At 35.7% G+C, this 72089-nt stretch overlaps 5 protein-coding genes, 1 non-coding gene and 1 pseudogene across 9 annotated transcripts; 3 read left to right on the plus strand and 4 right to left on the minus strand.

Annotated features, from left to right (window-relative positions):
• The first annotated feature begins 17918 nt into the window (after positions 1-17918).
• On the plus strand, positions 17919-18573 carry LOC145009892 (secreted RxLR effector protein 161-like). Its single transcript, XM_078968517.1, has 2 exons — positions 17919-18211; positions 18339-18573. The coding sequence occupies exons 1-2, from the start codon at positions 17919-17921 to the stop codon at positions 18571-18573; spliced, it is 528 nt and encodes a 175-aa protein (XP_078824643.1).
• A 1760-nt stretch (positions 18574-20333) lies between these two features.
• LOC145012708 (PIF / Ping-Pong family of plant transposase) lies at positions 20334-23791 on the plus strand. Of its 4 annotated transcripts, none has more exons than XM_078971502.1 (4): positions 20334-20414; positions 20717-20894; positions 21786-22267; positions 23110-23791. In XM_078971502.1, the coding sequence occupies exons 2-4, from the start codon at positions 20762-20764 to the stop codon at positions 23677-23679; spliced, it is 1185 nt and encodes a 394-aa protein (XP_078827628.1). In that variant the 5' UTR covers positions 20334-20414; positions 20717-20761; the 3' UTR covers positions 23680-23791. The 4 variants fall into 4 exon arrangements, with proteins under 4 accessions (XP_078827628.1, XP_078827626.1, XP_078827625.1 ...); XM_078971500.1 differs by having other exon boundaries at positions 20342-20575; XM_078971501.1 differs by having other exon boundaries at positions 20343-20478.
• Positions 23792-29185: 5394 nt separating this feature from the next.
• On the plus strand, positions 29186-29644 carry LOC145009893 (zinc finger protein ZAT11 pseudogene; annotated as a pseudogene).
• Positions 29645-30782: 1138 nt separating this feature from the next.
• DRS1 (DROUGHT SENSITIVE 1) lies at positions 30783-32809 on the minus strand. Its single transcript, XM_078971064.1, has 5 exons — positions 32630-32809; positions 31947-32520; positions 31436-31845; positions 31249-31347; positions 30783-31169 (listed from the first exon to the last, which is right to left on the minus strand). The coding sequence occupies exons 1-5, from the start codon at positions 32758-32760 to the stop codon at positions 30959-30961; spliced, it is 1425 nt and encodes a 474-aa protein (XP_078827190.1). The 5' UTR covers positions 32761-32809; the 3' UTR covers positions 30783-30958.
• A 1678-nt stretch (positions 32810-34487) lies between these two features.
• LOC145012274 (ras-related protein RABE1c) lies at positions 34488-38269 on the minus strand. Its single transcript, XM_078971065.1, has 9 exons — positions 38039-38269; positions 37804-37937; positions 36200-36272; positions 36014-36114; positions 35872-35937; positions 35694-35791; positions 35538-35600; positions 34953-35045; positions 34488-34861 (listed from the first exon to the last, which is right to left on the minus strand). Exons 2-9 carry the CDS (start codon positions 37874-37876, stop codon positions 34778-34780), a joined length of 651 nt encoding a protein of 216 aa, XP_078827191.1. The 5' UTR covers positions 37877-37937; positions 38039-38269; the 3' UTR covers positions 34488-34777.
• A 15660-nt stretch (positions 38270-53929) lies between these two features.
• On the minus strand, positions 53930-54003 carry TRNAI-UAU (transfer RNA isoleucine (anticodon UAU)). The gene has a single exon. It is a non-coding gene; the product is annotated as a tRNA-Ile (tRNA).
• A 3205-nt stretch (positions 54004-57208) lies between these two features.
• LOC145012226 (small ribosomal subunit protein uS8) lies at positions 57209-58793 on the minus strand. Its single transcript, XM_078971022.1, has 4 exons — positions 58684-58793; positions 57721-57871; positions 57481-57641; positions 57209-57405 (listed from the first exon to the last, which is right to left on the minus strand). Exons 2-4 carry the CDS (start codon positions 57851-57853, stop codon positions 57307-57309), a joined length of 393 nt encoding a protein of 130 aa, XP_078827148.1. The 5' UTR covers positions 57854-57871; positions 58684-58793; the 3' UTR covers positions 57209-57306.
• Between the last annotated feature and the right edge of the window lie 13296 nt (positions 58794-72089).

The raw sequence follows: 72089 nt of genomic DNA on the forward strand, positions 1-72089 counted from the left end.
TAGTCTCCCTCTTTCTAACAATGAATGAAGATTGATTAGGGTTTCTCACAGAGTTCTAAGGTGACAAGGGAGGCGAATATGGAGGCTTAAGGTCCTTTAAATAGCACACAACCCCTGAAAATTAGGGTTTTCTCGCTCAGTACCTACTCGTCGAGTTTGGGTCCTCCAACTCTTCAAGTAGACTCTAAAAATCACGCGGCCATTAACTCTTCTACTCGGCAAGTTGGGGCATCCAACTAGTCGAGTTGTTTTTAAATTATGAAAGTAAATTGATTAAATATTATACCTGGTCTCTATGTTACATTATCTTATATGCTTACTACACCACAAGTTGTTCCTAAAACTATATATATACATATATATATATATATATATATATATATATATATATATACACACTTTTATTCTATAGGTTTTCCAACTTTTCAAACCAAAACTTACCTCTTCTAAAACCTCAGGATCCTGACTATTAAAAGATCCTGATCAAGTGACATTTTATCTTAGATCTTTAGGATTCTAAAAAGTTTTTATAAATCCTAAACTCATTAGGATCCTAGTCATTTGAGAACCCTTAGAAAAATCTATTTTAACCCTATTTCTACAACCAAATCAACCATGCAAGAAAAGAGATTAACAAAAGCATAAGTATTAAAAGGGGTTACCCTCCTACCTAACAAAAAAGAAAATATTGTTTTATAGAACAAAAAATTAAAATTGTTTTTAAATTTTATCAAACTTAATTCAATGTTTGATCACCCCTAATAGGCATATACTCTATCTCTTTCTTCTCTTCTTCTCTGCAGATCCTGACCAACATTTACATGCTTTCCAATCAACCTAGCCAGGGTTTCACACCAACCAGCCATGTTCCAGGATTCTGCTTTCTCGACATCCTCTACCAGCTTGATCTTTGCCTCCCAGATGGCCTCAACAACATTACTCTAGATAGTGGGTAGTTTTCTAATTGTACTTTCCTGTTTTCTAGTTAGTAGTAGTGTTGTAGAAGTTTCCTTTCACAGTTTTTCCTTATATGGCTTCCTTTGTAATCTGTTTCTTTCAAGTTAATCAATTACACAAGTGTGTGTTAACTGTGTGCTTTCCTTCTTCTTTGCTTTGTTGTATTCCTTAGTTGGGTACTAGAAACATTGTCTTTATCGGGTCAACAAAGTGGTTTCGGAGCTTGTGTATCAATGGTTGAACTTCAAGTCGTTGGTGGTGTTAAGAAGCTTAACAATCAGAACTATAACACATGGTCTACTTGCATCACTTCATACATGAAAGGGCAAGATCTGTGGGAAGTTGTGAATGGGACTGAAACTAAGCAACCTGAGGCAGAAGACAATAATGGGATCTTACGTAAGTGGAAGATCAAGGTTGGAAAAGTTATGTTTGTTTTAAAAACAACCGTTGAAGAAGATATGCTTGAGCACATCAGAGATGCGTCAAACCCAAATGAAGCATGGGATATCTTATCAGGTCTGTTCTCAAAGAAGAATGATACGAAGTTGCAACTTCATGAGAAAGAACTCATATCTGCTTCCCAAAACGATATGACAATCCCACAATATTTTCACAAGGTTAAAGCTACATGTAGAGAAATTGTGGAACTTGATCCAGGCCCTCAAATTGGTGAAGCAAGGATGAAAAGAATAATCATCCATGGGATAAAACCGGAATTCAAAAGTTTTGTAGCAGAGATTCAAGGTTGGGCAACTCAACCTTCCTTTTTTGAATTTGAAAATCTTTTGGCTGGATAGGAAGCTTTAACGAAACAAATGGAAGGGTAAGTATCAAGGATGATGGAGAAGCTTTGTATGCAGAGAAACGTAAAGGAAAGCAAAGATCTTCAGGAAATCACCAGATACAGAAAAGATACAGATAGAAATAAGAATTAAGAAAAAGAAAAGAAGACTTACAAGCATGAGAAAGAAGATTCATCTGAAGAAAGATCAAAGAACCACCATCACAATAAACTATTTCCTTACAAGTGTTACAATTGTGGTCAAAAAGGCCATATGGCGTGTAACTAAAGATTTGAGAAAGTGGAAGAAGTAAATGTTGCAACATCACAGGAGGAAGAGGTGTGGGACATAGAAGCGATGTATGCACAAGTTGAAGATGTTGATGATGCACTAACACTTACAGAAACCACTAAAAACAATTGAAACCGTTTTGATGAATGGATTGCCGATTCTGGTTGTTTTAATCATATGACAGGGGAATATGAGAAGCTTCAAGGCTCAGTGAGTTATGGTGGCAACAAGGTGGTTGTAATTGTAACATCCCAAAATCCAAGGCCAAAATTTTCATTTTTAAATAAGTTATTATAAAACCATAAGTATAAAAACATCCATAATAACATCTCATGTCAAAACCAAAGTGTCAATAATCAACATGTTATCATAAAATAATATCATAGTGCAATCCTACAAATCTCATGTGCGGAAACATAGTGTGATGCGCTGCGATCGAGCCGACTCCTTTCTTTTGAAAATGAAGTACCTGAAACCAAAACTGAAAACCGTAAGCACGAAGCTTAGATAGTTCCCTAAATACCACATACCATACATATCAACATACTGCCAAACATATATGGGTGTTGGCCTACCCCTTCGGTCTCTTTCAACCGGATATTGTCTAGCATATAAACACATACTTGCATATTGTCATACATAACCATGAGCCATACATATAACATAATCAGTAAAGATGCTATGTACCAAACATAGTCTTGCCATTATGCCACGGGCCGCCACGTGGTCTTGCTTGCCAAGCCGGGGGGGACCCCCCTCACTCTCACAGACAAGTGCCAAGAGCCACCTCCTGGTCTTCCATGCAAGCATCACAAAGACAACTATAATACATACTACTCTACTTAGCTAATCAGCAGATAGTGTGCCAGGAACCACCTCCTAGTCTTTCATACATAATAGCATATAGTGTGCCAGGAGCCACCTCCTGGTCTTTCATACACATTGCCTAGGGCTAACCCCCAGGTCTTCTTACCATACATAATAACATACTGTATGCCAAGATCCACCTCCTGGTATTTCGTGCATAATGCCTAGGGCTAACCCCCAAGTCTTCCTATCATACATAAACTAAATGGGCCGGCATTAGTGCCTTAGACCCATACAAACCCTCACACTGCTAAAGTCCCGAAGATAAAGTTGTGGCTGCTGGCTGACGGATTCCCGAATCTATCAACATCAAAATAACACCCAATCAGTAATTGGATTCCAACATATTTCCACAAGTCCATGCTTGGGGTAAAATACTGATTTACCCCTATCTTGGCTTGATTCAAGCCCAAGGCCCAATCCAAAGGCCCAAAGGTCAACTATGAATCAAAGCCCAACATATGGCCCAATTTTCCAAATTGTGACCAAAATTTTACATGGTCTTATTCAAAATCCCAACCATTTAGTCTAGTCCAACCATTTGGCATTTCTAATGGCCCAATATCTCATAATCATAAAGGACCAAACTATGGCCTATCTATGGCCCAATTTTCCAAATTGGACCCAAACCCTCATATGGGCCTTACCCTAAAGCCCATCAACAAATTCTATTCCATATGATCATTCTTGGATGGCCCATTATTGGCCCAAACACCAAAGCCCAATAGAAAGGCCCAACACAAAGCCCAAGTGAAATTAGGGTTTTCACATAAAATGACGATTAGGGTTAAGTGTTTCTCACTTAACCCATTAAGGACATAATCCATTAAGTCCATCACTCTATTAGATAAGTCATATGGTGTGATTGGGTGCAATTCACAACTCCATTCCAATGGCCCAAAAGTGGGTCCCAATAAGTCCAAGGCCCTTAAATACAATATTAAGGTTTTCTAAACCCTAATTGGGGTTTCCAACCCCATCTTAGCCCAATAGGCCCAATAGCTAGGTATTTTGATCAATTAGGGTTCATTAGGCCCATTAGGGTTTTAGTCCCTTTGTCCAAACATCCCAACGAATCAAACACAACAAGAACACCACCACCCAACACGGCGGCTGGTGGCGGCAGCCACCACCTCACGGTGATGGTTAGGGTTTATTTTCATTATTCCAATTCCTAATTACATTTTACAATACAACTCTTAATTAACACACACACACACACAACTAAGCTAAACACACACACACACATAACCACCTTGTGGTGGCCGATGGTGGTAGATGGTGGCAGCCACAACCTCACGGTGGTGGTGGTGGTGGTGGACTTCTTCGATTTTCGGTCATATAATGTGCAAACAACTTCAAAAATGCACTCATATCCGGATTCACTCCCATAGCCACGGCCTCGTGGTGGCAGAAAACGGTTTCAGGGCTACAACCACCATGCTCGGCCGCCATGGTGGGTTTTACTCTCGATCTCCGGCTAGGCTATCACGTACACACAAAAAAATAAACAACAGCAGCATAGCACGCTACTTTGAACGACCCCCCCCCCCCCACACACACATGGTGGAGTGCAGCGGTCCGAGTTCGGAAACAGAAAAGAACAGTCGCGGGGCGGAGGAGGCATGAGATAGCGGGCAGCAATAGAAGTTTGTGATGGCAGCGACTCCACTATGATGTCTATTGGACAGAAGGTAGCAATGTACGACTGGAGATAGCACCAGTGACAGATGTGATTAGCCTGTAGATGACAACTGAGGGCCGAGGAAGAAGATGACGGAGAAGTGGTGGCGGCTAATGGCAGCTACAGCTCGCTTCCCTTAATTCCCGACTGAACAATGTTTCCACCGTTGATCTTTGTCTTCAGCAACAACGAGGATGGCATTAATGGCACTCGATGGTGGTTCTGTGGTCTCCACGGTGGTGGTGGTGCGGCGCCTGAAGTCAAGAAGGAGTGAGAGTGGCGGCTGTTCCTTCATCCGCTAGGGTAAGGATTATGTTAAACTAAATACCCGACACCCTTAAGCATATTACCATAATGTCACAAATAGTCCCTCCCTTCACATTTTCTTTCAAATTCAGTCCATATTTTACCCTTTTAACCCGTACCTTCAAAACTCTTTACAAATTGAGTCTGAAATTTACCATTTATACCTTGCTTCCCAATATCTATCCATCTTAAGTCCCAATAATTTACCAAGTGGTTCTTTCCTTCATAATTATTTACGAAACCAATCTGAAACTTACACTTCTAACCCCCCCCCCCCCCCCCCAATCTCTAAAATTATGACAATTAGCTCCTCTATACCAACACCTTACTATATAATTATTGATTTTAGGGCTACTAAACATTCATTAATTTATTTATTTATTTATTTAATAAATGGGGTGTTCAGTAATTACTGATAATTCCAAACTTCCAATTGCACATGTTGGAGAAGTAGTGTTCTGTCCAGAAGATAACAACAAAGATCTAACACTAGAGAATGTGTACCATGTCCCAGGTATGAAGAAGAACCTCCTTTCAGTCTTTCAGTTAGCTTCCACTAGCCATTATGTGTTACTTGGACCAGATGATGTGAAGCTTTTTAAAGAATTTGAGACCCCCTTGAAACCCATTTTGAAAGGTAGAAGATCAAATGTTATCTATGTAATGTCAGCAGAAACGACTTATGTAGAGAAAACAAAAAGAAACCAAAATGCAGATTTGTGGCATGAGCTTGAGCCATTTGAGTTATGATAAGCTTGAACTCATGATGAAGAAACATATGGTTAAGGGCCTTCCAAATCTTGAAGTAAGAAAGATGTTGTATGTGTCGGATGTCAATTCAGTAAAGCTCATCAACAACCATTTGGCAGCGTACAAGTCTCGAGCACCATTAGAACTTGTACACTCTGATGTGTTTGGACCAGTCAAGAAACCTTCTGTCAAAGGTATAAGGTACATGGTAACCTTCATAGATGATTTTTCAAGGTATGTTTGGGTGTATTTTATGGCTGAAAAATCCGAAACATTTTCCAAGTTCAAAGAATTTAAAGCGGAAGCTGAAACAAAAAACAAAACACAAAATTAGTTGTATCTGATCTGATAATGGAGGGTAGTATCTTGCAATAGAATTTATCTAGTACTTAAAAACAGAAAAGATCAAATGACAACTGACTTGTCCAAATACCCCACAACAAAATTGGGTACCTGAGAGAAAAAATAGACACTTGGGTGAGATTTGTAAAAGTATAATGCATGATAAAAATGCTCTAGGGCAATACTGGGCATAAGCAATGAAAATAGTTGCCTATGTGATGAATAGGATTCCACAACAAAATCTTGATTATGTATCACCGTTTGAAAAGCTCTTGGAGATTAAGCCTAATGTTAGTCACCTACGTGTATTTGGTCGTATATGTTATGTGTTCATACCCAACCACTTGCGAAGTAAAATGGAAAGGAAAGTTGTTCGATGCTTAATTGTGGGGTATGATTGTTAGGGCCAGGATCCTTAAAGACTTTTGGGATCCTCAACTCTCATCAAATATTCAGGATCCTCAAATTTCTCAGGATCCCAGCTATTACCGTTATTATTACTTACTAATATTTATTATGGTTATATTTTGTTCCTAATTAACGCATGTGCAGAAACAATCAAGAGAAGACTTATTCTTGATGAAGATTAGTTTCAACTATGCTAAAGACCTATAATGTCAAGTCAAATAACGTTCAAGTAGCTGGTCATGGAGGATCCTGGAAATATCGGATATTTTTTTGGCTAGTTTAGATTAAAAATTGACACATGTATCTCGCACACAAGACATGGTTTTTTACTATGAGCTTACTGTACAACATTATTCACTTAACGTTCTCTGTAATCACCATTTTACATTAATAAAATCATCAAGTCAGGTGATCATTATCACCTCCCAAAGTTTTGTGCCATAGATCCTAGCAAGGATCAAGGGATTGCCTTGTAAACCACTGTGTCACTCTCTTTTATCATTTGCTATTGTGCAATTCGAACATCACAGCCTCTCATTCAATTTGTTTGATTAGTACTTGTGTAATTTTTTACCAAAACAGTTTGACGCCTACTGTGGGCCCGTGGTGTTCAAAATCCTCCAAGGATCATGTCTACACAACCGATTCTATCTTCATCCTCCGCTCCTTCCATTCTAAACCAAAACCTACCACCTCCTCCAAGTGGACCCCCTGGTCAGAGGAAAACGCCTGTCACTTCCATGAAAAACACCCCTCCCGCCACTAACCAAGGAAGTTTGGGATCTTCAGGACTCCAGTGACTGCATCGGTCACTACCGCAAAACTCTTCGCTATAATGAAGAAAATGACGCAACAGGTGACCCAACAGAAAGAGGAAAATAGATCACTGCTTAGAGAAGTGGAGAGGATGAAGGCGGAATTTCAGAAATCCCATGAAACAGCGCCCACAGTTGTACGACCAAGGATCTTGAACTTTGATAGTGTGGGATCCTCAGGAAATCACCATAAGGAAACAATTCCAACCACTGTGGCATCACCCTGGGGGGGCAATTATGGACAACTGAGCATCTATGATCAATAATCTCAATGAGACTTTCAATACTCATAAAAACCTTGATTCTAATAACTTCTTAAACACCAATACTATTAATACTAACTCTATTAATGTTGATACATGAATAAATTCAATCATGGTTAGGGATTTTCAGTAGTTGAGCCAAATAATCTCAAGCCTACACGGGGTGGTTCAACCTATACCAGAAGCATCTCCAAGAATTCATAGGATCTCGAGATTAGCTCTTGTAATATCTAATACCGAAGTTCCCAAGTGCATCCAAACCCCTAGAATGAAGGCTTACGATAGGACTACAGATCCTGAAGAATACGTAGCACAATACCGAGAAAGAATGGAGATTATTCTCATCCCAGTACACTTGAAGGAAGCTTGATTATGAAAATGCTTCGGTTCAACCCTTACAGTATCGACTCTCAAATGGCTACTAAACGTTCCTCCATATTCTATTACTTTATTTGCACACTTAGTCACTATTTTCAATAACTAGTTTTCTTGTAGTAGAATCTTCGAATGGATCACTAGTGATCTCTACCGGGTGGTTCAGGATCCTAAGGAACGACTTAGAGATTTTGTTAATAGGTTTGGCAGAGAAGATTTAAGCATCCCTAACATCGACATGGTGACTATTGTAGAGGCCTTCAATATGGGTCTAAGGAAGGATTCACCCTGCTACGAAGATCTTGTGATGACCCCATGCAAGAGATTGAACGAAGTTAGGTGCCGAGCATTAAGATTCATAAGGCTTGAAGAGGATAAAGAAATCCAGTAGAGGAGCAACCCTTCGAGTCAACACGAGAATCCCAACAGGAAGTCTGAATCCTCATCCCCAAGATCCTACAAATCGAAGCCCTAGTCCAAACTGGATCATCACATGGTAATGCCCTCGAAGATGAAGGAGAAGAAGAGTAACTTCCTAAGATCACTGACTATTGTTTTTCTATGAATGTTTCGGGTATAATCCATGATATGTAGGATCTCAGAGACAAAGCAAGATGGCCAAAGAAGGATAACAAGTCCATCACCTGGAAAGACAAATCCAAATGGTGTGCTTACCACGAAGACTTGGGTCACACGACGGAGGATTGTATAGCATTAAGAAAAGAGATCAACTGGATCCTTAGCAAGGGGCATCTAAAAGACCTCCTAGGGAGAAAAAGAGAAAAATCCAAGGAAACAACCAGGATGGTCACAAGATCCTAGAGAAACCAGGATCTCCACCCTCAAATGCCAAGATAATTAATGTTAACTCGGGCGGATCTAAAATTTGTGGTACTTCTTACTCTCAGGCTAAAAGACACACCAAGGTCTCTAAAAACAGAAAAGGAAGAGAGACCACAGAAGAATATCATGATTAGCAATGATAAGTAAAACACATTTGACGAGACAGACAGGGAATAGATCCGAGATCCTCACCATGACGGACTCGTGATAACAATGTACATGGCCAACCACTTCGTCAGAAGGATCCTTGTTGACGGAGGATCCTCGGTCAACATCATACTCCTAGACACACTAAAAAGGATGAACATCCCAGAGTCGGAAGTAATCAAGAGATCCTCGATCTTGATAGGATTTAGCAGGGAAACGAAAGAAACAATTAGGGAGATAAAGCTACCGATATACATAGAAGGGGTAAACTCTAAACAAAAATTATGTGATATTGACACCTTATCTTCTTATAATGTAATACTAGGTTGACTGTTGATCCACGAGATGAAAGTGGTTTGGTCAAGGTATCATCAATGTATAAAAATGCCTACTCAATGGGGAAAGGTGAAGATCATGGGAGATCAACAATAATCAAAGGAATTTTATAAAACCTCTATGAAACCTGCGACCAAACCCCAACAAGCATAACAATTAAGGTATGGAGCACGACATGTTCTAGAAACGAAGGAGCAAGACGTGAAGGAAGTGTCCATGGGAATTGAGGATCCTAAAGCTAAATCCTCATAGGATCCTCAATACCTTAGTAAATCGAGCAAGATCTGTTAAACTTCCTTCGAACCACAAGCAAAACATTTGCATGGAAACACGAAGATATGATAGGTATAGAAAAAGATATTATCACTCACAAACTTAATATTGATCCGTCTTTCAGATCGATACACCAAAAGAGAAGTAAGTTTGCATCTGAAAGGAATCGGATCATCCAAGAAGAAGTGGAAAAGCTTCTCAAGATAGGAATGATCAGGGAGGTCAAGTTCCCAAGATGGCTAGCTAACATGGTTGTCGTATAGAAAAAGAATGGAAAATGGCGAGTATGTATGGACTACATAGATCTTAACAAGGCCTGCCCTATGGATCCTTTCCCTATACCACACATTGACTTTATGATAGATGCAACGGCTAGCCACGAGCTCATGACCTTCGTGGATGCTTCAGCAGGATTCCAACACATCCAGATGGAACCATATGATCAAGAAGATACTACATTCATAACACCAATAGGAATATATTGTTACACTACAATGCCTTTTGGTCTTAAAAATGAAGGTGCAACATATCAAAGACTGGTGAATCGGATGTTTAAAGACAAGTTGGGGGACACCATGGAAGTCTATATTTACGACAGGGTGGTGAAGTCAATGAAATTTGAAGATCATCTCAGGGATCTCAAAGAAGCATTCGACATCCTAGACGAATACAATATGAAGTTGAATCCACTCAAATGCCACTTTGGGATGAAATCGGGCAAGTTCCTTGGGTATATGGTAACTAAAAGAGGAATAGAAGCAAGCGCGGAGCAGATTAAAGCAATCATCGAGCTAAAATCTCCATATTCAATAAAAGACATCCAAAGGCTAACTAGAAGGGTAGCGACACTCAACAGATTCATTTCAAGATCCTCGGAAAGATGTAAACCCTTCTACAATATCTTGAAGAAGAACAAGAAGTTTGAATGGACTGAAGAGCACGAAAAGAAAAATTTAGGAACTCAAAAAATACTTGAGTTTCGAACCATTACTGGTAAAGCCTATAAATAGAGAACCACTTCTCCTCTACCTCTCGGTATCCTCAAACATTGTAAGCGTTGTCCTGGCCAAGGATATTAATGGATACCAATATCCTATGTATTATGTAAGTAAAAGTCTTCTGGATCCTGAAACCAGGTACTCTTACCTCGAAGAATTAATTATTGCCTTAGTAACTGCTTCTACTAAATTAAGACATTATTTCAAAACACACACTATACATGTGAAAACTAATTATCCTATTAGCAATGTCATGAGAAAACCAGAAATGTCAACAAGGATGGAAAAATGGACGGTGAAGTTAAGCACGTTCGACATCAGATATGAACTAAGATCCACCATAAAATCACAAGAATTTGCTAACTTTGTGGCCGACTTTAGTGATGATCTACAAAACGAAGTGGACATGGAAGCCAAGCAACTCCTAGAATATGAACACTTGGGAAAATGGACATTATTCATAGATGGAGCTTCAAATCAAAAAGGAACAAGCCTAGGGATCATACTAAAATCACCACAGAGGGACATCCTACCCCAGGCAGTTAGTTGCGAATTTAACACTACCAATAATGAAGCAAAATATGAAGCACTCATCATGGGACTACAATTGGCTAAGGATCTTCAAATCAGGATCTTTAGGTATTTGTTGATTCTTTATTACTGACTAATCACTTCAATGGATCTTACGCAGTGAAATGTGAAAGATTAGCACTATATCTGGATATCCTTAACAAATTAACCTCTGATTTTGAAAATTTTAGTCTAACCCAAGTTCCCAGTGAAGAAAACACAGAAGTAGACACATTAGCTAACTTAGGATCCTCCCTAAGAATCCAACCAGAAACAAAGATCCATATTAACCGTATAATAACTCCTTCCATAGAAGCCTTTCCCGACAAATCAGATGATCCCAAACAATCAATATGCATAGCAGCCGCCAAGGATCCTAACCCTCAGATCCCTCCTCAAAGGGATACCGACGAACAGGTCCCTCAAGGAAGTCCATGATCATGGACCCAACCCATTATGGAATATCTCCAAAATGGTACAATTCCAAGGGAAGAAAAAAGCAAAAGAGCATTCGGAATAAGAGTCTCAAGATTCATAATAATCCAATGTAAACTCTATAAAAAGTCTATGGCAGGTCCATACCTTAGATGCTTGGAAGATCCTGAAGCTGCAGAAGTCCTGAAGGACATACATGAAGGAGATTGAAGAAATCAAATTGGGGGAAGATCCTTATGCTCCAAGATATTAAGAACAAGATACTGTTAGCCAACCATGAAGAGAGACTCTTTCCTACATGCTCAAAGGTGTGACGCTTGCCAAAGACATAGCAACATCCTACATCAACCAGCAGAACCCCTACATCCTGTTATCTCTCCATGACCATTCATGAAATGGGGAATGAATATAGTGGGAAAATTACCAATAGCTTCAAGGGGAAAAGTCTTCATGTTGGTGATGAATTATTATTTCTCAAAGTGGATTGAAGCTGAAGCCTTCACTCAGGTAAGAGACAAAGAAGTAATCTCGTTTATTAAATGTAATATCTTGACCAGGTTCAGGATCTCCACCAAAATCATAAGCGAAAATGGATCCCAATTCATAAGCAAAAGTACAAAAGAATTTTGCACAAGTTGGGGAATCAAAATTGATAATGTCTACTCCTGTTTATTCCCAAGTTAATGGTCAAGCAGAATCCAGCAATAAAATCATAGTAAACAACTTGAAGAAAAGGTTGGATAAGAAGAAAGGAAGTTGGAAGAAGAACTTCCTTTCATCTTATGGGCAAATAGGACTACTTCCAAAATAACCACAAGTCATAGCCCCTACTCCCTAGTGTTTGGGGCAGAAGCGATGATCCCTACCAAAGTAGTGATCCCGACGGCAAGATATTTGCTCCAAAATTAAGAAAACAATGACAGGATCCTCGCCCAAGATCTTGACACTGTTGACGAACTCAAAAATCTTACCAAAATACGCATTGCTTCCCATAAAATAAGGATCACGAAGGCTTACAATAAGAACATAAAAATCAGAAGGTTTCAGATAGGGGACTTGGTATTAAGGAAAACATTCCAAAACACCAAGGATCCCAGTGCATGTAAATTAACTCCTAAATGGGAAGGACCATATCTTATAGATGCTCAAACACGAAAAAGAGCATACTAGCCAGCAACACTCGAAGGAGACGTTCTGCCAATATCATGGAATGTTATACATCTCAAAGCATACATGTAAGTAGGGTCGACTAATCATCAACAAAACCAAGTTACACATGTTCCTTACCTTGAACTTTTCATCGTTACTTACTTTCTACTCAATTACATTGCTAACTTAAGCATCGGAAGGGCATTAGCTAGACTAACGCCCACCCCTAGCTAATGTTTTCTATGCAGATCTCCATAAGCGAAGATCCTCGAAGTTAAAGATCCTGGAACACCAGGATCCTCAAGCTTGAAGATCCTGGAACACCAAGATCCTCAAGCTTGAAGATCTTGAAACATAAGGATCCTCGCGATTAAAAGGTCCTGAAATATAAGCCTCCTAACACAAAAAAATTTCGGCATCTTAACAATTCCATTATAGCAACTGTATAATTTGTATACTATTACATACACATGATAGAGACCAATTATCTTTCCTAAGTTTAAGGGTACTTAATCCCCTCTAATATTTAAAGATCTAATTACCTCTTTCACATGAAATAAGGTTTATACACCTCGCTTGAATGAACGATGTCTAACTATGGGATACGGATAAGGGGATCATTTCACGATGCAGTGGCTTGGAAACTCTCTTATCCTTGAACATATGTTAAGATCATTAAGGTTTATAACATTTTCATGTTATCCAAGATTTGGGATCCTACCCCAGTGATTGCTTAAGGTTTATAACATTTCATGTTGTCCAAGATTTGGGATCCTACCCCAATGATTACTTAAGGTTTATAGCATTTTCATGTTATCCAAAAGTTGGGATCTTACCCCCAAAATAACATAAGGTTTATAACATCTTTATGTTACCATATATTGGGGTTTTTTTTTCCCAGAAAATACTCACGAATCATAACATTTTCATAAGTAGGGAGATTTCCCATTAGATACGTAACAGGTTGGGATCTTCCCCATTACATAACATCAAACATGTTATTGATTAAACTTATGGTGTTAACCTAAACAGGCTATCTTGAGAATGGAATTCCCCTGCAGGACTCTCATCATTAAGGATCCCCATCTTTACGGATCCTCATCGTTAAGGATCCTCATCGATCCTCATTGGCGAAGAACCTTATTGTCAAAAATCAACAATGAACCTAATTTCTTTTCGAAGTTGAGGTTTACCCTCAGTAAATTTCAAGGTTGAAGAACTTACGAAGCTCAAGGAAGAACTTGGAGATAATCAGGTTCCATTTATCCTTATTTTCAAAGAACTGTAGATAAAGCTTAAGGATCCTAAACTTTCTTGGATCCTAAGCAAAAACCATTTGGTTATTAGAATTCAAGCACACTAAAAATGATCCACCAAGAGAAATTTGTCTCGGGGTTGTTTGCAGGAACCAAGTTTTCTGAGATCCGAATTATTCAAGGATCCTAATATTATAAATAATCATGCAGAAAATCAAAAGAGAGATACGAAAGGAAATTACTACCATGTCAATCAAAAAAGGGTTGTGTATCAACCAAACCAAAAGATTAATTGTTTTTACATCATTAACAAAAGCAAAAACTACTTAAGCTAGTTTTTTGCTAGCCTAGACCTTATCCTAGTCATCATCGGCCACATCTTTCTTCTCCCCTCCATCGGTCAGCAGTAATACAGGATCATGATTAACGATACCAGGCTTACCAATCAACTTGGTCAGTGCATTCGCCCACCGTCCACATCCCAGGAACCTGCATTCTCCAAATCCTCTACCAACTTGATCTTAGCCTCCAAGATAGCCACCACAACACTTGTCTTCGCATCGACAATCACCTCTTCAAGATCCGCGGAATACTCCTCCTCCTTCTCAGCTTTCTGTTTGGTCAACAGCTCCACCCTCTGGAGGAGATCCTCATTGATGGCCTTTTAGGTTTTCTCATGTTCTTTTAGAGCCAACTCGACCTTCTCAGCATGGATCCTGAGATCATTGGTGAACTGAGAGACATGAGTGGAGACCTGAAAGAAATGCAAACATCAGCAAAAGAAGTAACAGATGTAATAAACTAACAATGCTTATACCCGGGAAACTTATAGCTTGGGAAAATGAGGTTAAGTTTCTAAGAGCATCCTCGGTGTTGAGGTTCTCCAGGTTTAAGTCTATGACCTCAGAGGTCTTCCGCTTAAAAGAAACCTGAAGCTATAACTGTAAGTTTATGTGAGATACCTTGGGAAGAGGAGGGATGACACCTTTTTCTTACTTAACCTTGATCAAACCACTGGTCATATCATCTTCAAGATCTGCCAAACCAAAATGAGCCTTGGATCAAGTAGTCTTGGAACCTGTCAAAAATCATCGTCAATTCATGACCCTTATCTATATAAAAGCAATATCCAAGAGAAATGGTATTACTGGTAGCCATGCAAGTGGTAGTAGAAGAACCCTCTTGGATACTGGAATGTTCAAGCCTAAATGACCTTTCAAGTGCAGGAAGTGCAAGACATCTGGAAATCTTGTCCTCGGAATCACCTGTAGCAGGAACGAGCTCCTCAAATTTAAACGTTGCATCAAAACAAACAAAATAAGGGAAGTAAATTTCAAGATCTCTAAAGTCAAAATTTAAGTCCTACCCTTTTTAATCCATGTTTTCAGCAAGGAATCCCCATTAGGAATGGAATCGCATCTCATGAAGAAGTATTTTTCCTTCCAAGCAAGATCATTTTGTTTCAATCTCAGAATAAGGTGGTGTTTGTTTGTCTTAGCTCTTAGCAGGAAACGGGAAGAACCAAAAGTGGAAAGATCATCAATGAAAGCCAATTCGGGTGATCCAATGTCCATATTTTTGGATTGATTCAAATGATCAATCCAAAATAGGATCCTCCAAACCACATGCATACTTTGGATATAAGAGATCTGGGTGGTCAAAAAGAAATCATGAATAATACTAGTAAAAGGGTAAGTTAAACTTAAAGTAAACGGATATTCGGGGAAACAAACCCACGTCTGGGAAACAAAATCTGGTTGAACTTGGCATCAAAAGGTCGAAAAACTACCCCTGGAGGAAAAGCCCCAATGGCTTTCAACGATTCCATATCTTCATCGTTGAAGGAACAAACCTCATCGTAAGATAAGATCGCCTAATCATTAAAGTCATTCTTGGGAGGAGTAACAACGCTAGATCAAGGACGACTAGCCTTCTTAGCCATAACGAAGGAAATCTAGAACAACAGAAAACAAGTGAGAGGAAAAGAATTACCTTCACAATGAGATGATGATGACTTGAGAGAATAGAAAAAAGAATTTACCGGAAGCCCTTATTTATAGCATGGAAGAGATAAGAAATATGATTTGACTGCCTCTCAGTTACCTCGAGATGGATGAAATTTATCCGTTAAGACGTCAATTTTAAAAAACAAAAAAAAAAAATCTCCTTCATCTCTTTAATTAAAGTTTTTCATTTAATATTTTCGAAATTAACTCTTATACTTTCAGGAATAAGTTGGGGCAATTGTTAGGGTCAGGATCCTCAAAGACTTTTGGGATCCTCAACTCTCATCAAATATTCAGGATCCTCAACTATCTCAGGATCCCAACTATTACCGTTATTATTATTTACTAATATTTATAACAAATATATTTTGTTCTTAATTAACACATGTGCAAAAACAATCAAGAGAAGAGTTATTATCGATGATGATTAGTTTTAACTATGCTAAAGACCCGGGATGTCAAGTCAAATAACGTTCAAGGAGCTGGTCATGGAGGATCTTGAAAATATAGGATATTTTTTTGGCTAGTTTAGATTATAAACTGACACTTGTATATCACACACAAGACACTGTTTTTTACTCTAAGCTTACTCTACAACATTATTCACTTAACATTCTCTGTAATCACCATTTTACATTAATAAAATCAGCAAGGCAGGTGATCATTATCACCTCCCAAGGTTTTATGTCGGAGATCCTAGCAAGGATCAAGGGCTTTCCTTGTAAACCATTGTGTCACTCTCTTTTATCATTTGCTATTGTGCAATTCGAACATCACAACCTCTCATTCAATTTGGTTGATTAGTACTTATGTAATTTTTATGGGGTATGATCAAGAGAGAAAAGGTTGTAGATGTTGTGACCCTAACTCTGGAAGTTGCTATGTGTCATGGAATGTGGGTTTTTATGAGAACTCCTCATGTTGTTCAGAAAATCATGAGGTTCTTCCCGATTCTAAACTTCTTAAAGAAGAGATGGAGTCATCAAACGTGAGACTAAATGTGGAATGGGAGTGATATAGTGATTGATAATGATGAGGTTCATACTCAAGGTCAATCTCTGGAACATTTGAATGGAGTTTTTAATGATGATAACAACAACGAAACTCAAAATCTCAGAAGATCATCAAGAATTAGGAAACCAAATCGTCGTTATACCAATGTTGCAATAGTTGAAGAAGTAGAAATTGAACCAGACACGTGTGATCAAGCTGCAACCAAACAAGAGTGGGTTTTGGTAATGAAGGAAGAATTCAATGCCCTAATTAGGAACCAGATGTGGGATTTAGTTCCAAAGCCAGATGATGTGAAAGCCAGTTTCATGCAAGTGGATATTTGAGATAAAATGTAATGCGGATAGGTCAATAGGTAGGTATAAGGCACATTTGGTAGCCTGTAGTTTCTTGCAGCAATAGGGGTTGGATTATGAGGACACGTTTAGCCTATTGGCTAAGTTAACTACAATTAGAATTTTGCTAGCTTTGGCAGCAAGTAAAAGATGGAATCTATGGCAAATAGACGTGAGCAACGTTTTTCTGTATGGAGACTTAAACCATGTGATGCTTATAGATCAACCCCATGGCTTTGAAGTAAAAGCCATCCAAGTTATGTGTGTAAACTTAAGAAAGCCTTGTATGGGCTACAACAGTCTCCAAGGGCATGGTTTGGAAAATGGTTGAATTCCTTGAACACAACGGGTATATAAGAACTCCAGCAGATGCTAGCTTATTTGTGAAGAAGGTTGGAAGCAAAGTTGCATTGGTTCTTGTTTATGTAGATGACTTGATAATTACATGTGACTTGGAAGATATGATTAGTCAACTCAAAGAGAATCTGAGCACTCGTTTCCATATGAAGGACCTGGGGAGACTGAGACACTTCCTAGGACTCGAAATAAGTTATGATGATGAAGGCATAGTTTTGCATCATCAGAAGTATTGTACTGATTTGTTGAAGAGGTTTAGAATGTTGGAATGTAAAGCAGCAGTGACAACCATGGATACTTATGCTAAACTGTGTGCATAATCAGGAAGTAAGTTAGAAGATGCTATATTATATAGAAAGATGGCGGGGAGCCTTATTTATCTCACCTTGACGCGACCATATATATCATTTGCAGTAGGTGTGTTAAGCCGATTTATGCAGACTCCAAGAAAGCCTCATCTTGGAGTTGCACACAGAGTATTAAGGTACATCAACTATGGTGTTCAGTTTAAGAGGAAACTTGATTGCAAATTGATAGGTTTTTGTGATGTTGATTATGCCAATGACTTGAACACAAAAAGGTCAACAACTGGCTATGTATTCATGCTTGGGTCCAGCGTCATATCATGGAGTAGCAAGCGTCAACCCACTGTGTTTGTCCACAACAGAAGCGGAATATAGAGTTGTTTCTATGGCAACTCAAGAATGTACCTAGCTAGTTCAACTATTGAAGAATCTAAACCAAGAAATTTATTACAGTATTCCACTTTTATGTGACAGTATGTCATCCATAAAACTTGTTGAGAATCCTATCTTTCATGCTCACACTAAGCATACTGAAGTTCACTACCACTTCATTAGGGAGAAGGTCTTAATGGGCGAAATAGACTTGCAGTATGTGAAAACAAATGAGCAGGTTGCAGATATCCTAACCAAGAGTCTTGCAAGTGGGAAACTAGTTGAATTCAACAACATGATGGGTATGGTAGAAGTTAATGATGAGAGGGAATATTAAAAAGTAAAACATCCAGCTCATGCTTGCATCTATCCTTAAGTTAATTCATGTTTATTTTATTTTGTCTAGTATTTCTTTTCTGCTGAATTAGTCCAAATAGTGGACATTTGTCCAATTGTACTTTCCTATTTTCTAGGTAGTGGTAGTGTAGTAGCAGTTTCCTTTACAATTTTGCCTTATATGGCTTCCTTTGTGATCCGTTTCTTTCAAGTTAATCAAATACACAAGAGTATGTTAACTGCATGTTTTCCTTCTTCATTGCCTTGCTGTATTCCCTAGTTGTGTACTAGGAAGATTGTCTTTATCATGTCAACAAATAACAACACAACCTCTCATTCAATTTGGTTGATATCGTTCTGATCGATTTTTAACCAAAACAATCGTCGTCTCCGGTGGTGCATCAACGTCTGCCCTCCTTTTTTTCATGTGAACACACAGCAACACATGGGTTCGAACCCATGCACGTTCAATTTTTCATGTGAACACACAGCAGCAGGAGGAGAAGTACAAGTATCTGTTGGGGAAGTAAAGAAGCTGATGAGTTGGAATTTTAACCGGAGTCAAATAGATGGAGTCGACTTATGAATGTTAGTGTTCTTACGTCTGATAGCTTTTATATATATATATATATATATATATATATATATATATATATATATATATATATATATATATATATATATATATATGTTTAGGTTCATTTGAGACCATTCTAATTTTGTGAGACCGTGAGAACAAATCTAAAAATAATTTTAAAATGCAAAATAAATTGAAAAATCCAAAAATTCTTTTTTTAAATATTATTTTCGGAACTTGAATTAACTAAAAAATATATAAAAAAAATTTAAAAAAAAAAATTCCGTTTTTTTTTTTGAAAAATACGTGAAATATTCTAAATAGAATATTACACTGACATATTCTAAAAAATACTTTTAAAATGCAAAATAAATGGAAAAATCTAAAAAAAAAATTTTAATATTATTTTCGGAACTTGAATTAACTAAAAAAAATTAAAAAAAAAATAAAAAAAATTAAAAAAAATTCTTTTTTTTTTTGAAAAATACGTGAAATATTCTAAATAGAATATTATACTGTACATATTCTAAAAATAATTTTAAAATGCAAAATAAATGGAAAAATCAAAAAAAAAAATTTTAATATTATTTTCGGAACATGAATTAACTAAAAATAAATAAAAATAAATAAAAAAAATAAAAAAATACGTCTCACGGTCTCACAAAATATAGGTGGTCTCAAATGAACCTAATATATATATATATATATATATATATATATATATATATATATATATATATATATATATATATATATATATATATATATATATATTATACGTCACTTAATACATAGAAGCGTGAATAAGGGTTCTTAATGAACTATAGATACTGGGATGAAGTTCGTTTGAGAATTTTTACAAAATCTCGGATGAATTTTTTTATAAAAGTTCGGCTAAATATTTTTTGAATATACTGTAATTGTTAACTTAGTTTGGATTATTACCAACTTATCAAATTGAGAATGGATCACTATAAATTTGATTTTCATAAACAAATCTAGAATAATAACAAGGTGTTGTTATAATAAATGTATAGTCATTAATCATATACTCATAAATAGACTTTGATGTTTTTTTTTTCTTGTGTAGTTGTGTTCATTTTCCCCGTAAAATGTGTCATCCTCAAATAAAATTTGGGAGAATATTACTAAAAAGAAAAAGAGAGAGAGGGAGGCTCAAAACTCAAATCTTTATTACAAACAAATCTTTAATTCCTCTCTTGTCACATTGTCTTTAAGCAACACCAACCCAAAACCCCGATAATGTATGTAGAAGTAGTAGTATTTTGGCATTTTAGATTCTCAATCATCTCTTCGTCTATTTGCCAAGTATATATCGCGAAACCCTTTTCTTTGCATGCTTCAATCACCCCAAAACAACACACATACACCAAGAACACGCATTAAAACCACCTCTGCCCACAGGGTTATTAACTGTTCTTTGCATGTTCTTTGTTCCCATTACTTGTTTACGATCTATTTATGAATCTTTCGAGTGTTTTTAAAAAAGTGGGTGTTCGTTCTTTTCACTGATTCTAACTAAAATACTTGATTTTGTTGTTTCAAGATTGTAACATTCGTGGGTTTTTTCAATTGAATCCTCTGCTCGCTGATGGGTCCAATAAGAGGAAACAAGAAGAAAAGGAAAATAGAGTTGAAAGTCGATACTGAAAATGTTTTCGCTTCTGGGTCTTCTGAAGAGGGCTCTTTTGATTGGTGGGACGAGTTCTCCAAGCGGATTGCTGGTACGTTTCGTTCTTAAAATCATCAAACGCTAACAAGTTCTGCTTGTTTGAATTGCTAATTTTGCTTGATAAGTCGTGAATCTTCGCTTCAGATGAATTTGATTTTGTGGATTTTGTTATGTTCGATTTCTTGATTGATTTCTAGGTCGTTGAATCGTAAATGCATATAGATTCTTATATGAAAAAAAAAAATCCCTAATCTGCTGCTTTTGTAACACTTGTAGTTCATGTTCTTGACCTAAAACTATGATTGCTAGATGAAGTTGCATTTGACTTTGATAGGGGTATTTTATGCATCCACTTCTAACTTGAATGTGATGTTAAATTCCTAGATGCAATCGAATTGAGGTAATGTAAACACTTTGATTCCCCTAAGGGTTTCCAAATGCTAAGTGATTATTGACAAGATAAACAACTAACTGGAGTATCAGTTATCAGTATATCGATATTATCATCTAAATAACTCTCAATAATCGTGTTTCAAAAGAAATTTAAACTTTTGTATATGGAGATAAACTACAAAACAAAATTAGGGGCATTTAAGGAAAGGCCATTATATAGGTTCAGAGATTACCTAATCAACAAACAATAATAAAAAATTAGAAAATCCTAAACAAAGTTATACAACCTTTAGACTTCCTTCATGTAGAGAAACAGAAATCAGGGGCATTTAAGGAAAAGTACTATCTATCTAAATGAATGACTTAACACTATTAAGACAAATGACAAACATGTGAACCAAAGGGAGTAAAATCTTGAAACATAGCACGAAAGGTAGCTCATTATGATATTGTTAGGACTTTATAATCTTTCTTCTATTATATATAGCACGAAAGGAAGCTCATTATGTAACAAGAGATGATGAAATGTCCTAAATACTCTTCTGTATAGGTTCCTTATCTCCATCAAAAGGTCTGGATCAATTTGAGACAGTTTTCAAGGTTTCAAGAAAGACATTCAACTACATATGCTCACTAGTAACCGAACCAATGATGACAAAATCATCAAACTTTATCTTCTTAAATGGGAAATCAATGTCCATAAAAGATCAAGTGGGTTTAGCTCTAAGAAGGCTGAGCTCCGGCGACTCTTTGATCGGAGTAGCCAACTTCTTTGGTACAAACCACTCCACAGTCTCTCAGGTGACCTGGCGGTTTGTGGAGGCGATTGAAGAACATGGGCTCCACCACCTCCAATGGCCTTCAAAAGAAGAGGAAATGGCAAAAATTAAATCAAAATTTGAAAATATTAGAGGCCTTCCAAATTGTTGTGGTGCAATTGATTCCACTCATATTATGATGTTGCTCTCTGCTTCTGAACGATCCATTGATGTTTGGCTTGATCGTAAGGACAATCACAGTATGATCCTGCAGGTATGTGTGAATATATATATATATATATATATATATATATATATATATATATATATATATATATATATATATATATATATATATATATATATACAACCTGCTTATATTTTTTTTATAAATAATAACAACATACTTACATTTTTGACCTATGATAGCTACGTATAACCTGAAACTTGAAAATTTACTACAAGTTTTATTGATAAGGACTAAGGAATTGTAAGCATGTTGTTATTGTGTCATAATGTGTAAAGAATAGTAATTATGTTTTATGTGATTACATATTGCTGTTATAGGTAAAAGAAAATGCAAGTAGATTGTTATTTTATGAGTAAAGTAATTAGTAATGTTAGTGTATTGCTATTGTGATAAATAAAATAAAAATACATTGCCTATATCGGTAATAAGAGTAAAAATCCATTGCTATTTCTTGCAATTTATACTTTTAGGTTAGTATTTTCTATTTTGTGCATCATTGGTTGACTTTTTGACGATCGTATTTGACTTTCATCACAACTTACCATTTTTCTTCCGAATATGCAAAACAAATGTACTCTTTGAAAGATTTTGGACAAAAAAATATTAGAAGTTCAAGGTTTTTCACATTTAGAAATTACAAGACCAATAATTAATTTGCATCAAAAAAAAAAAAAAGTGTTTTGTCTAAATGAATTATATTTAAAATTTTTTGAGAAGGATTCTAAAATTTTGTAAAACAATATGGATTGTGGGGTCCTTGTGGGTACTGGGCTCCTACGTCAGCCACCTAGCGGACCACTGTGTACCTTTACAGAAACATAAAACCGACTAAGGGTAAATAAGTAATTACACATTTATTGTTGCAGGCGATCGTGGACCCGGATATGAGGTTCCGTGACATAGTAACAGGATGGCCGGGAAAAATGGACGATGCATCCGTCCTCCAAAAGTCAACATTCTTTGAATTAGCAGAAAAACACGAAAGACTAAACGGACCAAAACTAAAACTTTCAGAAAAAACCCAACTCCAAGAATACATAGTTGGAGACTCGGCTTTTCCTCTACTCCCATGGCTCATAACACCCTACCAAGGTCGAGACCTTCCGGAAACAAAATCCGAATTCAACAAACGACACTTTGCAACAAGAATAGTGGCTCAGAGAGCATTGGCCCGCCTTAAAGACATGTGGAAGATGATTCAAGGAGTGATGTGGCGACCCGATAAACATCGCTTACCTAGAGTTGTTCTTGCATGTTGTATCCTTCATAATATTGTGATTGATATGGAAGATGATGTGTTGGATGAGTTGACTTTGAATGTGACGCGTCAGCATGACTCGGGGTATCGGCCTGAGGTTTGTGAAGTGGCAGATAACAACGCGTCGCTTTCGAGAGAGAAGTTGGCGCTTTATTTGTCCGGGAGATTGCCAGCTTGAGACTGGATTGATGTATTGGGTATTTGGTTCATGAAGTTGTATATTATATAGTAGAATGCTTGAAGTTTAAGAGGGATTTTTTCATATATACATAAAGCGTTTTTGCATTTTACGGATTGTGTTCTTGCTTAGAAGTTATAAGTTTAAATCTTCTATTTCATGGAAGAAGGAGAAGTATCATCAACTTGAAGGTAATATTTAAAGTATCTGATAAAAAAATAAAAATAAAATGATATTCGGCTTCCTAGAATTTCTTTTATGTAAACAGTAGCTATAATGTTCTCCGACTCTTATTTTTGCAACATTTTTTTTCTTTGATTAATACTTAAATTATGTAAATAAGTTATTTTTTTTTTTACTCTTGTGTTTGGTGTATATATCATAGTTTGAATGATGTAATATTGGTATTTATTTTTTTTGGTAGAGATTCTCCTATTAGTATTGACATTGAATATTAGCCAACGGTTATATATTTATATGATATATTTTTGGAAAGGGGAAAAGCTAAAAACTAAATTTATAAAATTCAGCGTGTATATCAAACTATCAAAAGTCAATTTAGGACTAGAGCTCGTATGTAATCTATTCATAGACGTACGTCCCTTTCTTCTAGAAAAATGGCGGACTACAATTTTTCCCCTAAACTTATGTTCAGTTTGTAAATTTGGCCCTTGGAAAAGTCATCATTATATTATAATTTATAATAGTTAAAAGGCAAAATTACATGATTTGCACTTGTTTTTGACAAAACTAGAATAAGGGTGACAACTATTAAAATAATTATTTATGCGATTTGTCCAAAACCACCGCCAGCATCGACCTCTATCTCTCCAAAACCATCACCATCATTGACCTCCTCATTTTTTGCCCTAAGTTTTGACTACCAGATCTGTGTTTGCACCGTTGACAGCCGTATTTTCCCAATATTCATGCTTAATGTGCTAGAGATGGAGTTTTGGGTAGATAGGTTGAAGGTGGTGGTTCATGTTGAAGGAGGTGGTAGTGATGATGATGATGATGATGATGATGATGATGATGGTTGTGGACTATAGACATTTTTTGATAGTTATCCTCACCATGTACATATAATAACTTTTAATTTTATGTAATCTTAAAATGACTATACTTTTCATTGTTAGTATGGGTGGCTGCTAATTGTAAAGGTAACCGACAAGTATGATAAGTAGTTATAAAAATGGTAATGATGTAATATATTTTTAAATTTGTACATATTTGCTCATAAGATATCCATATTTACTCCTTCAATTTGTTAAACTTTACACATCCGGTCTTTATAGCAGGTTAGCCGGAAAAAATGACTTATTAGGATAATATATTTCTCATTTTGTACACATTTAGTCCTTAATATTTTTGTACACATTTAGTTATAAATATTTTATTTTGTTTCAAAATAAGTCTCTTTTTGTTTTTGTACCCATTCAGTACTTATGAATGATTTATTTAGGGTTTTTCTCACGACATCTAACGTGGGACTATCATTGATGAGGTGTTTGGGGATGTAGATGTTTATGTCCATCGCGGCCTCGACTGCTTGATTGCATAAGTCTTGTGGTTTGGATTAGGTTTTGTGTTCCGAACATTGTAACTTCTTCATACGATATCTGATTTTAATGATCTTTATATTCACGTATTCGTTTTTTAAGTCTGCTATAACTTTTGTTAAGATTACTCCCATTAAAATATAATATGTTTTTACTTACAATTTTATAAATAAATAAAAAAATAAAAAAAATAAAAAACATTCATTCGTGCATTCATAAACATATGGATATAATGATCGTAAGTAAAAAATATATATTACTTTTTAATGGAAGTAATATAAACAAAAGTTATAGTAGACTAAAATACAAACGCATAGATATAAAGATCGTTAAATTCTGAGATAGTATGAAAAAGTTATGACATTCAAAACATGTGACCTAAGCAACCAAGTAATCGAGATCGCGATGGACATAAGCATCAAAAGCCTAAAACACCTCGTTAATGATTGTTCCACGTAAGATGTTGTGAGAAAAACCTAAAGAAATCATTCATAAGTATTGAATGGGTACACAACCAAAAAAAAAAATTATTTTGCAACAAAAAAAATTAAGGATTAAATGTGTACAAAAATATTAAGGACTAAATGTGTACAAAATGAGAAATATATTACTCTATTAAAACATTTTTATCGGCTAACCTCGAATAGCCGGTCATAAGGACTGAATGTGTACAGTTTAAAATGTTGAAGGGGTAAATGTGGACAAAAAATAACCTCAGTGATCAAATGTTTACAAATTTAAGAATATATTACTCTTTTAAGTCATTATACCTTACAAAAATTGTTTAGGTTTGGCATTTGTTACGGAGGTCATTTGTGTAACACCCAGAATCAGGAAGACCAAGAAAAGAAAGGTTAAGCTCTAAATCAAGAGTCAACTCGTCGAGTCCGGGGAGGAACTCGACGAATCGGAGCGGGATCTGGGTCATTGAGTAAGTGACCGACTCGGCGAGTCAGCGAGTGGACTCGGCGAGTCTGGTCTGGGTGAAAAAAACCCTAATCCCAGAGGTTGTGCCCTATATAAAGCGCATTATAACCCACCCTCAGCCTCTTTGCTCCCCTTTTGAGTTCCAGAAACCCTAGAATTAAGTGAGCCTTCATTATTTGAGAGAATAAAGCCTTGGAGGAGAGAATCTTGGAGAGGGGCTTGAAGATCAAGGGCTTTGCTGCAAAGGAGTGGTGTAGATCCTGAATTTACTTCAGTTGTAGCTTTTATTTGAGGTAATAGTCTGTTGTTTGGGCTTATGTGCATCTAGATCTATCTTATGTTTGAGTTTTGGGCATTTTGAGTATGGATGAGATCTATTTCGAGTTTGGAGTAGATCTGAGGTCGCTACCTCAGATCTAGGTTGGTAATAACCCATAAAGTCATAAAGTTTAGGTCAATAAGTTGTTGGTGAAGCCCCTTTGTTACAAACCCTAGCCCTAGAGTGTTCTAAGCCTATAACTCCTTGGTTACACATAAAGTTTTCCACTTTACGTGGGAGTTAGGCTCTAGAGGAATGGATCAATGGATTTGAGCCCCTGCATGGCTCGAAAAGCCACTGTATGGATTAAGAACTGACTCGGCGAGTCACATGGGTGGACTCGGCGAGTTGGATGAAGTTAGGCAGCAACTCGACGAGTTGGAAGAACAACTCGGCGAGTCTGTTAAAGATTGCCTTGGACTCGGCGAGTCAGGTCGCGAAACCCCAAACCCTTCGAGTTAAGACTCGGATCAGTGAGTTGAGTGGGGACCCAGTGAGTGGACAGGTCAGGACTCGGAAATCAGTAGACTCAGCGAGTCATGGTCTGACTCGGCAAGTCGAGTCGCGAATGAAAGGGATTTCAGAGCTTATGAACTCGGCGAGTCAATAGGCTGACTCGGTGAGTAGGGTCAACCTGGAAGGTTGACTGTGACCAGGACTTTGACTTTGACCAGAGTTGACTTAGTTGACTTTTGAAGGACTGTCAGACTAAGTATCATTTTGATATTGGTAGCTCAGAGAGCTAGAGGAGCATCGGCTCAGAAGGTTGTCGGTTAGCAGCTAGAGGGTTATCAGCAAGTTCAGCAGTACCATGTGAGTTTCCTTCCAATAGGAGCGGGTCTAAGGCCACAATGTCGGCCCGTTTAGCTAATAATAGTTTCCGGACTTCGGTTCGATGCAGTAGTTAGTATGTTTGATGTCTTCGTGGCTCAGACAGGATTTATGTGTTATGTGTTCCGGGCTACGGTCCGATGCAGTATGGAGTATATGTGTTCATGCTAGTTGATATGTTTATGCTATGCTATGTTCAGTTAGATCTGGATTTCGGTCCGATGCAGTTAGTCCGGACTTCGGTCCGATGCAGGGGACAAGGTCCCAGTCAGTTTCCGGACTTCGATCCGATGCAGGGGGCAGGGCCCCAGTTAGTCCGGACCTAGGTCCGATGCAGTGGGCAAGGCCCAGTATGTGCTTTATATGTTATTGTATGGTATGTGGTAGTTTTGGGGAGCTCACTAAGCTTCATGCTTACGGTTTTTAGTTTTGGTTTCAGGTACTCAGTTTTCAAAAGAGGAGCTCGGAAAGGTTGCAGTGCACACAACATAGCCAGTTAGCATGGGAATGTTTTACTCTGATAATGAGATTATGTTTTGAATTAATACTCGAAAATTATGTTATGACTTATGATACGGTTTTATAAATATGGTTTTAGTAATGTTTTAAAAGAAATTTTTAGTCGTGATTTTTGGGTCGTTACATTTGAAAGGACTAGTATATATCATTTGTGATTTTTTTTTTTAAATTAGTTGATAAAAAAACAAAATATCTTAGTTATTTTAACAAAAAAAATGTTAAAATAAAATAAATAAAGGGAGTCATCTTACCATATACATATACCAATTGAGCTGCCTCCTTGAATCGTTTTAAATCTTAAAATTGATAAATTAGGGATGTAATCAGTTTCAGAACCGATTGAATCAAACCGAAACCGAAATAACCGAAAACCGATCAAATAATGAAAAATCTAATTAACCGAAAACATTTCATCATGTCAGTGTATCTATATATTTAAAATCCAAAAATCTCATTGAAGCACGAGTTAATAATACCTTTATCGGTTTTCAGTTATTCTGATTCGGGTCTGTTTTCGGATCATAAGGCAAAATGTTTTAGTTAATATAAGTATTTTGAAGAGTAAATTACTGAAATCGTCCTTGTGGTTTGGTCAAAATTGCACGTTTGATCCCTAACTTTTTTTTGCATTCGGATCGTCCCTGTAGTTTGATTTTGTTGCGTTTTTCGTCTCTATAGTTTGGTAAAAGTTACATGTTTGGTCCCTAACTTTATGTATGTAAGGGATAAAAAATAAAACAAAATCAAACCACAAGGACGAAAAACGCAACAAAATCAAACCACAGGAACAATCCGAGTGCAAAAAAAAAAGTTGACGACCAAACGTGCAATTTTAACCAAACCATAAGAACGATTTCAGTAATTTACTCTATTTTTAATGATTTTAAACATTTTAACTATTGTTTGCCTTTAACTAAAAGCATATAAGATATATTCACATGACCAAATGTTTTAATTAAATTGGTCTTATTTTAAAAGAGATCATATATAACTATTTAATTACTATAAAAAAAGATATAAATTGAAATACAAAATCAATAAAGATGATATAAATAGTTTTTTTCTTAATTTTAACATGGATAACCACTTCTTCATTCCTCTTTTTTTCTCATTTTGGCTAGTAATCCACTCATCGAGTAAGAGTCAATGATTTCAGAATTCTAGAAACATGGTCAATCCTACGGCATAAAATTCAAAATTACGTCACCGCTGATGAAATCAAACCATTAGTAGGATGTGAGTGTGCGTCGGATAGTATATATATGCGTCGCAACTTGCAACAACCAACAACTAATTCAAACAATTTTATCAAACACTTACAATTCATTTTTCGAAATTAACCAGTGAAATGAAGAGAAATTGGGATGATGATCGAGAAATTGAGAACTTAGCCATGGCCAACTGCATGATGCTCCTTAACCGCGTCGGCCGATCAGATTCCGGTAGGATTTTTCATTGCAAGACATGCAACAAACAGTTCTCGTCGTTTCAAGCGCTCGGCGGCCACCGTACAAGCCACAAACGGCCTAAATTAAACGATGAATCTCCGGCAAAGGCTAAGACACATGAATGTTCCATTTGCGGATTGGAGTTTGAGCTTGGGCAGGCGTTGGGTGGTCACATGCGGAAGCACCGTGACAGTCTGGCGGCGGCGGAGAAGATTTTTCCGAGGAAAATGGAGGTGCCGGTGGTGGAGGAGGTTGACGGCGGAGGAAGAGGGTTGTGTTTGGATTTGAATTTGACACCCTTTCAGAACGAAATCAAGATCTGGAGTCGTAATGGTAGAACGGCGGGAATTGCTACTTAGAACGCGGCATTTTTTTATTTTATTTTTAACTTTTTAGTTATGTTTAAGGTTATGATTTTTGGGTATGAGGATAGTGTAAATATGCAGAATCAAAGAAAAACACACGTATATTATCGTTTTTTCTATATTTTATAAATTATGTATGTATTTATTATATAATTCAAAGGATTTGAATTCAAACTACAAATGTTTGATATGTACGCCGTACGGGTCATTTGTACGTAGAATTGACGAAATCTAGAAATTGGAAATGATTTCATAACTTATTTATTTCCAAAATTGGACCAAAATGTACCAAATTTTTGGCTAAACCTATAATAGGTTTATTAAGAAAAACAATTTCACCTATCGCATTTCATTATCTATCAGCCAAATGCTTGGTTAAACAAATCAATTTGAATCCAGTTTTTATTTTGGGCATATTTGATCCGGCAATATATGTCATTGTAATTTTATCATTTTTATAGTTAACCATTATATTTTATTTTGGTCAATAAAATTTGGTCATTTTATAAACAAGTTTTTATTACAAACGCTTATTATTTATCAGGTTAGCATGTTATACACATATGATCAATCTAAGCTAATGAGAATCTAAGTAATTTATAACACCTATTAAACCGAAAATTAGAGGATCAGTGTAGAAAATGTAGAAAAGAAAGCTTTTTTTATTGAGTTTCAAATATTCAAGCTAAATAATAATAATTGTTTTTTGAAAACCAATTTCGCAAGCCATGAACACATCAAAAGCAATCCAGATTTTATATCATTTAAAAAATTTGTAAACCGTTAGTAGTTGAACTGAAATAAGATTCGTGGAAGTTAATTCTGTTAGTGCACTAGATGTGCATACTCAACCTAATTTAAATCAATCGAGTTTATTCGACTGAAGATAAAAAGAAAGCCGTCTGCGCGTTTGACCCCAGTAGTTTTGACAATTCTACATTTGCATAAACTTTACATAAATACATTTCATAGTGTTCACACTACACGAACAACTTGTATAGATAATATAAAGTCGAAGTCCACAACTACCAAATTTTCTAAAAGTTAGTTATGGAACCAGGGAACTTAACTTTTAGTATTCCTTTTTTATGTTTTCTAAAAATAAATAATATTATATTTTCTGAAAATAAAATTTATTCACAAAATCTAGCCTTTTATGTTGAATGTTGACACGTGTAAATTTTTTAGAAATTTTACTTCCCTATTACAGAATCTTCAATTCAAATTAAATCCAAACAATTTCCAACATATCATAACTCATATTAAAATACGCATTTAAAAATAAAAATAAAAAAGGTTGGGTTATCACTATAAAGTCCATACATAAACCTGGCCACCACTTGTGGCCCCAGCAAGCATTCCAGGATTCAAAGGATGAGCATCAAAACGACATGGTATTGCAGTCATGTGAGGACTCTCAAGAGTAGTAACAATTCTCTTCTTTTCAGTAGAAACAACATCAATCCCTCTCTTCATATTTCCCACAAATACATACGAATCATCCCATCCCCACACACCCCTAACAAACACAAGGACAAAATGGTCATTTACCAACACTCACAGAGATTATTCATTTAATAAAAAAAGAAGCAACTTACTTGAATGAAGAAAGCCATCTACCCGTTTGATTGTAATGATATAGCAAAAACTCATCATCATAATTTGCTCCACTTACCACTCCAATCCTATCATCAAGACTACATAAAAAAAAAACATCATTTTTCAGTTACAAATCAAAAAAATCATATAGTCTTTGAAGGATGAGGGTATTTTTGTAAATTATACCTTGTTGTAGCAAGAAGGTTGCCTGAAGGAGAGAAGTAAGCTGAATGTACAGCCCTATCACGTCTAATTTCTTTAACAGAATCTGGATTACTTTTTTTACCGAGCTTCCTTAAGTCCCAAATGCAGGCACTTCCATCTGAAGAGCTTGTAACCATTAAATTGGTGTTTACTGGATTAAAATCTATGGTGTTGATCCTAGAATCATGCAAGTTCCAAGCCATTGATGAGTTATTAGATCTTTCATCCCAAACACGAAGAACTCCTTGGCCTTCACCAAAATATAGCGAGTTTACATCATCAGATCTTTGAGACATTGAAAAAATCGCATCTTCAGTGGAATAAGTAAGATCAAATATCTCCTTCTTGACATCTAATGTGCGAATAAGACCATGGTAAGAACATGTAACGATCTGCATCAAGTAACATGAAAATGACTCGATGTTGAAGAGAATTGAGTTTTTAGATTATCTATGAAAAAGAAGAAAATTTGAGAGAAATTGATGAGAAGTACCTTGTTCATGGAAAAAGGTTGTATACAAATCGATGAAACAGGAGCTGGATGAGGACGATACATGTAAATCCCATCACCATCTTCAGTTTTTGAATCAATATTCCAAAACCCTAAATCCCCAAATTTGTTCCCCACAACAACCATCCTAATATCTGCAGATGGAAAGAATTTAACTGACAGTATCCTGTTAGGTACAACACGAGCAATATTCTCTGGCATCAACTCCATCGATTCCAAATCAATCGAAGCTGTAACCCTCATTTCAATTCCATTCTTTGCTCCGTTTGATGGAGCGTCCTTAGATACGCTCAGAATCTTCTTGACAAGTGGTTCATCCGGTTCAGAAGAAACCCTCACGTCTCTCATAAGAAGCGGCTTTAATTCTCGAGCGGATTTATCAGGCGTGACTTGTGACTTGGGTGTTGTTTGTTTCTTAGGAGATTCGTTGAAATCATCTGCTAACCCTGCAGAATCTGGCTTTTTTCCTTGGGTTCTTAGAGATCTACGGATTACAATTGGGGTTTCGGATTTTGCTTTCTTCTGTGGACTAATTTTGTAAGATTTAGTCTGTTCCCTGTTCAAAATAACATATATAGATTCACTAATTGAACAAATCCATAAAAGCAAACACTCCGAATCAATGTATTTAACTTTGTATCATGTGTATAGAGTGAAAGAGATACCTGTTACGCTTGGCGGATGCTGATAGATCTGCAAGCTTGGAATGGATCTTGAGAGAGGCGAGCAGTTCGTCATTGCGTTTGATGTTTTCAAGGCGTTTACGCTCGTACTCCGTGAGTCTCTGAGACGCCATTTTCTACAGCGAGAGAGAGATGGGGAGATGGGGGTTAGAATTATCTATATGGAGAATAGCTTTAATGGCGGCGGGAAAGGAAAAGTAGCGGGAAAGCACTCGGGTCATCACCAACGGGTCAAGTAACTTACTATGATTGGCTAATTTTCGCGGCAGATTTGCTTAGTTTCAGTTCACCCCCTAATTTATTGCATTTTGCATAACTTGTCCCCAGTTTTATTGAAATGCCACATTTTTATTTATACCATAAAAATAGGGTCGAATGTACATAAAAATATACTTTGTTTGGAGCACACTTGTTATAATATCCTTACACGTTTGGTCCCTAACTTTTGAGTAAATTACTGAAATCATCTCTGTGGTTTTGTCAAAATTGCACGTTTGGTCCTTAACTTTTTTTTTTGCACTCGGATCGTCCCTGTGGTTTGATTTTGTTCCGTTTTTCGTCCCTATGGTTTGGTAAAAATTGCACGTTTGGTCCCTAACTTTATGTATGTAAGGGACGAAAAATGCAACAAAATCAAACCACATGAACAAAAAAACGCAACAACATCAAACCATATGGACGATCCAAGTGCAAATAAAAAAAATTTAGAGACCAAACGTGCAATTTTAACCAAACCACAAGGACGATTTCAGTAATTTACTCTATACTCTTATATCTACTACTTAAAATAACTTGTTCGACTATAATAATGGTTATGTCACATAGATATAATTCTAAAAATACCATAATATGATACGATTTATAAAATGTAACATTACTTGCTACATAATACAACTACATCTTGCAGTTAGGACCAAAATTCATCATGCAAAATATTTTCTCAAAACAGTCAAATAAAAGATTTTGTTTACTTTTGCATTTTTAAAAAGGTATTTGGAGATGATAAAATCATATGTTTTTTGTTTTTATTCAAAAAAAAAATCAACACATGCAAGATTCTACAACTCTTCATTCGTCATGATAATTCCCAAAGTTGTTAACCCGGTAACCATTATTTATTTTAGACCTATCTGTCTTATTGGTGTGCAATACAAGATTATTGCAAAAGTGCTCACCAATAGATAAATAGATTGACACATATGGTTTGTCCTCTAGTCAACATGGTGCAGCATGCCTTTGTTAAAGGAAGATAAATTTTGGATGTCTCTTCTGCTTAATGAGGTCTGGTGACATAAAAAGAAGAAAAATAATCTGATGGTTTTCAAGATTGATTTTGAGAAACCCTATGACTCTCTCAGTTGTGGGGTATTTGAAGCATATTTTAATCATTGTGGGTTTATGGTTGAGGCGAAAGGATTGGATTAGGGACTTCTTACAATCGGCTAGGTCCTATTATATTCTAGTCATTATGAGCCGTTTTGACGAATTTTCTATTCACATAAGGTTGAGACATGGTGACCCTTTATTGTTTTTCTTGTCCATGCTTGCGATGGAAAGGTTACATGTTTATTGAGGATGCCATACGTTTTCGGTTAGTAACATTAGAAAGCATATTGATGGTGAGATTTTGCCTAATTTGAGTTTGGTAGTAGGTGGAATAGGTTTATGCCTAGAAAGTCAACATTTTTGCAAGGAGACTATGTTGGATAAATCTTGTAAACAGAACCACTCTGTCTGACTTGTCGTGGTTGCAAAACCAAATTATGTCAATCAGCATGTAAGCATGTAAACTGACACTTTTCTGCTAACGGTTTTTAATATATATAGTTGGAAAAAAATATATAGAAACAGGAAGGCCTCCACACAATAAGTATAGTTACAATCGTTTGATGACATCATTGTTAGTGCTATAACACATTAGGCCAGGGAAAAACAAACACAAACATTGTCTACCACATCGCCATGTCAAAACAAAATCAAATTATATAAGGAAAGAAAAATGATTTTTCAAAATAAAAAGGAGCTACTACCTTTCACACACTACCACAACACAATCTTCCAATTGAAGAATAGCAAGCAAATAAGTTGTTGCATTTTACAAGCACTCTCCTCCACCATCATATTTTTTTTTTAAGAACCACAGCAAGCTGATTTCTGTCCAAGTTGACCATTCCCAGCTGTTGCATCTGGTTGATTAATTTTAATCGTTGATGGCTGCATTTAAAATCCTCATGTTCATTAATTAACTAATTATTAACTTTAAACATTGATTGCCCCCTGTTTTAACTTTTAATCCAGAATATACCTCCGCCTTGGAATCAGTATCTGAAAGCCTTTGCTTGATATCCTTTGCTATCGAAAAGAAAACTTGCTCCACATTTAGGTTTGTTTTTGCACTCTGCCAAAAACACAAGTTTCTTTTTCAATAAAATCTTCAGTAGAATAAATACATCTTTGGTCCCCGAGTATAGCTCATATTTGCATATTTTATCCAAAATTGTTTAACCCTTCAATTTTGGTCCTCATTTGAAGTTTTTGGTCCATGTTCCAAGTAAAATGATGATTATAAAGTATAGCTAGTTTTTGCAATTTTGGTCCCTACCTTGTTTTTTTCTTGCAATTTTGGTCCTTTACTAAAAAGGTTTTTGTAATGTTTTTGGTCCTTGCTTCAAGTAAAATGTCAATTTTTAGTCCCTAAGTATAGCTGATTTTTGCAAATCTAAAATATTAGTTATTTTACTTGGATCAAAGACCAAAAACGTTACAAAACCTCAAATAGGGGCCAAAATTGCAAAAACCAGCAATGCTCAGGAACCAAAATGTAATTTACTGAATTGTCTTTTAACAGTTTCAAATAAATAATTCAAAGATATTAAAAAAGTGTACTTACAGTTTCGAAAAACTTAATGCCATATTCATCCGCAAGAGCTTGACCCTTTGCAGTTGGAACAGCCTACAAGAAAACAAGATCATGACTCCATGACACATCATTTTTTGTTTTTTTGAAGGGTAAAACTGGAAAAATAAAATAGAAAAACTAGCATACCCTTTTGCTTTCATCCATATCAGCCTTATTCCCAACAAGAATCTTGTTAACATTGTCTGAAGCATGTTGTTCAATGTTACGAATCCAGTTTCTTATGTCTGGAATATATAAAGAGATTTGTCAACAATGTGTCATTCATTATTATAAAGTTTTTAGAAAAAAAAAAAAAAGAACTTACTGTTGAAAGATGATTCGTCAGTAACATCATACACCAATAAAATTCCCATAGCACCCCTGTAGTAAGCTGGAGTATAGAGGGGTAAAAGTGTCAATTACATAACATAGCATTATAATCTGAAAAACATGAGAAAAATCTGTACCTGTTGTGATGGTTCGGAATCGTTCTTGACCAGCTGTGTCCCAAATTTGGAGTTTGATACGTTTGCCATCGAGCTCAACAGTTCTTATCTTGAAATCAATACTGTGTCAAGAATTTAGTTATTTAGATATATTTAAAAAAAAAAACGAATTAATCTTTTTAAAGTGTTGTAAATAAATTAACTCACCCAATTGTAGTGATGAAACTAGTGGTGAAAGAACCATCAGAAAAACGCAAAAGAAGGCAACTTTTACCCACACCTGTAATTAATTACAGTTAAGCTCTGATATTCTGACATCTTTTAGGATACAAATCATACAGGGAAGTATTTAAGATGCCAATTATGGTTGTAATTAGGTTTAAGTGGTGGTTTTATCATTTATCTTTATTATGTTGTAACATTATTAGGAATCTGGGATAATAAATATGGGTTGTCTTACAATTTTTCATTCCATTCCATAATGGAATTGAATTATATAAAAAAAAAAAAAAAAAAAAAAAAAAAATTAAATACCTAATAACTGAAAATTAACAAGTAGAAGGAATCAAATCAAATTCCTACAGTTATGGTCCATTCTAGATTTCTATTCCATCAAGCAAAAAAAACAGCTTCTATTCATCATGTTCAGTTATGGTGACTGAGCATGCAGCTTTACACAATATCCCATGGGAGAAGTTAAACCACAAATAGTTTAACTTTGGGGAAGAGTTTCAACTTATTTGGCTTCATCCACTGAACCCAAAATATCACAGCAAAAACCCATAAATAAAAAAATGTACATCAAGATGATAAGTGACAAAACAAATAAAGTTTCCACAGTATCAAGCACAATATTTTTTGTTCATCGTCACTTATTTGAATAGCCAACTAATCACAACTTGTAGTTGATCCCATTGTTGCTATTCAGGATATGCATTAGCTTTATTGGGTTGTATTGTCCAAAATTATAAAACTTCAGACTAGCATTTACCTATTAAGCTATGGAGAAGACAAGGGCACAAATGGAAATTCAAAGAATAGGAGAAAATTAGAATAGTTGATATATATTGTAGTTTTTAGAGCAAGTATTTTGGTTGTTATTAGCAAGATTGCCTGTATAAATTCCGTTCATGGTTTTCTTCTTCTATAAGGTCACTCTATAGTCTATAATCTCCTATGATCTATAAGATTTGATCTTAGCATTTACACATAGATTTAATCTCTTATATATTTTAGTTTCCTCCAATTCTCATTAATCCTCTCGTAACTACTATCTCACGTGTTCACGACAGCAGTGTCATGTGAAAACGACAATGTTGCAAATCCGTTTTCATTTTTCAATGCTATCTCTTTCTATGCTGTATTTTTATTGATTCAAAATCATCGCCTTCAATTGGAGAACCACTCACCAGTTAGAAAACCAAGAACAGGGTAGAGTCTCAACCACAAACATAGCAATTAAAGCATCAGCAATCAAAGGATTTCTTTCCCAGTAAGCTGAGCCTTCATGTGATGAGAACACTATTGCATACTACAGCAGCATATTACTCAGACAACTCAACAAACAACAAATCAAACATTCCAACAAAAACAAGCCCTATATGAACAATCAACCTAAATTAGTACAAAAATCTCATTCAAAATGCATAGATTTGTTTTTTTTTTCAACTTCCAAAAGATCAGCAACCAGTCTAACACTCCATCACAAGCATTGATTAACCAATTTCAATAGCATACAGCCACATAGATACAACGCTATTCAAATATAAATAGTAGATATGATAATATGATATGATGAAACAAAATCTCACCGCTATCGCCGATCAGAAGGAGTTTAATAAGGTAATCATAATCTGCTCGTGCCCTTGCTGGTGGAGCAGCCATCGAAGAATCAAAATGAAGTCGAAGAAAAAACCCTAAAAAACGCGTATATACACACTTATAGCTGTAGAAATAATCAAAACAGACAAATTCATATATTAGAAACAAAAATTCAATTAAGAAATCTAATTGAGAGTATACGCCGTCAATAGGATACACACGCACCAGATCGGAAATCGATCAAAGATTCGCCATTGAAGATCGAGATACGGATGTTATTAAGGAAAATACATCAATGACGGTGCGCTAAGATGCGCCGCTTCTCTGTAGTTCTGAGGAGAGTACGCCGGTCAGTCCCTGCGCAATCCAGCAAAAATGGGGGAGAGAACAAGGGCGACAGAGAGTTTCCGGTGTTGACGAGCACAAGATTATAACGTAGACAGCTGTCTGTTTTAATGGAAACTAAGCGACGGGTCACAGTAATAACCGTGTGCTTATCGTAGAGTGTCTAAACATTTAACAACAACACCTCATCGGAAAATGATTCTTGAGGGTAATTAATTTTGCGTTTGTACTCATTTTGTCCCTTTTCTTTTTTTTGTATTCAATATATCATCGAACTTGTTGTTAGTGTTTACCATAGCCCTTTTGACCAGCTTTTAACCTGTGATAGCCGGTCAAAGGGTTATGGTGAACACAAACAACAAGTTCGATGGTATATTGAGTACAAAAAAAGGAAAGGGACCAAATGAGAACAAACGCAAAAGTTGGTTACCCTCCTGATTCATTTTCTCTTTACTCATTTACAACAAATCTCACATCATCTCCTACTAATATTAATGACTTTATGAGATTCATTCTTGCTTCTCTTCAAAACATAACCTACGAAAGGATATTATTCAAACATGTACAACTTTGTAATGCACTTGAATATTTATTAGGGGAATCTTGACTAAGCAGGCGCATTTCATGACTACATTTACATTTCCAATCAAATGATTTATCGTATCATGGATTCTAGACAAGTCTACAAACGAGTGGAATCACAAGTGCTATGATTTTTGAGTTTACTTAGCTTTAAGATCGAACTCATGGGATAAGATAAAACATCAATATGTACAATATTATGGTGATGTGTCTACAAAAGCAGCATGATATTGTACATATTGATGTTGTATCTTATCCCATGAGTTCGATCTTAAAGCTAAGTAAACTCCAAAATCACAGCACTTGTGATTCCACTCGTTTGTAGACTTGTCTAGAATCCATGATACGATAAATCATTTGATTGCAAATGTAAATGTAGTCATGAAATACGCCTACTTATTCAAGATTCCCCTAATAAATATTCAAGTGTATTACAAAGTTGTACATGTATGAATAATGTCCTTTCGTAGGTTATGTTTTGAAGAGAAGCAAGAATGAATCTCATAAAGTCATTAATATTAGTAGGAGATGATGTGAGATTTGTTGTAAATGAGTAAAGAGAAAATGAATCAGGAGGGTAACCAACTGTTGCGTTTGTTCTCATTTGGTCCCTTTCCTTTTTTTTGTACTCAATATACCATCGAACTTGTTGTTTGTGTTCACCATAACCCTTTGACCGGCTATCACGGGTCAAAAGCCGGTCAAAAGGGCTATGGTAAACACTAACAACAAGTTCGATGGTATACTGAACACAAAAAAAAAAAAAAAAAAAAAAGGGACCAAATGAGTACAAACGCAAAAGTTAATTACCCTCAAGAATCATTTTCCCAAACCTCATCAATGGTCCATTGTTTTTTGGAATCCTATCAGAAAACTTCATAGAAAGCTTTTGAACGAAAAGTCTAATTTATTTATTTTTGAGAAATTAAATAGTCTCCTACAGTCCTACGATGATTTATCATTTTCTATGAAAAAAAAATGATAGTTTCGTTAATTTGGATAAAATATAAAATAGTCAAGATTTTTCTGTTTAAAATATATAAGTTGAATTTAAATCATCTAAATTTTTAAGATTTTATTGGAGATTTTTCTTTTCCATTTGTATTGTAGTTGTTCCTCACCCACATATAAAAGATATATAATATTTTTATCTTTTTATAATTAATTTTAACTAAAACTATTTTAAAAAAATAAGCAAATAAATAATCTCACATTTGGGCCTGCATACTCTTTCTTCATGAGAGATAGTGATAATCTCCTTACCTATCAAGCTTTCACTACTGTTTATTTTCTTGTCTGATTTGTTCTGGATTGTTCTCGTGTAACTTATACGGTATCATAAACAACAATCAAATTTGCAACCGATGAACTTGATAAGAGAATTATGGGATTAGAATTGAATTAAATATGAGTACACTTTTAATGATCAACACAAAAATATAATGAGGAAATGAGAAAAGATGAAAAATTGGTCAAATGTCTACGACTAAAACAGAGTTATCAAAATTGACTGCAAAATTTTCAAACCATAAAGGCCAAGTAACGGTTTTAACATTGTTCTAAAATTGCCTTATTTCGAAAACCAAATTGACCATGAAATTACCTATTTTAAATTTTATCTTCCAGCTAAAAAAACAACATTTTTAGTCCAACTAGTCTAGGCATTTTCTATCCAACTTTGAAGGAATAAAACAGTAAAAGAAATAATAAAAAAATAATATAATAAAATGAACAAGATGTTTAGTAGGCTTAAAAAATATAATGAGGTATTCAAACATATTTCTTGCTATATATATATATATATATATATATATATATATATATATATATATATATATATATATATATATATATATATATATATATATATATATATATATATATATATATATAACCGAGTAAAAATATATTAATCAATAAGTGTATACAACCAAAAGGCTTTTGATGTAATTGTATCAATAGTTGACAATCAGGTATCATCAACTGAAAGTTAAGAATTCAAGTCTCATTATAAACAAAAGATATCAATTTAAAAATAAAATGATCGTATGTAAGTTTTAAAAATAAAAAATCAATAAGTGTATATAAAATATAAACATAATGTCCTTTGTAATATAATATATATATATATATATATATATATATATATATATATATATATATATATATATATATATAAATATCATTTATAAAAAATTGTTTACAAAGCTGAAAATAAAATATTTTAAAATATTGGATATAGTTACAATAGCAAATTATTTTAGTTATTTATGAATAATTAAAAATATTATAAATAAAGTTTTCAAAACTATATAAAATTAGATATTGTTTTTTTATTTTTTGTAACATCCTAATGTCAAGGTAATTCGGTCCTTTAATTTAATTATATTGCAATTGGTCTCAAAGTTTAAGACTTATGACCATAAGGGCCTAAATGGCATTGTGGTAATTATGGCTTCGAAGTAAGCCATGCATATGAGGTGTACGCTAAGAGTACTAGGGCGCGTCCTAGTACGTTGGGCGTACATCTTGGTACGATGGGTGTACTTCCTAAAAGTGGAAACCCTACTTTTTAGGGTTTGGCAAGTATTTAAACATCCTTAAGTCTCATTTCTTCCTTACTTTTCAGCCTCCATTAGCAAAAGTTGATTTCCCGTACTCCCCTAGCCTCTCTAGAGCCCTTGGAAGGTTGAGTGTGAGTTGTGAGTGCTCCATAAGAAGAAGAAGGTGGTGATAAAGCTTATGAGCTTGAAGCAAGGCTTGGATCTGGAAGTTTTGCTCCTTTCTCCATCGTCTCAAGGTATAAAGTTCATACCTTGATGACTTGTTTGCTAGATCTCATTTTGGGGTGTTTTATGTTACATTCTGATCACAAAAGTCCCATCTTGATCATGGCATGTTTTGGAAGTTTTGAGTTGTCCTTTCAGACCCTGGGAGGGGTCCTTAGTCATAAAAATGAAGTCCCTTTGGTTAGAATTGTTTCGTGCATCTTGTAGAAGGTATTAATGGATTAAGACCTTGTGTTAAGCACATTGTGAGTTTGTAAAGTCATAAAGTTGGAAACTTTATGACTCAAGAGCACATTTGGACAGTAGATTTGAAGTATGGACTTAAGTGCTTAAGCCATTAAGCACTAAATGGATATTGAAGGGTGCGAGGGTACCCCCCCACGTAGGTGGGAGTACGCCTCGCATACTAGGTCGGACACCCCATAAGTTGGTCAATGCGAGGCTTCGTGTACAGTAAGCGTACCTATGGGTTACGCCCTACGTACTCACATGAGTCATGTAATATCCATAAAAATTCATGAAATTAAAAATAAAAAATAAAAAAATATATCAACCACTTAAATACACCATTTAATTACAAAATGTTTTCAAGATAGTTTCATATCAGAGTATCCCAAAAATCAAGAATATAAAATACAAGGAGGTGCACGATCAAGCCTTTGCCTTCCCGCGATCATTCGAAGTACCTGAAACAAAATCCAAAATTGTAAGTCCAAAGCTTAGTGAGTTCCTCAAAAATACCAACGCTATACAAATCAAAAACATATCATAGCAAATAAACAGCATGCATATAGAATCTACAATATGACTGGATTGCCCTCGTCGGGCCTGCAATCTATCTGGCCCACTCTCAGAACCTTCAGCATGTCTGGTCCGCCCACCCGGGCCTTTAGTCTGTCTGGACCGTCCGGGCCTTCGGCCTAACTGATATGCCCTAATGGGTCTACAGTCTATCCGGTCCGCCCTGGGTCTATTAGCCTTCAACACAAAGCGAGTCTGCCTCAACCCAACCCCACATGCACAATCAACACATAAATACCATAAGCTAGCTAGCATGTACAAACAATCAAACCGATCTAGCAGATCACTAATCATAACATCGTCCTATATACCAGGATACCGACCTAAAGCATATCATCATGCAATAACTAGCATAACAATCCAAAAAGGGTCGGCATTAGTGCGTTAGTATACTGAGAACAACTCACCTCACAAGTAGTGCTGAAATCAAGAAGATTTATCTCCCACTCTCGGCTCCAAACTCAACTGCCTGTAACCATCATATACTTATTCCATTAAAATACCAAATTACCAAAATACCCTCAAAAGTCAAACTTGGTCAACCTTTGGTTAAAGTCAAAGTCAACAGTTAAGGTCAACAGTCCATGTTGACCCAACTCGTCGAGTTCATCCATTGACTCGTCGATTTCCTCCAGAACTTGGAAACCGAAAACTAGGGCCAACTCGTCGAGTTCCCTGAGTAACTCATCGAGTTACTTCAGAACTTCAAAACTGAAAACTCTAGTCGACTCGCTAAGTTACCGGAGTAACTCGTCGAGTTCTTCAGTGTCCAAAAGATCAGGAAAACCCTCATCAACTCACCGAGTCATCTCACCCACTTGCCGAGTTCACTCGTAATCCAGAAGGCGGGTAAATCCTAATCAACTCGTCGAGTTAGCTTATGCAACTCGTTGAGTTCCTTCAACCCATTTCTCATTCAGACGCTTTTAACCGAAACTAAGGCTCCAAACTGTAGATTTATCATCATAGGGTGTAATTATCACGTAAAGTTGCTAACTTTACATGCATGCAAGGCTTCAAGAAGCTAAAACCCTCAAAACGAGCCTTAGGAAGAGGATTAGGGCATACCATATTCTCATGACAAGCTCAAACCTGAGAATGGCCCCATTTTGCACCAAATATGCCCATATACTTACAAAAGAAGAGATCTAAGAAATGGAAAGCCAAGGTAAGGACTTTTTACCTCTAAATGGATGCCAACATGATGTAGATGTTGGATCTACAAGCTTCTTCTCGTTCCAAGCCTCTAAATCTTCAAGCCTTTTCAAGAATTCACCAAACACACACTTTTAGCCTCACACATACTCAACATAGGGGGTACCTCGATTAGGGTTTCTCTATGGATGTGAAAGTGGAAAAGGTAGCTGGGGGAAAGGACTTAAGGTCCTTTAATAACCCCAGATTTACAAACTTAATTCATTCCTTGACTCCTTGATGGTCTTTCTTTTCATTCAATCACACCAACAACATATTTTTAGGCTCCAAAACCCTAAAAGTTAGGGTTTCACCCCGACACTCGTACGCCCAACGTACATATGTGTACGCCTAGCATACTAGGGCACGCCCTAGTACGCTTAGTGTACTCACATGTACGCCCAGCGTACTACTCAAGTTTCCAAAATCAACATTTTGTCACTAGGGCCTCCTTTTGACATTTCTTTCCAAACCAAGGGCCAAAAAATGACATAATTCAAAATCCAATGGATGAATTTGAAGTTACTTGAAAGATGGGGTGTTACAGGGTCAAACAGAAATAAAACCTAAAATGAAAATTTAAAAACAAATAGAAGCAAAATCCTAATAAAATAGGATATTAAAATTTTCCAAAAATGGATCATTCCCCGACAACGACGCTAAGAACTTGATGTGAGAAATAAAAATGCACTAGTTTTATCCTACGAATGTAACTAATTTATCCCTAAGGCAGTGTACCTTATTGTAAATAGTAAGCACAATAGACAGATATCGAAAACAGGGAACGGGATATTCAACTAATTATTATCTACTACCTAACTAAATTATTAATAAATTTAGAAAAAAGAGTTTTCTCTAGTTTTACAAGACTAGAAACTTAATTAACTAAGCTAAACTAACAATTAACTAAAGCAAATATCAAACTAAAGCAAGAAACAAAAAGAACCGATTTAAACCAAGGTATATGAGAGACCTTCATTTAGCTTTAATTTACTTGCTATTATGGTTGATTTATGGAAGTTCAATGGATTAATGTTCAACTGGTTACCCATTCCTAATATGACCAAGTTAATATTCACTAACTTAATCATTTAGAAAACAAGTTCATTCATATGGTGATCAGACGGATAAACTAACAAGCTCACTAGTGTTCAATTCGAGTTAATTACACTTATCATAGATTGATCAAATTTGGTTAATTGATTCAATTCAATATATGATTAGTCATCATATATTAGCTCCTACACCTATTTACCCACTTTTCTGTCTAACCCTAGGTTTTAGTCAAAACATATTAGCTCACTAGTGTTCAGTTCGAGTTAAATTATACTTATCATAGATTGATCAAATTTGGTTAATTGATTCAATTCAATATATGATTAGTCATCATATATTAGCTCCTACACCCTAGGTTTTAGTCAAAACTCTAGTCCTATAATTTTTGCAATCCACAAAGATTATAAGATTCAAGTTTAATTAAGAAAGATAATCATACAAACTTAATTAAACTCAACGATAAATAGATTAAGCAATTATCATAAGCACGGAAGGCTCTTTAACAAGCTAATCTAACAAATAACTAAATAAACTTAATCCTAACCATAAATCAAACCATAGATAGTCAAGCAAATCTACACCAAACGAAAGTCTCGGGGTTTTAACCCATGATTTCAGCAACTAAATTCAAAAAATGAATTTCATATGCATAGACATGATTAAACTAGAATAGAAAGTCGTAATTAAGAGTTTTATTGCCTTAATGCTCTCAATTTCCAAGCTATAATTGATTTCTTCACTTCAAGCTTCAATTAAGATCGTTGGCCTTCAAAAATCATCAATAGCTCCCAGCAAAAGTTATTAATTCAGAGAAGAATGGCTCATATTTATATATTTCTGAAAAACAGATCACCACGACGTGGTAAGGCCACCACATCGTGGTCTGCATAGTTATCACGTAAGCAAGTCTTCGAAGTCAATCGAGAAGGTTCCAAAACACCATGTCGTGGGGGTGTCACCATGACGTGGTAAGTGTATTTTTCTTCATTTAAAAGTCTTCATTAAAATTCCTAACTTCCAGCTTCATGCTTCTTTTTTTCTCCAAGCATGTCTTTTACCCCTTCAACACAATACATAAGAAATTAAGTACTTTTTGTTCTATAAAGGGCAAAAAAATAATTAAAAATATTAAGATATGATGTATAATTATATGTATGGATATACACATATCAACAACGTGAGGCCATAATTGGTCACGTCATGAGGGTCTGTATGTTCACTTCAGTTGACTGTTGACTTTTTGACCAAGCTTAAGACTTGAGAATACCAAGTCAAACAACATGCAAATACTTGTTTAAGGAGGATCTTGGAAATATCAGACTTCTTGCTAACTAGCTTAGACTATAAATAACACATGTAAATCGCACACCACACAAACAATCAGCTCTACCATTACACTTGTACTCATATTATCTTCATCATCTCTGTAATCTCATATTAAAATCAATAAAAAGCAACAAGGCAGCTGATCATTATCACCTGCCAAGGTTTTATGTCGGAGATCCTATGAAGGATCAAAGACTTTCCCTGTAACTCACATATCTCACTTTAATCAATATTTTACACTTGTATTACACTAACACCACAACCCCTCATACAATTTGGTTGAATTGCACTTGATCGATTTTTTGACCAAAATATGTACCAAAAATAACAACCTGAAAATTTGTTGAGGAATCAGTTTCATAATTCATTGAAAAGAATGAGATATATAAAATATGATTGATTGTAAAAACAGTGGTGGAGCCGGGGTCAAAGTAAGGGGTATCCTAAACTGATGGGTCCGGTTTCTCGATTTTCCAAACTCGGTTTCGGGATTAAAACCAAAACCATTCGAAAGTTTAACTAGTTGAGAATTGAAAAGCTTTTATTATTTATATAACAGATGTGACAACCGACAAGTTTATGGTCAAGTCAGAGCCGAGTCAAGGTTAATAAGTCAACTTGGTCAACTTAACTAGTGTTATGCGTTAGGGATTTCTTTATGTACAACTATAAATCTTAATGCAAAGTAACACTTGAAAGTCCCAAATGTTCAAAATTTAACACCCTAATTTGATTTGGGAAAGTAACAGCTTTAGAAAGCACTATTAAGTACCCTGCGGGGGTGTAAAGCACACAAAATGAGAGGTAACTAAGTCTAAAGTCCTTACTCTACAAAGAAAAACATTAATAAGGACTCCCGACAAAGTCTCTATCAATCTCTCCCACTATATCTCTCTCTCCCAAATCTCTCCAAGTAAGTGAAATCTCTCCTAAATCTCTCCAAGTATGTGAAATCTCTCCTAAATCTCTCCAAGTATGTGAAATTTATCCTAAATCTCTCTACGTACCTTCCTCAGTCGAAAATAGCCCAAAACTGGAAGAGGAACACCCAAAAGGACCTTCTTTATCCGAAACCCTCTTACTCCTGAACCTCTTGCTCCTGAAACCTCTTGGTCCTGAACCTCTCGCACCTTCTTGCTCCTAAACTTCTTGCTCATGAACCCTCTTACTCCTGAACCCTCTTGGTCCGACACTATGACATCCCCAATTTCATGGCCAGAAAAGACCGATTTGTTTATGCTTTGTTTTATAAAATCAAAGTAATCATTTGATTAAAAGAGATGCGGAATTTGTTCCCAAAACAAAATATGATAAAATTTATCAAAACATTTCTCAAAGAGAATGTATTTTCATTAAATAACAAAATCTTGGGATGTCATGTTTTGATACAGACCAAAAGCATAAATAGTACAATACAGACCTTACAACATAACAATTATTTATAACTACTGATCTATAATCCAAAGTCTCTCGTCAAGTCATCCGACTTATACTCTCGTGTCATTACCTGTAATACAAAGAAAATTGAGTGGGTCAGGCTTGGAAGCCTGGTGAGCATATAGGGTTTTCAACCCACAATAATATAATTATTATTATATTTAATCATCACACAATCAACCCCAATTACCCACCCCATTATCTCCTTTTTATTTCTTAAAGATTACCCTAAGAACAAAGTATTCCTCGTTCATTGATTCCTAAGGATTATCCTAAGGAATCGACACGAAATCCATCGTTGCCAGGGTTTTCTCAACAAACACTATATCTCCGTAGTTACCAACCGCTAACTCCATAGTCGTCGAGGTTTATCTCGTTTATTGACAATATTGGTTCCGAGACTTCTCTAGCAATACATATCAATGGGTTTTTAGAGTACATCGGTGAACACATCGTTCACAACACCTACAAGTTGCGAGCTTGCTAGTGTTCCACAGGACTATCTAGAATAGTCTGTGGTTGTCATCCCTACTCTGATGAATGGCAGGGTCCATCGTTGGGTAAAGGTTTCACTCATTTTTCACCTGTCACCCCCATCTCATGATCTATATCATCTTTCGTCTCATCCTCAAACTAATCTTTCCTCACACACCACCTATTTCATCTACCCATGTTCTACCCAACATATTTGTATATATAAATTACATATATAGCTTAAATTATTTAAAAACATGTATAAAACATTCATTCAACAACCATCTCAAGTAAACAAACAACATATAGACACATAGCACGTATTTCACAGCAAATACTTCATATCTATGTGGTAGAAGAAAGTAACTACACACTCACTCGTAACATAGATGTAATACATTCAACCAATACTTGTATTAAAATCGTGTTTATGAAAGGGACTATACACTCACTTGATTAGACGATGTTCGGATAGCACTACGACTCTTCAAGTAGGAGTTCTTCGATGAAACTGGAATATCTTCACACACCGGGCTTCTCGTGGGCAGAGCTTCGGCTTGAAACTCTTTTCTCCTCGGGATCTTTAGGGCTTTGGGACTTGATTCGGGTGTCGGGGTGATATCAGGGCTTCAGGGGGGTTAAAAGAGGCTAAGAGAGGGTATCGAGAGTGAGAGAGTGCTAAAGTAGCAACCTAAATCGGCTGCCCTTCGATTTCTATTTATATGGCTAATTTTCTGGATTCACGTCGTGAATCTCAAATATTCACGTCGTGAGTTCAGTCGTCATCAGGTGCATCATCGCAACTTGCGTCTGTGAGGCTCCAGAAGGCATCAAAAGTCAGTTCACGTCGTGAACTCTGACACAGCTTTGGGGTTCACTCCCTGAACTTCATAAATTCATAACATTCGCATACGAGCTTTGTTTTCGACGTTCTTTATATCCACGCGTAGGTGAGATTATGCTCTAGAACTCTCATTTTGACTTCGTTGGCTAATTTTGACTTTATTTTAAATATATTATTAATATATTATTTTTAGTAGATTGGGACAGGAAAAACTCCGTTATAAACTCATAATTCTTCATTTGTCGTCCGTTTTCGTCTGTCTTTTCACCGTTGGACTACTATAGATGAGATCTTCAATTCTTGTTTAGATTGTTTCGGCTAAATATCGCTCGATCTCTTATTCGAACTTCGGGTTGTACACCGCTAAGCCGAAACTTCGAAAAATCATAACTTCCTCATACGAAGTCAGATTTGGGTGTTCTTTTCATGCACGCTCTTGGATTAACGTATTATACGACTTTTGTTTAGATCAATAAATCCAAATATCGCGCTATCATAAATTCACTATTTATGTCGCGCTGTGTCGTGTCGGTTTTGTTGCGAAACTTCAACAAGTCATAACTTCTTCGTTATAACTCGGATTTCGACGTTCTTTATATGTACGGAATCCTTGTAACAGATACTACAACTTAGTTAATATTACTCCTTCTAAATAATCTTCCATCAAAAAGTTATTTTTGACTCTTATCGTCTCTAAATTGACTAGCCCGGATCTACGGGCGTTACAAGAACCCTTCTAAGGAGTCAAGAGGAATTGCTTCTCGGAGACACCCTTGCTTCAGACCTCCTTACTTCACTCCGGAATAGATTCGCTTCAGAATCTTCAGTCCTGATCTTCTAGCCTCGCACCTCGGACCGGACCTCTGGACTTTGTACCTGACTCGGGATCATAAGGAAATGCTCAAGATTTCGCATGGTGACTCCGGACCTTAGCAAATGGCTCCAGAACTTCTCCTAAACCTTTCGGAACCTCGCAGGAACCAACCCTCACTCCGGATTTTGGTTATCTTCGGACTTTTTCAACATTTTAGGACATTTTGACGTCGGGAATTCCTCCAAACTCGTATTTTTCATGTCCTAAACCCGTTAAACCCCTATTATATGCCAAAATTAATTATTTTAAAATATTTAAATAAAATAATATCCAAGGTTTTTAAAGAGTTTCTAAGAAGATAAGGGAGTTTGACTTTATGATGTGATGCTAAATCCCCTATTTTCCCATGCAAATCCTGATTAAACATACATTATCCTTCGAAAATAAACTTTACCCACCAGTTTTCCATGCAAATGTCAAGTCACTCATTATCCCTCCATCTAGAATCCGTGAACTTCTTCTTCCCCCTTATTCCATTTTCCACTTTCACCTCCAGCAAGCTCCTAAGGATTCTCTCAAACTCCTTCAAGACTCAAACTTCATCCCTTCAAGGAAAATTCCCAAAGTTTTTGTAAGTGTTCATCCTCTTTTATTTGTGATTCTTCATATTATTCCTAAGATTTCCTTATATTTACACATATAACTATTCTTAGGATTCTCTAAAGTTCAAAGAACACCTCCAAGTGCTGGAACTTGGAAATTCCTTACACCTCTTCCAACATCCAACAAACTAAACCAAGGTGAGCTTCATACCCCACTTTTTTTCTAAGTTTTTATTGATTTTGGGGGAGAGTACAAGTCACCTCTTGTTCTAAATTCTTGAATGATTCCATGTATACGTGAGTTTGATATGTGTGTTGAAATATCATTATATATATATATATACACACACACACACACACACATTACGCTCTGTGAACGTGAGATTTCACAGAAACCATGAAAATAAATAATATTTTAATCACTACATGAACAATACAATTTACAAAAAGAGCCTCCCAAGTTTTTGGGGGTGTTCAACATGCACCATTATATCTATGTTTTTCATAACTAGAGATAAAAGTTGTTGAAATAGACCTTGAAATGTTGACACTAAGTGTAAAATTTCAAAATTTGAGCTTTGTGTTCCATAAATGACTATTTGCAAACTATCAAGGGGTTATTTATAAAATTTTGATATAAGTAAGTTCACCAAGAATATATGTAAATGGGGCCTTTATGATAGAAATTTTTTACATGTCATAAAGTTGATATCATAACTTCACACAAGTCATAGTTTTACACAAATCATAACTTGGCATTTCCCCGGTAAATGAGGTCTCACTTAGTGATATATATAGAGAGAGGGGAGCCATTTTAGCCAAATTCACTTATATTGAATCGATTTGATAAATATTTAAAACAAATTATTTTCTACAAATGAAACGAAACGGAATAACTAGTCAACAAGTACAACTATTATTATTTATAGGTAAATAATGGATTTCAACGATTTGCTCAAAACAGTATGTATTCTAGTCAAACGAGTCTTCACAGTACATATATTGCATACAATAATGTACCCTTAAGTCCTGTAAGGGTTATAACCAGAGTCTCCTGGAGGGGGAGTGGGAATTTGTGTATAGATCTATACGGGGTTGACACACCGCACCTTTGTTGTTCGCTACAGCTATATCGGCTAGTCTGGGGTGAAAAATGTCTTGAATAAAACCGACGCCTGAAGAACGTCGTAACAGGCACTATGTCATATTAGTATGGTTATAATGACTCACTATAATACATCAGAAACGTATTTATACATATTTCACCCTTGGTTAAAAACCAACTATTTTGACTACCTCAATGAGATTTTTCCACACAAGTGTTATGTTTTTACCAAACCTGCTATTTTACACACCATAAAATATAAGATTTTCTGGGGAAACGATTTGTACAATTTCGAAAACGATGATTTAAGACACACATGCAACTATACTATATTTGAAACAAGAGTTACAACTATTTGATAAGAAAATATTGGATTTTATGGATTCCTAAACTATCATCAAAGTTTTTATACACAAATGCTTATGAACTCACCAAATATTTTATGTTAACGCTTTTCAAACGACTTGTATTCTCAGGAAACCAATAAGCAGGTTATGAATCGCGGGCTCGAGATTATTTTGATGTATTTTTGGAATGTGCTTACTAATGGCTCTTTTGTGTAATATTTGAGAACATAAACACGATGTAAAACAATGTAAGCTGGTTATATTAATGTATGATGTTTGGTGTTCCTATGATCCATTTATATGCAATTGTTATTATACTACACAATGACGTCACCCGCCTCCGGATGTTTCAGCCGTTCTGGTCCGGAGGGTGTGACAGATGTATAGGAGCTATGTTTCATGTTATGGTCGATAAGGACCTCAAAGTTAAAAATTCCATGCTTTACAACTGGACAACTCAATACTTGTGCTTAATTTTCACAACATCATAATATAATAGGTATAATCCGCATAAAGTTATATAAAAGGAGCTGCGAAAATAAGGAATATAAATGTTCGAAAAGAGATTTGAACTTACAACTTCCAAAAACACCCCCCTAACACCTTAACCATTTGAAAAAACTACAACTTTTGTTATTATCTCGCTAAACATATAAATATATTTACAACAAAACTTTTCTAAAAACATTACAATATTAGAATTTTTTTAGGGGCATCATGGGATACCCCGAGATCTATTGTGGATCCGTCCCTGTGTGAAGCATAGAAACTCATAAAACAAATGGTTGAGGAACCATTTTCAAGTTCACTCGACATAATACCTAAAATTATTTAAAAACATAGAAACTACATAAAACAAATAGAAATTTATGAAAATTTAACCTATAAGACTAACAATTAGTGATTCAAAACAAGGTGGGTATCGAATGAATCAATCCCAACATGTAATTGGTCATCTTCTTATTTATAATTTCACTAAATGTGAGATTCATGTGTTATACGGGTTAATTTAAAAAAAAAAAAAGATTAATTATTAAATTAAAATGTAAAAAAAAAATATTTTTTAATGTACAACTTTAAAATAAGAAAGGAAGAAATATATTTATTGCAACTTAATATATATATATATATATATATATATATATATATATATATATATATATTATATTTAATACTTTACATATATAAGTATCATTTTAATTTTAAAAATTGAAGCAAATCAAAAATTAACAATTGGATCATATATATTTCAAAAACACTATAAAATGATAAGTATCAAAACTTATGAAAGATTGATACATATAAAAAAATTATTTCTTATGGAGGATGATTAGCATCAAGCTAGCTATCAAATGACAATGCTATAACTAGTGACTATTAGTGTAAAACTGCAGACATATTCCTAAGGTACCAAAAATATTCCTAAGGTACCAAAAATACATGACAAAAAATAGTTTATGAAACATTTTCATAATTTTTGGAAAAAATGAGATATATAAAGTGCGACTAATTAAAAATATCATTATATATGGTCTCGGTATGGCTCAAACTCGCAATTGTTATTTTTACATATTTGTAAAAAAAATAAAAAATAAATAAAAAATATTAAGCATTACTATTAGCTAAATATACATGTTCAATTTCATATCGACTTCTAAAAAATAGAAATAGCCACTCTACACAATAACTAATAATAATAGTTCAAAAGTGTGCAACTATTTCAAAATAAAGTAGGTATCGGATGAATGGATTCTAACATGTAACGGGGCCATTTGCATATTTATAATATCGAGATTAGCTGTCATGTGATGGCAAAATTGGTGGTCATTAGTGCAAAAATATTCCTAAGGAACCAAAAATCATAGAAATAAGTAACTCAAAATATGAGTTTATCAAAACTACAGAAAATCATGAAAATAAGTAATTCTGCACAATATCTAAAATCATAAAAATCCATAAATAAATATGAGTTTATCAAAATTTAACTAATAATAACAGTTCAAAGGGGTGTGACTAATTCAAAATAATGTAGGTATCGGATGAATCAATTCTAACATGTAACCGGGCCATTTGCTTATTTATAATCTCGAGATTAGCTATCATATGATTGTAAAATTAATGATCATTAGTGCAAACGTATTCCTTAAGGACCAAAAATAAATGACAAATATAGTTTGATGAATCATTTTTATAACTCTTTAAAAAGGTAAAAGTATATAAAAACGTGATTGATTCGTTTATTTGAATTGTCATTATGGTAGAAATTGTCACTATTAGTAAAAAATATATTCCTAGGGGACCAAAAATACATGACAATAGATAGCTGAGGAACCATTTTCATAACTCGTTGAAAAAATAAAATAATATCATTAATCACAAATAGATCATAATTGTACACGATGGTCTCGGCGGGGCTCGAACCCGCGACCTTCGGCTCATAAGACCAACGCTCTAACCAACTGAGCTACGAGACCATTTGATTTTCTCTTAAATCACGAAAAAACATTAATTATAATATATTTACATAATAGGTTGAATTCGTATATGAATCTATTACAAACGCAAAACCAAAAATCCAATAACTAATTCCCTATATATTATGGAATTGGTATACTTTCCCTTCCTACTTTTTATAATTTATATTGCTTTCCATAACCACATATTTATTAATAATTATAAGCATGGGGAATATATTACAAAAGTATAATGAAAAACAGTCACTCATAGTTAATGCTAGAAGAATATGCTTCACATATACTCTTGCCACTTGCTCAAAAACTCATTCTTTATAATCAAACCAATCCTCATCACTTTTGTGACACTATTTTTATTCATATATTCCATTTTTTTAGATTCCCACATACATGAAGCTCCGGTGAAATTTAATATCGCCACCACCACCCTTGGCAGTGGGAATCAAGGCGGAGGAGTAGGTGGTGGTGGTGGTGGTTGTGGTATCAAGTTTTGTGGTGGTAAATGAAGCACTGAGACTATCTCGGGTGGCAACTACACAATCTTTGGCAGGATACAAGAAGATGCTATTTTTCTTTGTCTTTTTTTTTTCTTTAATGTTGTAGATGAGTTTTGAGGAGAAAATATATCTTTATGAGATATCTGGGTGTAAACTTTTATTGATTGTCAGAGCAATCGGAATTTATTGAAATGTTTTCAATTCGTATTTTAGAGAAATTCAATCCAATATTCAGGATTAAAAAAATATATATAAAGTTGTAATATTAGTATCATATGTTGTTTTTACAAGAACAATATATTAATTATATTTTAAAATTTTCGGAAGTTTTTTTGTATTTTTAGTAAATAGTAAGTTTTATAATTTTATTTCTTTTCATTCTATAATAAATAAATAAATACTTTATTTAGCTGGAACAAAAAAGACAATTTCACTAGAATAACTATTTATAAAGCATGAATATCAATAACGATACTTTCATAGCTATCACAAAAGAACCACGACTATTGCGAATAAAGGGTCATGAGTTTGGACTTTCACTTACATGAAAATACTTACGCATGAGCACTTTCAACCTAGTATCGATTTTCATATATTTAAAACCCAACCCAACACCTAAACCCGATGGATTCGGTTTTTCAGTTTTGGGTTTAAACCCAATACCCAATCAGAGCCTAAGTTATAAGTTTTGCAATTCATAACATAGAGAGGGTTTAGTATTGTATGCAATGGTCAATGTGAGACTCCTCAAACACTGCATAGTACATGAAAATACTTAGGTAGGGACCACTTTCGACCTAGTATCGATTTTCATATATTTAAAACCCAACCCAACACCTAAGCCCGATGGGTTTGTTTTTTAGTTTTGGGTTTAAACACAATACCCAATCACAACCTAAGTTATACGTCTTGCAAGTCATTACATAGAAAGGGTTTGATGTTGTATGCAATGGCCAATGTGAGATTTCTTAATCAGTGTATAAGAGTTGTCGAGGGTGAAGTTGTGTAATTGTGTGACGGATGATATGGGACGACTCTATGAAGATAAGGAGAATTTGGACGTTAGAAAGATAGGACATTTGTGAAATAACAAAAAAGGTGAGATGTTTGAAAAAAATGACCAAGAAAATTGATGTTTCAGAAAATGATCATGAGTTCTGTAGAGAGGGTCTATGCGGAACTTTAACTCTGAGGAATTTAAAAAGCTCTGAGGAAGTGACTATTGGCATTGGTAAATTAGTATAAACACAAAGAAAACTTAACAAATTTGAAAGGGTGCTGCGAAAAAATTGTGTTTGAAATTGAAAAAAATGTGTTTGAAATCGAAAAAACTTACAAAAAACGTCTTTTGTCCATGGTTATGCGAATTACAATTCCTGATAGGCATGTGTTTGAAGAACAATTATTTACATTCTTTGCAGAACTCGTGGTCATTTTCTTATATCATTTTTTCAAACACCCCCACTTTTTTGTCATTTCACAAATTTTTCCCAGAAATTTTTGAGCACAAAACCTCTCGTAGCAACGTCGAATGGTTTACCAACTCAACCAACGTGATACTTGTGATTTATTTACATTGATTTATATATAATATGTATAAAAAAAATTATGTATTCTATGAACTTTGGTTCGTTTTTTTTTATTTCTTAAATTTTACCAAACCGAATCCAAAAAGAAATTTCCTGTTTTTGAAAAACACAAACCGTCGTTTATACTATGGTTTCGGTTTTTCAGTTTCCAAATTCAATTTTGCTCACCCCTAAAATTACTTTATCTAAAAAATCATGAATTTTTTATTATTTTTCGGTGAATTATTTGCTTGTGCCTATCATTTAATGTTAATGTCATTTAATGTTAATGTCGTTTGTTATGATGATAACAAACATTAAACTCTAATCTTATATAATCGCTAACTAGTTTAGTTGGTATGAAAGATCTACTCTAATAAATAAAAATATTTTTATAATATGTTATATTTTCACTTATTTTGTAAAATATTATTTTATGGTTATTTTAAATTATTTTTTTTCATATCATTTTATTGGTTTTTCTATTTTATTAAATTTCATATAGTATTTTAATATAATAATTACACTAAATATAATAATAAATTGATATCAATTTTATTAATAGACTTACAATTCTAATTTTAAAATTCTCAAAATTAAAACTCAGTAGATTTTTTTTATTTATTTAAACTATTTGTTTAAATTATAAAAATAAAAATTAATACATTTTAAATTATTACTTCATTATTTTTTTTTTCTTATATATCCAAAGTATTCACCTTTATATTTAACTTTTTTAAAAATCATCACAACTGTAATAATTGTTATAACTTATGATAACAAAACAGCAAATTATTGGTAGCAATTATATAGCTTGATGATTTGTTTGTCACGTTCAAATTCCAAGTGAGAGGCTAGCTTCGCGTCGCCTATTTGATCAAACGAATGAAGTCAACGAATTGCAAGTGATTAGGATGGGAATTCAATTGATTGTGAAAGTAGCAAATTTTGATCAAATAGTTGTTCAAATTGACTTGAATATCCAAAAATATATTATTACTCTTTTGCCCTGTAGTTCCCAAACATTGATGGCTGCATTCAAAATTTATGTAGATCAAGAGACCATTTGAATCAGTCGATCAAAATCCATACATTATAACAGAATTCAAAAGCAAAAAAAAAAACATGAATAACGACAGATTGAATCAAATCAAAACCATTGATAACAAAATCCCATAAATATAATTTCTTTCACTCCCTACCCTAATAACAAACCATTACCAAAATCCCATAAATCCCTAGTAGAAGAAACCAAGCACTTTACCACCAACATTTTTCCTCCTAGCTTCTTCATGGTCCATGATTCCAGCAGATGTTGTCAACACAATGTAACCAAACTGCAAGTATTTTTATTTTTTGTTAATAAAATAAATAATTTATTTAGTATAATGTTGAAAATTGAAAATACTAACTTGTCTTGAAGGAAGAAGTCTTGCAGTCCATGGCTCAATTTCCTTAACTCCAACATCAAAACGAGGACTGATAACCCCACATTTGTTCAAACGCCCATTCAATTCAACCACAATCTTACCAGATCTATGGTCATCAACATACTCAAATTCACCAATATAACCTGTTGAAAATACAGTCATGTCATTTAATCATTTACTTTTTGAAAGAAAAAAAAAACAATTTTAATAAAAGGGGAATACCGTGTTTTTGCATAACCATAAGAAACTTGATGATCACTTTTGAAGATGGCCTGATCATGACCTGTCTTTTCCCCCTCTTTTCAGCATTGTACATGCTCTTAAGGGCATCATTCAGAACGCTAACTCTCACCATGTTGATAAATTCAAGTTTCTGCAACAAAGCAATATAAATAAAGCTATAAACATTACACTTCATATTAAAAAGTATCTTGCTTTCATCTTCATCTTCAAAGAAAAACAAAGAAATTGAAGACATGGCTTAGTGGAGTTGATTCTACTTTACTATGAATCGCTTATTTTAGAAGGCTATGCAGGAGTATTTTCTTTATTTATGGCTGATTTGGCTATTTTGGCATAATGTGGTGTTTTGGCACCTATGATCTAAGCTTCTGGTATATGATAGATAAACAAATACTTCTATGGTCGTTTGATAAGCCAATATCATTAAATCAGAGCCCCAGCATATCTTTACAAAATCGACAATTGTCCTTTGAAAAACTCATACACACAAAGGCAGTAACGCATTAGAAATGTATTACGCAATTCCTTAGTGTACATAACAAGTGATTACAACGAGATGAACAACCACCTGACAAGTGAGTTTGATTTTGATGTTGTACAGGTAAAATAAAATAGTAACAATACGAAAACGTCATGAGTTAACAAGCATTTCACTGATTTGGAGCACTAGAACACTAATCACTCTGGTATCAAACGAAAATCCAACATACAAGATCAAATCATCATTGCAAAAACAACAATGACAAAATAATCACATGAAAACAGGCTGATAGATCGTACAAACATAAAACTTAATCGAAACTAAAATAGTCAGCAAAAAAACGACGAGATCCTACTACACAAACAAAAAAGATCGAATAAGAATGACTATCCGTAGACGATATCTGTTTGTGTGTGTTTGTGTCTGTTTGTGTGTTAGTGAAAGTGGAAACTAGGGTTTACCTCGAAGGATATATGGAAGCGGCGTTTCTGTTGGAACTGTTATACGAGAGAATAGTCGGAGAGGGAGACATACCCATTAGGGTTTGGCTTTTATAGGGCATGTCAATCAGTATAACTTTTGAAATTTTCAGAAAAGCCCTTCAACTAACAAGTTTGTATTATTTTGATTGGTTCACTTATTTCTTGTCTTGTTAAAACCACCATCATCCATCGGAGAAACTTGTTACTTAAATGGTTTTTTTGGGTTACCATTTTGCGACCTGTCGAAGAAGTTAGGGATCAGCGAAATTGAGTAATCTAACTATTTTAATGGTTTTTTTTTTAAATTGCAATAAAAATAATTATGAAAAATGATTACTTGGTTTGGAATAATCCATTCTTGACTCATATTCGAAATGGGTATAGTAAATCGATCCGGTAATTTGGAACCTCTATAAATAACATTTTGAATCCATTTTGGACTCACATTCATTCCAGATAACATTCGGACATCAAACCAACTCAAACAATGTCTTCATCTAGCAATGAATTGATTAATTTTTTTGTGGATATTTTCCTTTTATTTTTATAATTATATATCTTTATTTATGATCATATGTTAAAAAGTAGATATGTATGTGTATTTAGTATGATTTGATGCGATTACATGGGTATTATTTATTTTCCTACGAATTTTAGTAGTTTTTAGGCTATTGTAAGATTATATGTAGATATATGAGCACTAAAACAACATATCTTTAAAACATCCGAATTCTAAAGTGTCTGAAACAATTCTGAAATAAGATCATGTCCGGAATATGTAGAACACATCTGGAATACATACAACTGTTTCATAATGGTATTCCAAAATGTTGATCCGGAATAGTGTTCCAGAATGCCCTCTATAACATATACTTAAGTATGAAACATGTAGCAAATGCCTACTTATAATTCTTTTTTATTATAGCATAACATATCATAGGAAGCGGTTGTGACTATCCTACATTCTTAAACTCAGTCGAAAAATCATGACCCCTTTACAACACACACCACAATGTGCGGCCATGTTTAAGGCATCATGTTTTGGTGCTTATGTTAACATGTTGATGGGTGTCGAATGTCACGCTTTACTATGTCATTATCTTATGTGCGAGAAATATACTACTTATCCTTATGTTGACTTATAGGAACTTCTATTTTCGGTAAACGACTATCGAGTTGCTTTGACAATAAAGCTTTCTGCTTTATTACATGGTTGCGATCTGGGGACTATTTCCACCTTACTTCGTATTCAACAAAGTTCATATTGTAACAACCCAAATTTACTACACATAATATCCATAGGAATTATCATAGTTTTCTTACAGTACACAATTTTATATAATTTAAAACCTTTACTTCCCATGAAAAAAATCACGGGTTTACAATAAAGTCTATCTGTTATATGAACAATAAGGAATTACAATAAATAGCAACCAACTATCTATTTCTTCCTTGTGCTCCTTTCATCTCTTCTGGTACCATGGTTGCTACATCTAGTGAGTTATTTTTATATCCTTTTTTATATTTTTTTTTCTCTTTTCATACTTTATCAACTAATCTTTTTCTTTCATAACATACACGGTTATTAACATGGTTTTATCATGCTCTTTCCACTCTCAACTTTCATCTTTCTACTCTTTCTTTTAGCATATTCTTATGTTTCATCTTTCTACTATTTCTTTTAGCCGATACTTATCTTTCATCTTTCTACTCTTTATTTTAGCTTATTAACATGGTCTTATTATACTCTTCTCCTGGCCTCTTGATAGGTTTTTCTCATACTCTGCACATACTCTAACTCTATTTATGTCTCTATATCTTCTCTTAGCATCTTAACAGGATTTCCTCATAGTTTGCACATACTCTAACTCTATTTATCTCTCTATCTCGTATGCATCAACATACTTTTCTCATATAGACCAAGTGGTCTCATCCCATACTCTATTATAAGGGAACAACATCCCATTTTCATTATTAAGCACACTCACCCGATTTTACTTTTCTATCTTATGATCCCCTCGTGGATCCTTAATCTTTATTCTTACTTTTTTAATCCCTTGCGGATTCCTTATACTCAGTCCATCACATATTACATCTAAGTTCTTACAAACAACGCTTTTATCTTGTTCTTCTCAAGGAACCTTTCTATATCTAGCAATACTCAATCTTGATTTTCGCAATAATCATTTATCTACATTCCCCAAGGGAATCATATATCTCTTTCCCCATATAGACATAATCTCATTCCCGAAATAATCATACTCTCTGTCCCCGTATGAACCACTACTCTATTCCCGAAGGAATCTTTATCTCTTGTCCCCGAATGAACCATACTATTGTCCCCAAATGAACCTTCCCTTTATTGTCCCTAAAGGATCCATGCTCTTGTTCCTATAGGAATCATACTCTTGTTCCCATAGGAATCATACTCTTGTTCCCATATGAACCATACCCTTGTCCTCGAAAGAACCTTACATCTCTTATTCCCGAAGGAACCATGCTCTTGTTATCGTAGGAACCATACTCTTGTCCCTGAAGGCACCATGCTCTTGTTCCTATGTGAACCATACTCTTGTTCCCATGGAACCATACTCTTGTCCCTGAAGGAACCTTACTCTTGTTCCCGTATGAACCTTATTATTGTTCCCATATAAACCTTACTCTTATTCTCATAGGAATATCTATCTCTCGTTCCCGAAGGAACCTCTATCTTTTTAACTTTATATTTATTATGTGACTCATCACGTAACACTGTCCCCGATGACAGTTTATCTCCATGTCTCGTCAAGGGACTGTCTAATATTTCTTTTCTAGTATTGAACTCATTAAGTACTTAATCTTTATCTATGACTATTATCATATATCATTATACACAATACTAACGATAGTTAGACATACTTACATACTCTTATAACTATATTGCATATAATTAGCTTATATCTATTTTCTCTATTTGGGTATTATAAAATACCATTTATCATCTAAGCCCATGTATTATGTGTTTACATACATGTTCTGCTACATGTATCTTACGTATACCTCTCACATACTCTTAATATGTGTACATGCTTTGTACGCACATATTCTTCATCTATCTTCATCTCATTACTTGGGACAATCGTTTAGTTCCCTATGCTCCAACATATATATATATATATATATATATATATATATATATATATATATATATATATAATCTATAGAGTGTGTGTGTGTGTGACATCCCCAATTTTACAGTTAGAAAAAGACCGATTTGTTTATGCTTTATTAAAAAATCAGAGTATACTTTTACAGAAATATGTTGCGAAATTTGTTCCTAAAATATGATAAAGAAATTATCAAAGCATTTCCGAATAAATGTATTTTCATTATATTACAAACTCAGGATGTCATTGTCAATACATATCAAAAGCATAAACAAAAACAATATAAACCACAAAACTACATAAGCCTCAAAAACAACATGGGCCTTACAATATTCTATTTATTTCTACTGACCTATAATCCATGATCTCTCATCGGATCATCGCATTTATGCTCTTGTGTCACTACTTGTATTACAAGAATCTAAGTGGGTCGAGCTTGGGAGCTTGGTGAGCACATAAGGTTTTCAATCTACAATAAATAAATTTATTATTTTCATCAAATCATTCAACTTGATTATCCGTTCCCGTTATCATCACTTTAAGTCTATAAAGCATCTATTAGAAGGGACCTAGCCTAAGAATTTTCATCGGGGTGGACAACATTGCTTTGGGATTCCTCGACAATACATGTCAAATAAGGCAATCATGATGGGATGGAGTACACCTAGTGAACACGTAGTTCAAATAAACACCTGCAGGTTGCAAGCATGCTAGCGTTCCAATGGACTGCCTAGAATAGTATGTGATTGTCATTTATATTCCACTAGATGACTGTATCATCGTAAACATCGAGGCCTCTCATCATTTTATTTCATCACACATCAACTATTTCATCTACATGTGTTTTACCCAACATGTTTGTAGATATAAAATACATGTACAATTTAAATCATAAAAAAATGTTTAAATCGTTCATCCATCATAAATCTCATGTAAACAGATAATATACACACTGTGACATCCCCAGTTTCACAGCAAAAAAAGATCGATTTTTTATGCTTTGTTTTCAAACCAGAGCAACCTTTTAAAGAAAAGTGTTGCGGAATTTGTTCCCAAAAAAACATGATAAATATGTTATCAAAGCATTTCCGAAGAAATGTATTTTATTCATTTTAAAACTCTGAGATGTCATCTTCAATACAGAAACATAAGCATAAACACAACTTCTATTCATTTACACTAGTGATCTACACCTCTTTAATCTCCCGGTGTAGTGTAGCTTTATATCGATACCTGTGATACAAATAAACCGAGTGGTCAGGTTGGGAAACCTGATGAGTACATAGAGTTTTCAACCCACAGTAATATAGTTATTATGTTTCATCATCAAATAATTAAATCATTTACCCATCCCCATTATCTTCTACATTCTTAAGTATATCCTCTATGAATCGTTTATCCCTTATTATTTATTCCTAGGGATTGTCCTAATGAATAGGCACAAAGTCCATCGTTGTCAAGGTTTATATATCAGGCACTAAGTCCATAGTTGTTAGGGTTCATCCAACAGACGGTAAGTCCATAGTTGTCAGGGTTTATCTCATTTATCGACAGTATTATTTTCGGGAGTCCACCTGCAATACATGTCAATGGGTTTTTAGAGTACATCAGATGAACACATAGTTTACAACACCTACAGGTTGCGAGCCTGCTAGTGTTCCATTGGACTGTCTATAATAGTCTGTGGTTGTCATCTATACTCTGCTAGTCGCTTGGGTCATCGTTTGGCTCATCGCTTATCACTATATTTTACCATTCATATATCATCGTTCCTCATTCATCTCATATTTCATCGTTCATCATTTATCTCATCTTTAATCTACCCATCTTTTATTCATCATAATTATAGGTATAATATATATATATATATATATATATATATATATATATAGTTTAAGACAAATAAAACATGTATATCTTTGTTCATCCAACACATATATCAAGAACACAAATAATATGCACACATAGCACGTAATTTATATTAAACAATTTATGTCTATGTGTAAGATGAAAGTAACTATACACTCATTTGTTAAAGTGATGATTCCAAACTAGGGCAACACTTCGCTTTTAACGACACCATTTTCCTTCGACGAAACCTAGCATTATTATCGCTAAGTTTTAGTCTAATATTTATTATGACTAATTATTAGTCTAGATTCATCACTAACTCAAAATATGCTTCATGATCTATCACGTAAGGAACAACCAGGTAGATCATATGTGACAACCCCAAATATATTGTCGTTACAAACCCTATTTTCACTAACGGAATGCGTCACTATATGTTATTTCTCGGTATTGTTTGGGTCGTCAATAAACAAATATCTAGTTAATTATATGTTCCGGTATTATCATAAGTAATTATAACTTGTAAATGTTAACCCCGTTTAACTAAATAGAGTTATATTACTTTTCAACCACTTCACCCGGGTAAAAATGTTTTAACCCCGTTAAACTTTAGCATCGGATAGCCGTGTATCGGGTGCAATACCCGAGACATATAAAAATGATTGAACACTACAATTAAACTCTTTTACCACATCTTCACCTCTCTCTCACTACTTTCTCTCTCTAGACCCGAAATCGACCCCAAATCCGCGAATTTCCGACTTCCAAACGTAAGGATTCATTCCCTATCTTAATCTAAACATACTTTACTGCATTTAGAGTCCAAAATCATAGAAAACAAGGAACAAAAAGGAGTTTACGGCCTAAGAAGCCCCTTAGGCCGTAAACCCCCAAAATCATGCCAAAGACCTTGTTTTTCCTTCCTTTAAGCTCATTGACTAATTAAGGCATAAACCTAGGAGAGTTTGGACACTAAAACACAAGTAAATAAAGCTTAATGGTGAGTCACTATTACACTTCTACGATAAATGGCTTTCAAAGATAGAAACACCATATTTCTTAAAGATTTTCATTTACTATACAGTTCTGGAAAATATGGGATTTTCTAGGTTTTACCACTACTTATGATTACAAACTTCAGTTTTCGTACTAATGATTCTAATGCTTTTTATACAAGAACTCACACTAAACTCTTATGACCTCACCAGCTTTATGTTGATATTCTTTTCAAAATAACTTGTATCTTCAGGTTAAAGATAGACAGGTACAGCTGCAACATTTTTGGAGAAGATGGAGTATGCAAGACCCATCTCTTATTTTTGTTTACTTTTGGTGTTTGTCAAACATTACAAAACACACTTGTAAATACACTTACTATGTAAATGAAATGGTTGTATGTTTCTTGCTTTTACTATTATACAATTGTGATGATACTGTACACTACGTCATCCACCCCGAAACGTATTCCGCCGTTATCGATTTTGGGGTGTGACATCATATCCGAGGTAGGGTCCGTTTGGTATACGAAGTATACTATTTGGAAATCTCACTTTAAACACCTTACTAAATCACAGCCTAAACATCATCCTCGTAAGTAGATCAATCAGTATAACGACTTTGAATCACTGATAAATTTTATTTATAAGTTCATAATAACAATATTATAAGCTATATTTAAAGTAGGGTAGCATAACTTACTTAGCTAGGAGCCGGGCTCTGCAGGGGCAGAACTTCGTCGCTGAATCTTTCTGAGAAAGATTCTTGAATGGTGCAAGAAACATGAGAGCCTAAAGGCTCTTATTTATAGTAATTGAATTTTCAAAAACCACCGTCTATATTTACGTAAATGACTAAACACGCCTTTATAATATTATTTTAAATAGATTTAATGATATTTGTACTAAACTAATATCGAAAGTACTCAACATTAGTCTTATAACGACCGCATCGTCAATACCTTTCTAATGATATATACATATGTATATATATGTATACGTATATATGATTTACACTTTATTTTAATACATAAATGTACCATTAAAAATTATAACTCGTTCATACGAACTCCGTTTTTTTTTACGTTGTTTATATCCACGCATAGCTATCGATGATATCTACAAATTTCGCTTAGCCTCCTTCGGCTAATTTTGAATTTATACTTTTGTCCATATTTTTATAAAATTAAATAGTTTTGCTAAAATCATAACTCTCTTGTACGGACTCCATTTTTGGCATTTTTTTCTCAAAATTCCTATTTTAAGGAGTACTATGATTTTCATTTTAGTCGCATTAGCTGCGTAAGAAGTCCTTGCTACATTTACCTAACTGACTCGCGAATACCATTACATATTACTAAGACCAGATAATTATTTGAATGAGAGGTCCTGCCCTACAACGGTTAGACTCAAACGAGAGCTGCGAAATAAGGCTAGACCTAACCTTCTGAAATTATATACTCCTTACAATATGTAATGTAATGTAATGTATTCGTTTACTATTTACCTAAAGATAGTTGGGACTCCTAATAACACAAAGCAAGCAACATTCTAGCATTGAGTAACCCAAACCAAACATACCTTATCTAGGTTATCACATCACTTAACTAATAAGCATTATCATGCAGTTCAATAAGCATATTCAACAGGCATATTAGGCATCTTCCTAGATCCACAACCTTATTCTAGCATGCAATTCTCATACTCACATCATAACATAACATAAAATGTATAGGTATCTTGGGGAAAACTTACTTGAGCTCGGTCGGTTGCACGCACCACACACTTTGTTCGTTCTCGAAACTCTTTACTTTAACTATTAGAAAAACTATTTTCTTATGAAAATCTTTCAAACCCTCGATTTGAGTCCGGACACTCCTGAAAGTGTGTCTGAATCCCTCAAACAAAGGCTCTGATACCAACCTGTAACATCCTAATTTCCGAGGCCAAAAATTTCATTTTAATATAACGATTTAAAAGAACATTTATAAGAAAACATTACCAAGTCACATCATTTCATAAACCATAACCGTATGTCTCAAAACCATATCATAAAAATAGTATTAATGTCAGAGTACAATCCCAAGAATCTCATGATGCAGAAATCCTGTGTGTGTAGGATGCACTGCTACCGTGCCGACTCCTTTCCCTTCGATAAAGAAGTACCTTAAAACAAAACTAAAAAACTATAAGCACAAAGCTTAGTGAGTTCCCCCGTCATACCACATACCATACATAACACATACTTCCAAGCATATTTGGGTGTCCGACTTACCCTCTTGAGCATACCTGGGTGCTCAACCTACCCCTGTTAGGCATATGGGGGTGCCTAATCCACCCATGTCATACATACCGGGGTGTCCGACCTACCCCTCAGGTTTATCTCAACCGATTACAGGGACTAATTCACCCACTACTACCACATAAAACATAACATAATCATATTTTCAGGTATATTGGGGCCCCCGTCCTACCCCTTGGCCCTATCAACCGGATATGGGGACTATTCCCCTTACTTCCACTATCACGTAATATCATATCAAGCTAGCACATAATCATAACAGATAACAACATATCAGACAATTATCTATACTATAACTCTTACTAGTGGGCCGGCCTTGGTGCCTTCGACCCATTTCTACTTAAAGGTAACTCACCTCAATGTCGTGAAGTGTCTAAACTATCCTCGATGCATGGATCAACTCCTCTCAACTCCTACACATAACAATCTTCCTTAATTACCATTTCATATGTAACATCCAAAGTCTTAAAGCCCATGAAAGGAAAGAAAAGCCCTAATTTAAGGGTCGACTCGGCGAGTCCAAGGAGGGACTCAGCGAGTCCGAGCGGGATCCGGGTCGAGGTGTAAGCAAGGTGACTCGGCGAGTCTGGTCTGTGCGTGGAAAACCCTGAATTCGGGACTTGGAGCCTATATAAATGTCTTAATCTTCTTCCTAGGGTTCCTTACTGCCTCTTTAGCCCTGGATATCAAACCCTAGCCGTCACATCTCCTAGTTGAGCCTTGGAAGGTGCATTAAAGCTTGGAAAAGGAAGAAGGAACTTGTAGGAGCAAGAAGGAGCTATAGATCTGGGATTGTGAGTTCATTCTGAGCACTTGGAGGTAATAAATTAGTTCCTGGACCCTTTTTGCACCTAGATCTATGTGTGGTTGTTGGGGCTCTTTAGCCATAATGTTATTATTTTGAGTTAGAAGCCGGATCTGGAGTTGCTATTTCAGATCCAAGTGTGTTATGGCCTGGAGAAGCATAAAGTATCAGCCATTAAGTCGATTTTGAAGCCCCTTGGCCTTACACCCTAGTTTATGGCATATTTTGCCTAGATTTCCTTCTCTACACGTAAAGTTTGCAACTTTACGTGTGGAATAGGCTTGGGAAGGGTGGATCTATAGTTTGGAGTCCATGCATGACTCAAAAATCCTCTGCATGTAAGGAGAACTGAAGGGACTCGGCGAGTCCTTTGAGTGGAATCGGCGAGTAGCATGAAGTTGTGGAGAAACTCGACGAGTGGGATGAACAACTCGTCGAGTCGTATGAAGATTGCCTTGTACTCGGCGAGTCTGTTCTTGGACTCGGCGAGTCAGGTCGCGAAAACCCCAAACCCTTCAAGTTATGACTCGAATCAGTGAGTCGGGTGAAGACTCAGTGAGTTGGATAGGTCTGGACTTAGAAATCGGTAGACTCGACGAGTCATGGACTGACTCGGCGAGTCGGTCATGAATGGAAGGAATCTGAACATTATGAACTTGGCGAGTCAGTAGGGTGACTCGGCGAGTAGGGTTGACCTGGAAGGTTAACTTTGACTAGGACTTTGACTTTGGACCAGGGTGGACTTGGTTGTCTTTCAGGGGTCAGTTAGACTCAGTGTTGCATTGATATTGGTAGTTCGGGGAGCAAGGGGAGCAGGAGTTCCGTGAGTTGTCAGGAAGCAACTAGTGAGATCATCAGCAAGTTCAGCCAGTGCAGGTGAGTTTCCCTTTGTGTGAATGGGTCTAAGGCCACAATGCCGGCCCATGTAGTTATGAGTAGAAGACCCAGGGGTTAGCCCTAGGCACATTATGCTAGTATTATTTTCAGGACGAGGTCCAGTGATAGCGGGCGGGTGCCCAAGGAATTGTTTATATGATAGTTATACTTGTTGTCTGTGTGATACATGTATGTGCCTGGTAGGGAGGTGAGTGTGGGCGAGGTCCCGTATCTCACCAGTAGCAGAGTGTGGATGGGGTTTCATATCTCATTAGTAGCAGAATAGGGGCGAGGCCCGAACTAGAACAGGAGTGAGAGTGGGCTAGGCCCGTACCTCACTACCATTAGTAATGTGGACGGGGTTCCATGACTCATCAGTAGCAGGACATGGGTGAGGCCCAGGATAGGCGAGGCCTTAAGACAGAACCAATTGTATATGTTAGTTATGTGTTATTATTTGTTGGCGGGCGAGTCCCTGTGACAGGCGGGGCCTAAGTAAAACATATATGTATCCGAGCGGGGCTCGAAGCCAGGCGGGGCCGTTGTAGCGAGCGAGGCCCGAGGTAGGGGGCGAGGCCCAAGTTAAGGGGTGTGGCCCCGTATGTGCAGTATGTGGTTATGCATGGTATGTGGTAGGGTGGGGAACTCATTAAGCCTCGTGCTTACGGTTTTCAGTTTTGGTTTCAGGTACTTCCGGTAGCGGAGGGAAGAGCTCGGGGTGATCGCATGGCACACACCATAGATTAGACAGCCTGGGAATGTTTACTCTGATAATAAACATGTGTTTTGAAAACTTATACTCATATTATGTTTTGGAATGATGACTTTACTTTAAGTAATGATTTATTAAAAGAAATTTTTGGTCTTAAATTTTGGGTCATTACAAGTTGGTATCAGAGCCTTGGTTTGAGGGATTCGGGCATACTCTCGGGTGTGCCTGAACTCAAACTGAGGGGTCGGATAAAAAGTTTTCAAAAGCGAAAAGATAGTTTTGTAAAGAGAGTTTTGAGAAAGAAAATGGCTTTATAAAAGTAAAAAGAATTCAGAAAGAAAAGAACTTTGAAAAGAGAAAAGAGGTGTGGTGCATGCAATCAACCGAGCTCAAGTAAGTACCCCAAAATACCCATACAAGTTTATGTTTTGATTATCAGTTAATAGAACAACATGCTAGATTAGGACTAAGGATCTAGGGAGGATGCCTTATGTGCTTGTTATATGTGCTTTTGATCTGCATGATAGTGCTGAATAGTCAGTAGTAGGATAGCCTAATTAGGTTATGCCTGAGTTTATGAGTTGTGTTGTATGCTAGTTCAGATTCTTGTTATGTGGATATGATTGCTTGAGTATGTTATGGTTAGATTTTCCCCTTTTCTGAATGCTGCTTGCTTTGTGCATTGTGGGATTCTAAGTGATGGGAGTTAGCCATTAGGTGGATACGTCACGTCACATGTGATCAGGGTTGAATAGTCTCAGAGTGTTGGATTTGGTCCTATTGCGCAACTCTTGTTTGAGTCCAACCGTTGTAGGAACGAGTCTTTTACTTGAAGGATTATCTGAGCCTCGTCACATGTGATGGTATCCAGGTGATGGCTAATTGGCATTGCGAGGAGGCCTTCAGCAGCTAAGGACTGGTTTGAGTTGAGTCAAAGGTTTCCCTAGGGTAAGCCTAAGATGAGGTAGTGCTGGGAGCAGTAGAAGTAGAAAGGGGACCTGGTGGAGTCAAAGCAGTTCCTGAGGAAAGTACGGATAGATATGGAAGGTAGTATGGGCCTATACTACTGAAAGCAGAGGATCTGTACTCGATTCGGGAAAGGCCGAGACAAGACCGGGAACCTGGTAGTGAGTATGTTTGGTCTCGCAGCAGTGAGGAGTATTCTGATAGTGGTTATGTTGTATGTTTCAGTATTGTGACATTGCAAGAGGGACCAGCAGGCGGATCAGGCACCGGAGAGGGATTAGGCTCGGGTTTAGGGGCCGAGCAGCTCGAGGAGCGGATGAGAGAGTTGATATAAGCGGAGGTTACGCGCAATATTCTAGCTCAGACTCCTGTGATCTTTGGCATGGTCAAGGAGGGTATATTGGAGATTTTGGATGAGAGGCTGGGAGCCTTCCGTACTGAGATGATGGCTTTGTTGGGAGCACGTACCTTGACATTTCGGGAGTTCAGGGCTTGCGGGGCACCAAATTATCATGGGGCTAGGGACCCCATCGCTAGCAGCAGATGGTTGGCTGATGTTGCCAACGCATTCCGTACGAGCCGGTAACCTGAGGAGGACAAGGTCAGACTCGCTTCCTGTCTTCTGAAGGACAGAGCGAGGGATTGGTGGGAGGAGATTGGTCACGCTTTGGGTGATGATGCCGCGTTGGACGCGATGACTTGGAGTGATTTCGCAGCGAGGTTTAGAGTGGAGTTTTCGCCGATTATTGAGGTGCAGCAGTTGGCCCGGGAGTTTCAGGACTTGACGCAGACTACTGAGACTGTGGCGGAGATCACCGCCAAGTTCAGGGAGAGAGCCCTTCTTGTTCCGCAGTATGTCGCGGATGAGGAGATGAAGAAGGCCCGATATCACGAGATGTTGAGGGCTGACATCAAGGAGTTCGTGAGCAGGTCCGACTGTAAGACACTGGAAGATATGATTTCTCGGGCCAGGGAGAGGGAAATTCATTCGGAACAGATCCGGAAGAGGAAGCCGGATGAGGTTCAAGTAGCTGCGAGTTCGGGCAAAAGGCCCAAGGGATCGGATTCGAGGTCGAGGGATTATCAGGACCGCAGTCGATGCGGAAGGTGTGGCAGGATGCACGGGGGCGCGTGCAGGAGTGGTAGTGGTGGTGAGTCTCGCTGTTTCAGGTGCGGTCGGATGGGTCATTTTAGCAGAGATTGTACTCCTACCATCACTCGGGGATCAGACTTGTTATGTTTTCACTTCAATCAGCCGGGCCACAAGAAGGCCTAGTGCCCCAGTTTGTTTTCAGCAGGACGGGTGATGGCACCCGCCCCTGCAACTTTGAGGATCACAGACGACCGTCAGGGCCGTGCGGAGGCGCCTGCAGTTGGAGGCAGGGCTTTTCATATGGCTACTCTGGAGATGCGAGCAGCGCCGGACATTGCAGGTATGCAACTTCCGTTTTCTGTTCTTTTATTTTGTGCATGATTATATTGTTATGGTTCTGCATCATTAGCGGTTGAGCATTTTATTTTCGAGCGGGTTCATTATGATCGAGTTATATGCCATTTGCATACCTTGGTTATTGGTTAGTAATTAAGGAATGGGTTGTATCGAAGAAGGTTACTTTGAGTGCAGTATCCGTAGCATGCCTTGGAGAGACTCGGTATGTCTCGCTAGTTCGAAGCCGTATAAGTTTTGGAATGGACAGGTTAGATCCTTAGCTATGGTAAGCTTGGGATTCCT

Source organism: Lactuca saligna, chromosome 8 (assembly GCF_052625555.1).
Source record: "Lactuca saligna cultivar CGN05327 chromosome 8, ASM5262555v1, whole genome shotgun sequence".
NCBI lineage: Eukaryota > Viridiplantae > Streptophyta > Magnoliopsida > Asterales > Asteraceae > Lactuca > Lactuca saligna.

Coding starts and splice junctions, on each gene's coding strand:
- LOC145009892 (XM_078968517.1), top strand. CDS start 17,919: ATGGCGGGGAGCCTTATTTATCTCACCTTGACGCGACCATATATATCA. Junction 18,212..18,338: donor AGCAAGCGTCAACCCACTGT/GTTTGTCCACAA, acceptor TTTATGTGACAG/TATGTCATCCATAAAACTTG.
- LOC145012708 (XM_078971502.1), top strand. CDS start 20,762: ATGGGTCCAATAAGAGGAAACAAGAAGAAAAGGAAAATAGAGTTGAAA. Junction 20,895..21,785: donor GTTCTCCAAGCGGATTGCTG/GTACGTTTCGTT, acceptor TCTTCTGTATAG/GTTCCTTATCTCCATCAAAA. Junction 22,268..23,109: donor ATCACAGTATGATCCTGCAG/GTATGTGTGAAT, acceptor TTATTGTTGCAG/GCGATCGTGGACCCGGATAT.
- DRS1 (XM_078971064.1), bottom strand. CDS start 32,760: ATGGCGTCTCAGAGACTCACGGAGTACGAGCGTAAACGCCTTGAAAAC. Junction 31,846..31,946: donor AACCTTTTTCCATGAACAAG/GTACTTCTCATC, acceptor TACTTGATGCAG/ATCGTTACATGTTCTTACCA. Junction 31,170..31,248: donor AGATGGCTTTCTTCATTCAA/GTAAGTTGCTTC, acceptor TGTGTTTGTTAG/GGGTGTGTGGGGATGGGATG.
- LOC145012274 (XM_078971065.1), bottom strand. CDS start 37,876: ATGGCTGCTCCACCAGCAAGGGCACGAGCAGATTATGATTACCTTATT. Junction 36,115..36,199: donor AGTTTCATCACTACAATTGG/GTGAGTTAATTT, acceptor TTCTTGACACAG/TATTGATTTCAAGATAAGAA. Junction 35,046..35,537: donor GCATTAAGTTTTTCGAAACT/GTAAGTACACTT, acceptor TGTTTTTGGCAG/AGTGCAAAAACAAACCTAAA.
- LOC145012226 (XM_078971022.1), bottom strand. CDS start 57,853: ATGGTGAGAGTTAGCGTTCTGAATGATGCCCTTAAGAGCATGTACAAT. Junction 57,642..57,720: donor TATGGTTATGCAAAAACACG/GTATTCCCCTTT, acceptor TATTTTCAACAG/GTTATATTGGTGAATTTGAG. Junction 57,406..57,480: donor GACTTCTTCCTTCAAGACAA/GTTAGTATTTTC, acceptor AAATACTTGCAG/TTTGGTTACATTGTGTTGAC.